Source organism: Arachis hypogaea, chromosome 4, assembly GCF_003086295.3.
Source record: "Arachis hypogaea cultivar Tifrunner chromosome 4, arahy.Tifrunner.gnm2.J5K5, whole genome shotgun sequence".
Taxonomy (NCBI): Eukaryota; Viridiplantae; Streptophyta; class Magnoliopsida; order Fabales; family Fabaceae; genus Arachis; species Arachis hypogaea.
Window position 1 is genome coordinate 37,768,589 of NC_092039.1, and position 72,089 is coordinate 37,840,677.

The window sequence follows — 72,089 nt, forward strand, 5'->3', positions numbered from 1 at the left end:
GCACCTATATACGTATGCATAGGTACCAAACCGAATGTAATCAATGCGTATAAGGGTGTATATGTACGCATGCAAGTTTGGAATTTGCAGAATTTCAATTTAAAACCTCAAACTTCCGACGCGCATAACTTTTTCGTTTTAAAACATTTTCATCCGTTCTTCAAACGGCATAAACTTTACGGACCCAATTTTCATGCAAAACAATTTTGAAATCATTTGGGGTCCAGAAGCTAAGTTATGGCTCGCCAAAATTTGGCCAAAAACTAATTTTTCCCAAAATCTCAAAACCCCAATTTTCATTAAACCAAACACAAGTCTTACTTTCATTACCTACATTCAACATAGCCACAAACCATTTGTTTTACCAAAGTCATCCATAACCTGCTTCAATCAATTATACATCAATATGTACATAATCTCATACCTAAATTTCATAACTTTAGTCACAAAATTCACAACACACCACCACAACTCATATTCATTTCTTTTCCCAATTTACAAGCATCAATAGTTCATCACTCACTACTCCAACTCCAATATCAACCATTAAATCAAAACTCAGCATTTATCATGAAACACTAATTAATTTACATGCTCATACATTCATTCCTATCTTATAGTCAACTAGGTTAAGTCTTCATAGAACATTATATATTACATACATGAAAACTAAATCATACCTTGGCCGATTTCTACGTATTTATCGAGACACCACCAAGGCTCCAAACACAACCCTCAAAGTTCAAAATCTCGAAAGCAAGGTCTCCCAAACTCTACAAAGATCCCAATGTCCACAATTCAAGCTCCAATTTCATGTACACAAACCTAATTCATATATATAACACATACATACCCAATTTTAATAGCTAACATACTAAATCAAGGAATTGACTAGGGTTAGTGATCCTTATCGTACCCACGGACAAAATATTCCATGCTCCATAAGCTAGTGGCTTAGGTAGAGTAATTAGTGACACTTGAGTTATCTAATTCCTTTGTTGATTGGTAATTGGAGAGATTGCTAATTGGTTTGGAGTGCACTAAAGCTAGTCTTTCCTTGGGAGTTGGCTAGGACTTGTGGCTCAAGTCAATTCATCCACTTGACTTTCCTTTATTTAGTAAGGGTTAACTAAGTGGTAGCAATGAACAATTCTCATCACAATTGAGAAGGATAACTAGGATAGGACTTCTAATTTTCATACCTTGCCAAGAGCCTTTTATAGTTGTTAGTTTATTTTCATTGCCATTTACTTTCATGCTTCTTATCCAAAACCCCAAAACACATTTCTAACCAATAACAAGACACTTTATTGTAATTCCTAGGGAGAATGACCCGAGGTTTGAATACTTCGGTTATTAATTTTAGGGGTTTGTTACTTGTGACAAACAATCTTTTGTATGAAAGGATTATTGTTGGTTTAGAAACTATACTTTACAACGAGATTTCATTAGTGAAATTCTAAACCGTCAAAAATTCAATCATCATCACTATCATCCCTCCTTTCTTGGGAACTACCTGCACAGGACTTACCCAAGGACTGTCAGAAATAGGATAAATAATTCCTACTTCCCATAGTTTCATTACATCTTTTTGGACCACCTCTTTCATGGTTGGATTGAGTCTCCTTTGTGGTTGCACAACTGGTTTAGCATCATCTTCAAGGAGGATCTTGTGCATACACTTGGTTGGACTAATCCCCTTCAACTCACTAATGGTCCACCCGAGAGCTGTTTTATGACTCTTGAGCACTAAAATAAGTGCCTCTTCATCTTCAGGCTTCAGGGAAGAGCTTATGATTACTGGATATGAGTCATTCTAACCCAAGAACACATATTTCAGAGAAGGGGGTAAGGATTTGAGCTCAATCTTGAGGGCTTCCTCCTCTGCTTTAGGCATGTGAACCATAGCCTTCTGGGGTGGTGAATTATCAATTTTAACTAATTCATACTCAGAGATAGGATCCAGAATGTCATCAAGTACCTCAGCTTTCAGTACCTCTTGAACAAGTGGTTCAATAACATCTATTTTCATACACCCTTCAGAGTCATTAGGGTGCTTGAGAGCTTCAAAAACATGAAGGACCACCTGTTCTTCATTGACCCTCAAGGTCAATTCACCGTTTTGTACATCAATCAGAGCTCTACCTGTAGCTAAAAAGGGTCTACCAAGTATAATAGAGGACTTTACCTCCTCTTCCATGTCTAATATAACAAAATCAACAGGAAAGATGAACGATCCTATTTTAATAAGTAAATCATCAACAACACCCACAGGTAATTTAATAGAAAGATCAGCAAGTTGAAGAGAGATATGAGTGGGTTTTACCTCCTCAATTTGAAGCTTTTTCATCACTGAAAGTGGCATGAGATTGATACTGGCTCCAAGGTCACATAAAGCTCTCTGAATTGTGACATCCCCAATGTTGCAAGGAATTACAAAGCTCCCTGGGTCTGGCATCTTCTCAGGAAGGTTGTTTTGAATAATGGCACTGCATTCCTTGGTTAACACCACTGTTTCTTGTTCCTTCCAGTTCCTCTTGTGGGTCAACAATTCTTTCATAAATTTAGCATAGAGAGGCATTTGCTCCAGAGCCTCTACAAAGGAAATGTTGATCTGTAGCATCTTGAAGACATCTAAAAATTTAGAGAACTGCTTTTCTTTTGAAGCCTTCTGAAGTCTCTGAGGATATGGCATTTTTGGCTTGTATTCATGAGCCTTTGACAATGTAGGATACGTGTCTAGAGAGTCAGGAAATGGGTTGTCTGCACGCTTTGGAGGGGCGTGCTCCACTTCTTCCTTTTTCTCCTCTGGAGCTTTCTTTTCAACTAGCTCTTCATTGGCCCTTATCTCAAAGCCAGCTGTTTTACCACTTCTCAATTGAATAACCTTGCAGTCTTCTCTTGGGTTCACCACTGTATCACTTGGAAATGTACTTGCAAACCTCTCAGGTATTTGCTTGCTCAGCTGGCCCATTTGCACTTCCAAGTTTCTAATGGAGGCTCTGGTTTCCTGCATAAAACTCCTCATCATCTCCCAATTAGAATCTTTCTTGGATTTAGAGTTAGCCTGCTAAGGCTGAGATTGGCGATTATTGTAATTGTTCTATTGGAAACTGCCCTGAGAGTTATTGTTAAAATTCTGAGGTCTCTGGGATTGGTCCCTCTACCCAAAATTTGGGTGATTTCTCCATCCTTAATTGTATGTCTGAGAGTAGGGGTCATTATTGGGATTTCTAGAATCGCTCCCCATGTAATTAACCTGTTCAGAAGAGGATTGAGCATAATCATAGTTGTCATTCTGCACTAAATGTCCTGCCATGTCATAAAAGATCTCTTGAGGTGGGTTTTGGATGTTGATAGCTAAGACTTGCATGCCACCTATGTGTTGAGTAAGTAGATTTATTTGCTGAGACATAAGCTTGTTCTAAGCAAGAATAGCATTAAGAGCTTCCACTTCCATGACACCCTTCTTCTGAGGAGCCTCAGAGTTCACAGGATTTCTGTTAGATGAGTATAAATATTGGTTGCTAGCAACCAATTCAATAAGCTCAATAGTCTCCTCCGGTGTCTTCTTCTTGTGCAATGAACCTCCTGCATAATTATCTAGGCACATCTTGGACATTTCACCCAAGCCTTCATAAAAGATGTCTAGTTGAGTCCATTTGGAGAACATGTCCGGAGGGTATTGCCTAGTCAGTAGCTTGTATCTCTCCCAAACTTCATACAGAGTCTCACCATCCTTCTGCTTGAAAGTCTGAACCTCCATCCTAAGCTTAGTCAGCTTCTTTGGTGGGAAAAATTTTGTGAGAAACTTATTAACCAACTTGTTCCAAGTATCCAAACTCTCATTGGGTTGGGAATCTAGCCATAGCTTTGCTCCATCCCTCAAAGCAAACGGGAAGAGCATGGGTTTGTACACATTTGGGTTTACTCTATTTGTCTTCACAGTATCACAAATTTGTAGAAAACTAGAAATAAACTGATTTGGGTCTTCGTGGAGAGGACCATGATACTAGCAGTTTTGTTGCACCAGGGTGACCAGTTGAGGCTTCAACTCAAAGTTGTTCGCAGTAATAGGAGGCACCACGATGCTTTTTCCATAAAGATCTGCAGTAGGAGAAGAGTAAGAGCTAAGCACTCTCCTTTGTTGCTCATTCCCATTCGGGTTTGCCCCATTGGCATGATTAGTATTATTCGGATCCATAGTGGATTCTGCAGCCTTGTAAAGCCTTACTTGTTGTAAACGCCGCCTGAGATTCCTTTTAGGTTCAGGATCAAGGTCTAAGAGATGTTCTTTATCTCTGTTCCTGCGCATAAACAAGCAAAAAACAAGAAAAAATGGAAATCTCTACGTCAGAGTGTAGAAAATTCCCAGTGAGGTAATCTGTGTAAAAGAATAAAATAAAAATACGAAATAAAATAAATAATAAATAGGTAACACCAAACTTAATTTCAGAAATTAAGAAAAATATTGGTGCTATTTATTTATTTAAAAATGTATTTATTTTAATATAGATGTTAAAAAAATTAAAAATAAAACGCCTAATCTAAGCAATCAAACAACTGATAGTTGTTAATCACAGTCAATCCCCGACAACGGCGCCAAAAACCTGGGGCGGTATTTTATAACCCACAAACTAACCGGCAAGTGCATCGGGTCGTACCAAGTAATACCTTACGTGAGTAAGGGTCGATCCCACGAGGATTGATGGATCAAGCAACAATAGCGTTTGATAGGATTAGTTAGACAAGCAGAAAATGGTTTTGAGATATTCAAAGAGCATTAAACAGTACTTTAAGAATTTCAGAAAGCAAGCAGCAATGAGTTGGGAATAAAATATTTGAGAAAGCAATTAAGGTTTCAGAGTTATCTATTTTTCCGGATTTATTTTTCTTACTAACTATTTTAATCATGCAAGATTTAATTTCATGGCAAACTATATGTGACTAGACCCTAATTCCTTAGACCTTCCTAGTCTCCTCTAAAATTCATTAACTGACAATCCCTTGGTCAATTAATTCCAATTAGAGGGTGATGATCAATTTCTAGTTTATATGCCAAAAGAATCCTAATTATCTACAAATAAGGGGATTATATGTCACGTATCCCGTTAAATACAAACAATTAGAAATTCAGTATAATATGTTTTCAAGCTGTTATTCAAGTAAAGAGCTTTTCCAAGTTTTACAAGAACTCAATTAGAACATGGGTCATACTTCCGTTCCACCCATATTCATAAAATAAAGAGCGAAAACAATTATTGAAATATAAATCTAAACATGGATTAAATTAGAAAGATCAAATGAATAGATTCATACAAATAGACAGAGCTCCTAACCTTAACAATGAGGGATTAGTTGCTCATGGTTCAGAGAAGAAAAATAAGAGTTCTGGTAACAATGTACTCTCTCTCTCTAATGGCATCTAAGTTCCTATTTATAACTAATCCAAATTAATTTTTTAAAATCTAATTATCTAAAATTAAAAATAATAATCTTTTCCTACAAGATAAGATTTGAATTTAAATTTGAATTATTTAACAAGTCTTCAGCTGATGGGTGGCGACCACTTGCTTTGTCCATTCTCCAGCTTCTAATATGTGTTTTCTGGGTTGGAAACTGGGTTAAAACAGCCCAGAAATCGCCCCAACATTTTTCTGCACGTGGCGCATGTCACGCGTACGCGTCGATGGTCTTTTCGGTGAGTCACGTAGACGCGTCGGTCACGCGCACGCATCGCTGAGCAAATCTTCAATTCACGCATACGCGTCAGTCATGCGCACGCGTCTGTCATGCGCACGCGTCAGTCACGCGCACGCGTCGCCATGGATATCTCCAATTCATGCGCACGCGTCATGCATGTGTGCACATCGCTCCTCGCAGCCATCTCCTTTGATTCTTGTGCAGCAGAAACTCTATCAAATTCCGCCGAATGCTACCTAAAATAAATAAAATTGCCCAAAACTCAAAATAGCATCCATAATGGCTAAAATATAATTAATTCTTAATTAAACTCAGCAATTTAAGTGCAAACTCACTAGGAAAAGATAGACAAGATGCTCACGCATCAGCTTTCAATATAAATGTTTGCCGTTAACCTGGACCAGTGACTTGCAACTTATGAATGCTTTAATACATGGGTAAAAAGCCCAGAAGACTCGTATCAGAATCTGGAGATCCTCAACTAACTTATCCCCTCGGTAGCCATATGCAGTTTTGTACTCAATAGCTGCTGATGGTTCTTTCGTAATCATTACTTCAAACCACGTGGGCAAGGTTTCATAAAAAGCTTTTCACCCACCAATATTTTCTCAACTGCCTTTTGCTTCGCAAACCATGCTTCGCGATAACTTATAGTGTAGTTAAACTTTGATTGAACTTCAGTAATGAAAGATTTCACTTTTATAGAGGGTCGTCTTTAATAAATGACTTTATCGCTTCTGCAATAGTTGTATCAGAGTCCTGTTTAGCATGATCTTTAGAGATGATACTTTTGGTGCATGTGTGACTACCATTGTACCTCCTTATCATCCAACAATACCATCTTTTCATAAGACTAACTTTGATAAGCCAATCACAACTTGTTCCATATTGTATGCATTTAGAATAGAATGTTGTCGATTTTGATGGACTCCTCTTTGGATGTTATACTCTTTAACTGACTCAATAACAGCCTCTTTAGTGTTAAACTCCATTCCAACAACGAATTCACCGTCAGCGACAACAACAGAGGTACACCAATAATAAAACAAAATAAATATAAATACTATCCGATTAATAATGATAATAATTATAATAATAATAAATAATAACAATAATAATATTTATACTACTACTACTACTACTAATAATAATAATAATAATAATAATAATAATAATAATAATAATAATAATAATTATTACCGTAGTAGTAACAACAACAACAATAGAAATTTCGGTACATGCATGGCATTAAGATTTAAAATATGCATAAAAGATGGCTTCCCACATAGATGCTCGCTCGCTAATGCATTTGCAATATCTACCACATCTCCTTCAACTATATTATATCATATTTTTTCACATATTCAGCTAGACTAATAATTTCTTTGTTACTTTTTAACTCTTTATCACTATCAGTTTTATAGCAATCTGCTAGGTTCCAGAAAATCAATATCATCATTTTCTTGAAATTCAACATACAACTCGATAAGTGAGACTTGTACTTTAGTTTGATGGTAGATCAAAAATATTCCTTGCATACTAACATCATCAGCTACATGCATTATGTGAAATTGACGAAACCATCAAATACTAACGCAGGTTGTCTGTACAAAATATTTCTCACTCTCTTAAGCATTTGATGATTTACACATTGAGAAAGTACACTGTTAAATCCTTCATATGTTATTGAAAGAGGAACAACAATAACATATGATGTCTCACATGAAAAGCTCACGTCCTCATATATACAAGGTAAAATTTGACCATTGTAATATATTTTTGAACTAACATAATCCTCTATTTTATACACTCATCACTCTCACTCACAAATATGCAGAACACTCTGAAAGTGAAGAACAACACTCTTACAATGAACAACAACTTTACACATAAACACAACACAATACTCATTTTATAGTTGATTTTTTTCCTATATACACAAAACTCACTGACGCTTTCACTTTTTCTGCAATACATCAGTGATGTTTTGACCGAATTATATTTTAAAATATAAAATGTCACCACTATTTTCAAATTTTTAATTAAAAAAATTAAAAACACTCAAAACATCATGGAAGTTTTACATTTTGGCATTTTAAAAAAATACCACATGAAAACGGCACTGTCGTTTTGTTTTAAATAAATTTTTAATTATTTTTAAAACTAAAACGTTGTCCGGTTTTGTATTTAAGTAATTTAAAAAATATTTTTAGACACAAAATATAAGTGACATTATGTACTTTTTAAAAAAGTAAAAACTATCCCATAATAATATAAAATTAGAAGCGTTTCAGGTGAGGCAGTGTACTTGTTTAGAAGTTTAGTGTGCCATGCTTTAAAACCAATAAGATTTCATGTAAAATATTTGAAAGGTTGAGATATAAGAGAAACATAATTGATCTAAATACTAAGATAAGTGAGTATACGGTACACATATAACCGGTTTATTCGTTGCGGAATTCTGAGACACTGAATATCTCCATTATGCCAAGCCCTAGTGCAAAGAAAGGCTTAGCTGTTTCTTCAAATCGTTGTTTAAAGCCATGTTTTATCATCACTATTCTCACAAGCATATTCCAAGAATGAATTTATCATCTCCATTAACACATGTGGATAAGGATTAAACAAAGGTACACTAACATGAATCCCATGAACAACAAGAGGTGAGAAAAAGTAATTCTTTCATATAGCTGAGATGATCCTAGCATCTCACTTTCCATTATCAAGCATCTTCTAATAGCTAAAACTTTTGCTCCAACCGCATACCACTTTAGTTTACAATAATTAAACAAACATACATGTGTAAAATAAAATTGACACTCATACGATTGAGATTAATCATACATAATTATTGAATTTACTTTAGACAAATATTCTGATTTTGACAATTAACAATCAGGAACTGTAGGACGATCGGATCCACGGAAGCGGATCACCGCACTCTTCTGCTCAACGACGGGTCCAAACCACAAGGAACTGGGTAATGTCAGGCTGTTAGCGAGAATAGCACCATAGATCTGGTTGTTGCGATGCAATATGCTCTCAATGACACTGTCCAGCGGATTTTGCAGTTTTGTCTACCGGCTTACAAATCTTCACCACGCACAAAGCCCTTCCACCATTAAAGCCAAGCTACTTTCTTCTCCCAAGCATAATTCAGTTTCGGAGCAATTTATTCTCACATTGCCCAGCTACTCATTACGATCTTTTTCTATCTACTTTAGAGGCTATATTGGTCATTCAATCCCTCAGTCCACGACAAATTTAAACCTAAAATTTTTTCGTACGTGGCACACTAAACTTTCAAAAGAATATAGTGCCTCACCTAAAACGCTTCCTATAAAATTATTTATATACACTAAAATATTGAGACACATTACATAATTTATTATAAATATAAAAAACATTAGCCCATACCTAACATGACATGAGAATCCTCTCCGAAGCTTTTAAGTTTGAACCATTATTGGGAAATGAAGACTTTGTCTATGGTGGGAAAAATATAATATGGATCATGAAGGACCAGGTAAAAAAATTGAATTTGCTTTAAAAAGAGAGATCGATTTGTAAATAGCATTTTGCAGCAAAAAAATAAAAAAAATTGACATTTATTCCAAGCCTCCACACCACACATGTCAAATCCTTCTTCTTCCCTGCACAATTTTTAAAACTCCAGTCACCTAAACGAACTATATGTAATCTGATATTATATTAAAATTAAATTAAATTTTCTTTCTTTCTTCTTAAAATAATTAAATTTTTTATATAATTTTTAATTTAATTTTAATATAATATCAGATTAAATATTTTATACATATATTTAATTATATATTATAATTAAAATATTTTTTCATATTTTATCTTTAAGTTTGATTATTTTACTCTATTATTTTATTCAGAGTCTCTATTTTTAAAATAAAAACTTATTTAAACGTCTTATAGATATAAATTATTTGTTAATACGTATTTTAATAATTTTTTATAGAAAATAAATTGTGACAAAAAAAAGATCTTTTTCTTTAATTTTTTAATTATTTTTGAATGTGAGTTTCAAAAAAGAGATTTAAAAAATGGAAAACAATTTAAATACTATAAAAAGTAAATAAAAATATTTTTATTAATCATAAAGTATTTACTTTTTTTAATTTATAGATGTTCAATAAAATTTAATGTTTATTTTAATAATTTTATACAATTAAAAAAATTAATTTAAAAAAGAGTGAATATAAAATAAAAATAAAAATAAAAATAAAAATTAAAAAATAATAAAATATTTTAATGATATATTTTAATTAAAAATATAATATATGATTATGTAATATAGTTTTTTTAAAAAAAAAGCATAATATATAACAAGAAATAACATGTCTTAGTAGTGGTCAAGTTGTTTCTTATCTCTCAAATTCTCTGCTAGAATCCCAAGTCAGCATGATGATATAAATACTATAATGTTGAAGACAATTGTATTTTTTAAGGTGTAAAAAATGAAATTAAGTAAGTGTTAGGGGTTTAAATTTTATTTTGTGTATGCAGTAACTCATTGTTCAGCAATAAATTTTTAAATAGAACTCAGTTTTGTGACAAATTAGTTCTTAACCTATCGGGTTAGAAAATATCATGACTAAAAATAAATTAGTAAGATTAAAAAATATAAAAATGTTAAGAGTATATAAAAAAACAAGAAAGTTTTATATAATGATTACTTTGATCAATTTCGTCATGTAATTTCTATATATATTTTCTTCGAGTTATATTTGAAAGAATAAATAATTCTTCTTTAGACTAGTAAAAAAATATCCAAACCATCAATAAAAAATATAAAATAATGTCTAATTTTAACTTATTTTTACTCGTTTTTTCTGACATGTTTCATTACTTGCAAATAAATATAACAAAGGAAAAGAAATTAAGAAAATATTTATCGGAGTTGTACTAAAAAAACATTAAACTAAAAAATATCCATTCACAAAATCTTTCTTTCATATTTGGAACAATGCTCGATAAAGAACATTGTTATTAAAATCGGGTCGGACTGGCTAGTTCGACCGAAAAATTGAATAATCGAATTTTAAGTCAGTCTGGTCCAATGATCTAACCACATAAGACAACAAATCGATACGAATCAGTCAAATTCAAAATGAACCGGTCAAAACTGGTAAGACCGGTTCGGCCGAACCGACTGAATTTCAAAATTTTCCAAAATGTGAAAGATGGGGTTTAAACCCCCTCATCAAGGAAAAAAATGACACTCAAAACCACGAGGCTGTTAAGTTTGTTATTAATATATATGCAAATTAATATATATATATATATATATATATATATATATAAATATATAAATATCTTTCAACAAATAATTTACTTATATTTAATTTATTTTAATTTTAGTTATAAACTCATTCATTCTTAAATTAATTATATTTTTATTTAACAATAATTATAAACTCACTTATTTTCTTTTATAATTATATAATATCTATTAATATTATTTTTCAATAAATACTTGTAGTATATAATAGTATAATAGATATAAACTAATTAATAAATTATTGAAATTCGAAAATAATAGTTATTTTAATATAAAAACAAAATAAAAATAATTATGATAGAGTAAAATTAACAAAATACCTATTATTCCTGTTTCATATTGTTTTAGAATAGCTAGATATTTTTAAAATGCTAGTGAAAATATGTATTTTAAATTTTAATTTTAAATTTTTTACTATGTTTTATTTTTTATTTACATAGGACCATATCAATCGGTTCAATCCGTGACCCACCAGTTGAACAAATAATCCAGTGACCTAGTGACCTGACCGGTTCGATTCTGACAGCTATAATAAAGAATATAGGTCAACAAATTAATAAATTGCTTTATTTTGGGTCACACTACAAACATACATGGCTATGTCTAAAATCACCCCAATCATTTTGTGTGTATTAGATGCACTACCTTTTATGAATTATTAGATTTTATTAAATAAAAATCAAAAGATATTATGAAAGAAGAGTATTGATAGACTTTATAAATATAAAATATATTAGTTTATACATACATAAATATATTTTAATACAGAATATTTTAAAAATGGCAAGTATAATATTTTACTTTAAAATAAATATAAAACATGTAAATACATAAAAAATAATATAATTTTTTTATATTATAAAATTTTCTTGCATAATAATTAATCTTAATGAATAAAAAATACTCAGATATTTTATATTTATATATTTTATATTTAATTATTTAAAAACTAAAAGATTTTGTTGTCATTTAAAATATTGTGTATTAAAATATTGTCATTTAAAATATTTAATTATGTATTAGGATATTCTGTATTTATTAGAGTCCATCAATACTTTTCTTATATATTAACCTTTAATTTTCATCTAATATAATCTAATGATCTATATAAATGTGACATATCCAATAAACACATAATTATTATGCTCATTTTAAACATACCCAACAAACATAAATACTGTACGGCTGTAACATTGACCATAAATTAGAAATCTTATCAATAGGTCCTTAAAGAACCATAAAAAATATTTTATTATTATTTTATTTTTATTTTTATTTTTATTTTATATTCACTCTTTTTAAAATTAATTTTTTTAATTGTATAAAATTATTAAAATAAACATTAAATTTTTCTCAACATCTATAAATTAAAAAAGTAAATACTTTATGATTAATAAAAGTATTTTTGTTTACTTTTTATAATAGTTACGTTGTTTTCCATTTTTTTAAGTCTCGCTTTTAAAACTTACATTCAAATATATTTAAAAAATTAAAAAAAAGATTTGTTTTATCACAATTTATTTTCTATCTAAAATTATTAGAATACTTATTAACAAATAATTTATATCTATAAGATGTTTAAATAAATTTTTATTTTAAAAACAGAAACTCTGGATAAAAAAATAAAGTAAAATGATCAAATTTAAAGATAAAATATAAAAAAATATTTTAATTATAATACATAATTAAATATATTTATAAAATATTTAATTTGATATTATATTAAAATTAAATTAAAAAATATATAAAAAAATTTAATTATTAAGAAAAAAGAAAAAAATTTAATTATAATTATAGAAAGACGTGATTAATACATATAATTCATTTAGGTGACTGGAGTTTTAAAAATTGTACAGAGAAGAGGAGGATTTGACATGTATGGTATGCAGGTTTGGAATAAATGTCAATTTTTTCTATTCTTCTTTTGTTATAAAATACTATTTACAAATCGATCTATTTTTTTAAAATAAATTTAATTTTTTTTATCTAGTCCTTCAAGATCTATGTTATACTTTTACCACCGAAGAACTCTCCGAAAATGAATTGCAATATATATTAATGGGAAATAAGAAATAGGATCTCCCGTACTTTTCAGTAAATTCTATAGACTAAGGACCCTTCAAGAATCAAGATCTTCAGTTTGTAGCAATATTGCAAAGGCAAGATCTAAATATATCAATTTTTCAGTAAACTTCCAAAATAAAAAAAATACTTATTTTGAGTGGGGAAAAAAATTTAATATTGGTACTTAAAATCCTCCTCATAGTTTTTCAACGGTTGTACTTGTAACTTTCTTTCACGGAAAAATAATCTGATAGTTTCATGACGTTTAGATTATTAAATTATCTCAATAACAAAATATATTCTTTAAGTTTTTTAATAATTAGCAAATTATCTTTATTTAATTTTAATTACAAATTATTTATTTATATATTATTTAATTATAAAATTTATTTTTTATTTTATAAATTATTATTTTATTATTCATCTATTATATTTATTAACAATTAGAAATTAAAATAACAAAAAAATAGGTCTTTCAATAATTATAATCTCTATAAATATTTTGGCAATGCAAATCAATGAGAATTTTATCTTTTAATCCATTACATCCATAAAAACTAGGAAAATCCTGTTTATTGATAATTTAATCGATTTAAAATACAACACAATCGATTGAATTTCGCACGATAATATGAATTTTTCAAAATTCAATCGATTTAAAGTCTTTTTTGGCAATATGATCAAAATTCTTAGAGTCTCTCCTCGCCCCATTCATATTATACAATATCAATAGAGTTGTTTTTATACTCTTCATGTTTAATTCTTATTTTGTTTATGCTATTAGTTTTCATACCATTCATATTTAATTCCTATCTTTTTTTTATGCTATTAGTTGTGACGAGAGAAATCTTCATCTTTTCCCATTAACAATCTCATCATAACAAGAAACACTCTTTTTCTCCTTGTGATTTCCAATCAATTGAATTTTGAAAAAATTCATATTACCGTATGAAATTCAATCGATTGTGTTACACTACCAATTGATTGAATAAGAAAAAAAATTCATATTCTATTGCGCAATTCAATCGACTGTGCAATACTTCCAATCGATTAAATTTTGAGAAAATTCATATTACCGTGCGAAATTCAATCGATTGTGTTACACTTCTAATCGATTGAATTTTGAAAAAATCCATATTGTGGTGCGAAATTCAACTATCAATTGAATTACTAACGAATCAAGGGATAACAAACTTATTGATTATCATTGTCAAAATATATTTACCGAAAAAAAATTATTGCCAAAATATTTATGAAGATTACAATTAATAAAATATTTATTTTATTATTATTTTTATTTTTAATTATTAATAAACATAATAAATGAATAATAAAAAATTAATTTATAAAAGAGAGTAGATTTTGTAATTATTAAAAACTTAAAAAATATATTTTATTATTGAAATCATCTAATAACCCAAATGTTATAGAACGGTCGAATTCTTTACCTCCTTTGACTACATAAACAAAACTAAACTGTTGAAAATATTTGTGCACTTATTTATGTATTACTTTTTTTTTATAAAGTATGCTGATGAAACATACAATATTATGTTCAACCAGTAGTCCAATTAATAGAACTTAGTATAGGGGGGGGGGGGAGAAAAAGTAGTATAAATAAAATATTAGGAGTTATAATATTTAGTTATTATGATTATTTTGATTGAAAAATTTTTTCTTTGTATTTTTCTGTTCTCAATAATTATTCTTCTTCTCACTTCACATTTTTTTTCAAATTTTCTCTTAGTCTTCTATTCTTTATTAACATTTTATGATCTGAACATACACTTCTACTTTTTACACTACTACTGCAGTCGATATATATCTTTCTATTATTAAGGTGAACAGTCACGAACAAATTAAAATAGTACATAGAATACAGAAGGTACTTTTGCCAAACAAAAAAAAAAGAGAAGAAAAAAAGAAAGAAAGAAAAAAAAAGAAACCCACATATTAATTTCTCTCTCTATACAAGTTTGCAATATGTATGAGAATAAATTATTTGATCATTCACATACATATTAAAATAATATATAAAATACAGAGAGTATTTATTGCACAAAAAAAACCCATCCACATGTTCATTTCTCTTTTTTATTTCTGTAAGCTTGCAATATGCAAATATGTATAAGGATTTAGTTAACATATATCTCAAAGATACATGATAAGTTTAATTTGTTATTAGTAAAAAAATTTTTAATTTATAGATTTAATATATATTCTTAATTTGCGTTTGATTTTGAGAATAGAACAAGACAAAATACAAAGAACAAAAATACAAAACTAATATTCTTGTATTTTGTTTGATAATAAACTAGAACAAAGTATAAAAATCCAATTTATGCTATTTTTTTATTCAAAAAATTTAAAAAGAAAAATATAATAATAAAAAATATAATTATAAAAAATTAATAAAAATAATTAAAAAATTAAAAATAAATTATATTTTTTGTTAGTGTCTCTATATCTTTATGTTAAAATGACATAAAATACACTAATTTAGTATTTTTGGACATAGTGGCAAAACCAAAGGGGCCAACGTGGGCTATGGTTCCTCCTTCTAAAAAGAACTTTTAATATATATGTGTGTGTTTGTATATGTGTTAAATTATTAATTATTTACTTCTAGAATTTTTAATTTATTAAACATATTTTTAGTATAAATGAATATAATAATCTTATAGATTATACTAATTTTTTATTTGGTAATTGAATAACTATTATATAAAATGTATTATTTTATTTTTGTTAATTTTTTAAATAAGATTAAAATAATCCTCTTTATTTTATGTGCACAACATTTTTTTTAAATTAGAATTGGCCTAAAAATATATTTCATTAAAAGTGATTGAAAATATAATTTTTTATATCTTCGATATATTAAATATATAAAAAATTCTAAAATTTTTATTATTATATATTTAAAAAATGATTTTAGAATAAGTTCATTATAATAAAAAAACTAAAACTAAAAATATTGTAGATTCAATATTAATTATAAGAATTTGGTCTTTCTAATATTAAGATTTTAGTTTTATCACGGTCTAAATACAATGTCTTTGTATATGTCTTTTTTTAAAACATAATTTTATTTTTTTATGTCTTTATCTTAATATTTTATGTCTATAAATAAACACATTTTTAAGACATAAAATAGACAAACCCTATATATAAAAAGCAAGCACCATTTGTAAACTGTTATTTATATGAAAGCCGAGATTTAGGAGCCCAAAGGCTACACTGTCAAAAGTCTTTGTAGTAAAGGGCCAAAACCCACAATTGTTTGTAATCTGGGGATTTGTTAAATACGTTCAGGAACATCCACAGCCACTCAATCTTAATATTTTCGTTAGGAAGTAGGAACCAATAAGATATGCAGTTAACGGTAGTCAATTAGTATTTTTTTGAAATTTTTTTAGAAAAAATATAAATTTAAATTATCATAAAAAACATTTAAATTTTAACGAAAAAAATATAAAATTTTAAAAAATATTTAATCCCTAATAATAAAAAATATTTAAAATTATTATAAAAATTTTAAAATTCATTTTAACATTTTTAAAATTCATCTTAAAATTTTTAAAAATAATTTTAGAATTTTTTAATAAAATAATATCCGAAATATAACAAAAAGAAGCATCCAAAATCTAAAAAAAATATCTAAAATCATTTTAAAAATTTTAAAATCTAACAAAACGAAACATACAAAAAATAATATTAAAAAAAGTATTCGAAAACTAAAAAAAAATATCTAAAACTATTAGAATAAGCCAAAACCTAAAATAACGAAACATCTAAAACATAAAAAACAAAATTCAAAATAAAAAAAATCCAAATATTAATAAAAAAATTGTCCAAAACCAAACAAAAGAAAAAGATGAAAAAGAAACATCTGATGCGTAAAAAGATTTAGCAAAAACCGAAATATCCAAAAACTTTTCAAAATTTGTTTGGAAGAACGTCGATTCAAATTATAATAAAAAAAATCCAAAACTTAATGAAAAAAATCAATAATTTAAAACCAAATAATAACAAATAGAGCAATGCTAGGGGGCCAGCAACTTTTGAGATTGTTAGCCATCAACTAGCCATCAATGATGATTTGATGGTGTGAGATTGGTGTGAACTTTCATCCAAAATTCATTGAAATTGCTGGCCCCCTAGACTTTTCCTAACAAAGAGCAATGCTAGGGGCCAGCAACTTTTGAGATTGTTAGCCATCAACTAGCCATCAATGATGATTTGATGGTGTGAGATTGGTGTGAACTTTCATCCAATGACTCACATTTCTCTGCTGGTTACATGCTGGCCAAAATTCATTGAAATTGCTGGCCCCCTAGACTTTTCCTAACAAAGAGCAATGCTAGGGGGCCAGCAACTTTTGAGATTGTTAGCCATCAACTAGCCATCAATGATGATTTGATGGTGTGAGATTGGTGTGAACTTTCATCCAATGACTCACATTTCTCTGCTGGTTACATGCTGGCCAAAATTCATTGAAATTGCTGGCCCCCTAGACTTTTCCTAACAAAGAGCAATGCTAGGGGGCCAGCAACTTTTGAGATTGTTAGCCATCAACTAGCCATCAATGATGATTTGATGGTGTGAGATTGGTGTGAACTTTCATCCAATGACTCACATTTCTCTGCTGGTTACATGCTGGCCAAAATTCATTGAAATTGCTGGCCCCCTAGACTTTTCCTAACAAAGAGCAATGCTAGGGGGCCAGCAACTTTTGAGATTGTTAGCCATCAACTAGCCATCAATGATGATTTGATGGTGTGAGATTGGTGTGAACTTTCATCCAATGACTCACATTTCTCTGCTGGTTACATGCTGGCCAAAATTCATTGAAATTGCTGGCCCCCTAGACTTTTCCTAACAAAGAGCAATGCTAGGGGGCCAGCAACTTTTGAGATTGTTAGCCATCAACTAGCCATCAATGATGATTTGATGGTGTGAGATTGGTGTGAACTTTCATCCAATGACTCACATTTCTCTGCTGGTTACATGCTGGCCAAAATTCATTGAAATTGCTGGCCCCCTAGACTTTTCCTAACAAAGAGCAATGCTAGGGGGCCAGCAACTTTTGAGATTGTTAGCCATCAACTAGCCATCAATGATGATTTGATGGTGTGAGATTGGTGTGAACTTTCATCCAATGACTCACATTTCTCTGCTGGTTACATGCTGGCCAAAATTCATTGAAATTGCTGGCCCCCTAGACTTTTCCTAACAAAGAGCAATGCTAGGGGGCCAGCAACTTTTGAGATTGTTAGCCATCAACTAGCCATCAATGATGATTTGATGGTGTGAGATTGGTGTGAACTTTCATCCAATGACTCACATTTCTCTGCTGGTTACATGCTGGCCAAAATTCATTGAAATTGCTGACCCCCTAGACTTTTCCTAACAAAGAGCAATGCTAGGGGGCCAGCAACTTTTGAGATTGTTAGCCATCAACTAGCCATCAATGATGATTTGATGGTGTGAGATCAATGATGATTTGATGGTGTGAGATTGGTGTGAACTTTCATCCAATGACTCACATTTCTCTGCTGGTTACATGCTGGCCAAAATTCATTGAAATTGCTGGCCCCCTAGACTTTTCCTAACAAAGAGCAATGCTAGGGGGCCAGCAACTTTTGAGATTGTTAGCCATCAACTAGCCATCAATGATGATTTGATGGTGTGAGATTGGTGTGAACTTTCATCCAATGACTCACATTTCTCTGCTGGTTACATGCTGGCCAAAATTCATTGAAATTGCTGGCCCCCTAGACTTTTCCTAACAAAGAGCAATGCTAGGGGGCCAGCAACTTTTGAGATTGTTAGCCATCAACTAGCCATCAATGATGATTTGATGGTGTGAGATTGGTGTGAACTTTCATCCAATGACTCACATTTCTCTGCTGGTTACATGCTGGCCAAAATTCATTGAAATTGCTGGCCCCCTAGACTTTTCCTAACAAAGAGCAATGCTAGGGGGCCAGCAACTTTTGAGATTGTTAGCCATCAACTAGCCATCAATGATGATTTGATGGTGTGAGATTGGTGTGAACTTTCATCCAATGACTCACATTTCTCTGCTGGTTACATGCTGGCCAAAATTCATTGAAATTGCTGGCCCCCTAGACTTTTCCTAACAAAGAGCAATGCTAGGGGGCCAGCAACTTTTGAGATTGTTAGCCATCAACTAGCCATCAATGATGATTTGATGGTGTGAGATTGGTGTGAACTTTCATCCAATGACTCACATTTCTCTGCTGGTTACATACTGGCCAAAATTCATTGAAATTGCTGGCCCCCTAGACTTTTCCTAACAAAGAGCAATGCTAGGGGGCCAGCAACTTTTGAGATTGTTAGCCATCAACTAGCCATCAATGATGATTTGATGGTGTGAGATTGGTGTGAACTTTCATCCAATGACTCACATTTCTCTGCTGGTTACATGCTGGCCAAAATTCATTGAAATTGCTGGCCCCCTAGACTTTTCCTAACAAAGAGCAATGCTAGGGGGCCAGCAACTTTTGAGATTGTTAGCCATCAACTAGCCATCAATGATGATTTGATGGTGTGAGATTGGTGTGAACTTTCATCCAATGACTCACATTTCTCTGCTGGTTACATGCTGGCCAAAATTCATTGAAATTGCTGGCCCCCTAGACTTTTCCTAACAAAGAGCAATGCTAGGGGGCCAGCAACTTTTGAGATTGTTAGCCATCAACTAGCCATCAATGATGATTAAAAATTCATTGTAAAATCATTTTCAAAATTCGTTTAAAAATTCCAAAAACATTTTAAAATTTCCTAATAAAAAGGAACATTTAAAATGTAAAAAAAAAAATTCAAAATCTAACAAAAATAAGACATTTAAAATTATTCTAAAAAATCAAAACCTAATGAAACGAAACATAAATAAATTAAAAAAACATTTAAAAATTAAATAAAAAACATCTAAAACTATTAAAATATCATAAAAACTCGAACAAAAAAAATCCAAAACATAAGTAAATAACATCAAAAAACCCATGAGAAAAAAATATCCAAACAGAAGCAGCACCTTAAGGGGTTTAAGGGGTGGTTGACGGGGCTCCACGATGCAAGGAGGGAGCCGCGGTGGTCAAGGCACTGCGCGTCACGAGTGGGAGAGCCGCGGTGGTCGGCAGGAGGAGATTGTAGTGCGGTGTTGCTTCGTTTGCGATGGGCGTGCAGGCGGCAGAAGGAGGTCGTGGTGCAACCTTGCATGTGTGCGGCAGAGGGTGGACTTGGCAAAGAAGAAGAAGAAAAAGAGAAGGAAGAAGAAGAAGAAAAGGAAGAGGAAGTAGACCACGAACATGACCAACATAAGTACTAGGCACGCATTTTTTTATATTTAAAAAATTTTTAAAATTTAAAAAGTTGGCTCAAGTTGGTTAATTAGTTCTCTATATTTTTTTATATAATTTCTAAAACATTATAAATAATATTAAGTGACTATAAATATTCCAGAAGTGAAACTGTCTAGCAAACAATAATATTAAGTGACTATAAATATTCCAGAAGTGAAACTGTCTAGCAAACAAGTTTTTTATTATTAATGCCTTAAGGTAGCATTTGGTTACGGGAGGCTAAGACTGAGATTGAGAGACTGAAATTCGATATTGTGTTTGATAATTAGAGATTGGAACAAAAATTTCAATCTACGTTCCCAAAATTTCAATTCCTTCAGTACTTCCAAAAAGTGGAGAGACAGGACTAAAATTTTGAAACGGAAATTAAAATTTTAATAATATTTTTTATAAAAAAATCTTCATTTAACATTTTAAATTTCAAATCTACCTTCCAATCTTTATATTTATTTTAAATTAAACATAATACTGAGACATAACTCAATTTAATACATTTTACACTAAATACAATACAAAAACTTAATTTAATCTCAATCTCTATCCCCCGTCTCAGTCTCTCATTCTCAATCCTCCTTCCAACTTCCAAACGGCCTAACACTTAAAAGCACTAGGCACACATAGTATGCATCCCTTTAGGTTGAAAAGGTGTTGAAACTTAAAAAGAGACACCAAATTTCTCATGGATTATGCAGAAAACCTGTCTCTGTCATGGGGGGAAGAATAATCAATATCTGGTCCAGCAGGAACGATTCCGAATGGATTAATCGAAGGATGGCTTCCGTAGTAATGCAACTTTATATGCTCCATGTTCACAGTGCTACTCATGCCGGGAATTTGGAAGATGTCTTTAGTGTAATTGAAGAGGTTTGGGTACTCCCGAAGTAGCTTCTTGTTGCACTTAAAGTGAACTGCATAAACCTACAATTCCAGCAAAAGCAAATTACTCTGAAAAGTTTTGGAACAAATATATTGCAAAATGAAGAAATCCTTGCATGTCTACACAAGCTAGGTTCATTAGGTTAATAAATAATTGGCACATTAGTAGCAATGATATTTTATCATTGATTAGCTCTTGATGATGTGTTACTTACCTATTGACCTATTGAATAAGAGGGGGTATAAATCATTCATGATTTGAAAAGGATATTTAAGAAGTTCCATTTCCTTTGCAATCTATGACTCCATTCATCTTTTAGCATTCAACTTGAATCAAAACTTTGAAAAATTCAGAGCTGAAACCAGAGATAATGATTTTTAACCAACAAACATGAAATTCAACAGGACAAATCCCACACTTGTAACAGATTTATGGTCTTAAAGTTAAAATTAATAGTGATTTGATTTTAAAAAGTCACCTAGATGCAAGCTTCACAAACTAGCTTAGGTCTGATATGGCCCCCTATTCTTACCAAGAAGGAGTCTCTAACTCAATGTAATGTTTCTACGAGACGATGATTTGCATAACATCAAGAAATTCCTATTCATAAACACATATATAAACTCACTATACCTCATCAAATCGGATGAGAGTGACGAACAATCGAATGTCTGCTTCAGTAACTAAGTTGCCACATATGTATCGCTGCTTGCTTAGTATACTCTCACATTTGTCCAAAGCTTCATACAATTGTTGTACAGCCTGCAGAGAGGACCGGGTAAACGGTTTCAATTTCCTTAGTAATATTGTAATAATAGCAATCTTTTAATTAAGAGAAGCATTAAACTGTTAAACTATTAGCTGCTACCGAAAAAAAAGAAAAAAGAAAATCAGCCAATGCTACATACCTCATTGTATGGTTCTTGCATCTTTGCAAATCCACATTTATAAACACCATTGTTTATTCCACTATATATCCACTCATTAGCCTCATCAATTTTGGTTCGCAAATCAGTTGGATATAAGTCCAAGGAGGGATTTTCTGCAATGTCGTTGAATTCAGTGTTAAACATGCGGATTATCTCCGAGCTCTCATTATTAACAATGGTCTTGAGTTTCTTATCCCACAGAACCTGTACAGATAAAAATCGATCAGTTGAAAATATAAATGTGCTCAGCGAAAGCAAATGACACAAACAAGAAAGAAACTAGTTCATACTAAAGAGAACACATACCGGAACGGTGAACTTCCCTGTGTAGTTTGTACTTGCAATTTCATAAAGTTCTCTAATGCTCTTTGCTCCGTTTAACAGGTCAGGTTCAGCTCCTAGAACCTCAGTCTTCGAATCAGGAAAAACCCATCCCTTATGCTCATCTGATTCTTTAGTTCTTTCCCAGATGGGTTTGACTGACTGATAATTGAACATGTCAAACATGAAATTCCTCCTTTGGTGAACACAACTAATGTAATTATTTCATTTCAATTTGAAAATACTCGATTCAAGAGTGTCAAACTCGAGTTAATTGTGAGAGTATACAAGTTTAGGTCCGCAATCAAGTCTATTATTTGCAAGAAAACTCTTGTAAGTTTATGACTTAAGCTTTACAATTCAAGGACACCGAAACTTGTGTAAGCTCCACAAGTTTAGGTGAACTCCGAGTTTGATTACCATGATTCGATTCAATTCAACATGAAGGATCGGCTACTAACCGAGAAACTTATAGCTTTCTGAAGCCCTTTGATATTCAAATAAGCAAGGCACCTGGAAGCCCAAGGACAAGCATATGATACATAGAGATGATACCTTCCTGGCTCTGCTGGGAATTGGGAATTCGGGTCCCTCGAAATGAATTGCCGAAATGTGGAAGCAGATCTTACAAAAGCACCGGTGTCGGATACCTCATCGATTGCAGATTTCGCCATTTGAATAATACACTGAGCAGATATTTTAGTAAAAAGGATCACACTGCCAAATCTTCTAAGTAAAGAATACTATAGAACTTAGTTCAGCAAAAAAACACTTTAAATTTCAATTTGATTCAGCACACTTATCATGCCACCCTACTGAATGAATTCAAAAACAATTAAGACAAACCCTAATATCAATCCTTCATACTTTAGTTCACTAATAAATATCCTGAATTCCTAATCAGCTCACTCCAAATTGGAAAAAGAAAAAAAAAATCCCCCTTTCAAACAAAATTCAACTAAGAGTAACCAGCAGAAAGAACCAACTGAAATCAAATTTCAGTGGAAGTGATCACATCACTTACCTCACTTAAAAGAATATACAATATTTGGAGCCTATAAATGTTATTCAGAGCCCATACATACAGAATCAATGAACCATTTTGACATGCATCACATGAACATGAAACAAAATGAATTTCAATAGAAAGCTTTGGAAATGAAAGGAAGGTACCTTGTTGTAGTTGTCGAAGGAAAATTGGGAGAGAGTAAAGTATATGCTGCTGGGGCGCACTATTGTGAGATACAACATTAGTTTCAGTATAATATATGAATCAATCAATTATTACAAGATAATAATGGAACACTTAGGGAAACAAACAAAATTTTCCTTAACTAAGGGAGTGGGTAACATGCATTTCAGATCAACGGTCAACAAAATCATGCTACCTATACTTAAATCACGAGACAGGTTGATGATTTAAGTAATGGGGATGGCTGGTAATCAGTCACTAAATTAAATATTTATATAAAATATATATTAAAAATAAATTAAATTTTATATATTTATATAATATATAAATATATAATCATTAATTTAATGGTTTATTTTTTTATGTATATAATATTTTTATAAATTATTGCCAGAGGTTATGTGGGAGATTATGGAAGATGGTAAAGAGACCAACCGGAATGATTTGCAATTATTATGGTGCAGTGCCTTCTCTATTTTATTAGTCCAATCATAGAAGGATTTAGGACCCTCTATTATAATTATAATATAATAAACACTGCCCTTTGTTTTATAATTCATGTTTTCTTTTTAATAATATACTTTTTCTTATATCTAGATTCTCAAGATTTTTGTTTTCTTTTAGTCTTTGTCTTTTAATGTTTCTGTTAAAAATATTTAGGTGAAAGTGATACAGTAAAATAGAAAATATTAAGTTAAAATGAGACATGAAAAACGAACAAATAAATAATATTTAGTTACACTAACAATAATGAAGTTTAAACTAAAATTCCATGCAATAAAATCATATCTTTATTTATATAGAGTTATAGACTAAGTGGAACAAGAACCCTAAATTTGCTGCATAGTGGAGGTTGTATACCTGAGCAAAATAAATAAATAAAATAAAGAAACTAAATGAACTTCAATTTTAAGGATTATAAATTCCTTCACATACATAATATTAAGGATTTTGTTCACTATTTAGCATCAATCAAATTTTAAATTTGGATATACTTATTTTAAGATATAAAAGATGATGATTAGACCAAAATTTTGCATGCAAAAACTTATTTTCTTAATACATATATATATATATATATATATGAAAAAAATTTAAACGACTCTAATAATTACACCGAAAGATAATTAGACTCCTATTAAAAATATAATTTTTTTTTGGTCACTTACAATTAACTCTGTGAGACTAATTAACTCCTTTATCAATAAATTCATGATTTCTTTTGATCATGATTCTGTTACTCTTGTTGGTTGCATATGATTCTGAGTTATGTTTTGTTAGTGATATTGCATGCATGTGATTGTATATATAAAAAGAAAAAAAATCAGTTGTACTGTATTTGAATTATCATAAACAGAAAGCAAATTTGATAGAAGAATTTTATCCTAATTGAACTAAATGTAAAATAGTCATAAAAAAAAGAAATTTATTACTATTTAAATTGTACTGTATCTAAGAATTGTCACTTTTTTTATAGTTGTTTCTATGAGATATAATGAGCATTAAGATATGATCAGGGAATATAAAATAAATAATAGCCCCTTTTGGTATCCCCATCTCCCTTTTGTTGTTGTATTTTTTTTTTGGTAAAAATTACTTTCCCTATTTTTAAATTTTGTTTTTAATTTAGGTGTTGAATTATTTATTTATTTATTTATTTATTTTGCTATTGCTACAAATGTCTAATCTTTTTGTGTCCGTGTTTAATCATGATGGAAGTAAAATTCTGAAAATTAATAAATAATTAACTGATAAATTAATTATTATTCAAAGAAGGTTGGAAATTAAATTTGATAAGTTAAAAGAGTAAAAGTATTTAAAATATGAATTTCGACACTAATTTTAAAGGTTTTGTCTCAAAATTAGACCAACAGACCGAACCAATTGGATCGAATCCAAGGTCCATCATATATAAAACCAATTCAGTCATTCCTCCCCCAAAACACAATGAAGCACTCTGAAATTCGGGAAAAGAGTGCAATCAAAAACCCTAACCCCTTCTCAATCTTTAATCTTCCATATCTCTTAATTCGACCACGCGTTCATCTCATAATTTTCTTCCAAACCATACCAAAATTTCGGTAAGGAATTTGATATTTTGTGATCAGTTCTCTTTTTTCCCTTTCCCATGAATTTGAGTTTTGGTATTGAAAAATTTTGTGATTTTGATGGTTTAGGGGTACTTTAGCGGTGGATAATTGTTGGGTTTTGTCCAATTAATCTATAGATAAGATAAGAAAACTCTAAACCCTTGTCGTTATCCCCTTTGTGTGAACCCTAGTTATTAATTTGGTGAATTTCATGGAATTAGATTGGATTTATGTTAAATTAAAAGTTGAATCGGTGAATTAGAATGGTTCAAATCAAGCTTTGGTGGATGGAACTTATAGCACTTGATTTGGAATCCTGGAGGCTTGAATTGAGGTGTTTGAGCTTGGGGAGAAATCGGTCAATGTATAGTTTTAGTTTCTTGTAGTTAATGTTTAATGTCATGTGAAAACTTAGGCTAAAAGACCTTAAGATAAGGATGAATTGAATGAATGATTGTTGAATTGTGTAAGTGGTATATGATTTGTGTATGAAGGGCGAATGAGTTAGTATGTGTTGGATCATGTGTTTGATGAGTATAGAATAATGATGATTATTGATGTGTTGAAGAGGAATGGCGGGTTCGTGTAATTGAATTGAATGTTTGAACGGTTGGATTTTTAATGGAATAAATGTATATATATGTGTGTAATGAGTATGATGACAATGAGTTGATAACGAGAATGTGATAAATTACGTGTTTGGTGTGATTGAGAAAATTGATCAATTTATATATTAGGATAATTGGAAAATTGACAATAAGTGTGTGATATTATGTAGATACAATTTGTGTTGATTTGGTTATGATTTGGTTGATTTTGGTTTGAAAAGTTTGGAAAACTTGAAAATTGAGTTTTTGGTAAGAACATGATTTTTGACCCGGCGGGGCATAACTTGGTTTCCGTACTCTCAAATTTTGTGAAACTTATTTTGAATGAAAATTGGATCCGTGAAGTTTATAACATTCGAAGAACAAATAAAAAATAATTTTTAACGGAAAAATTATGCACGTTTAAAGTTGGGTGTATAAAATGAAATTCTGCAGACTTAACAGTTTTTCTGAGAAAATTGATGCTTGCGTACACGGACATCTACATGCATACACGAGAATCATCCCTGTTTCATACACTCGCGTACGCATGACGTGGATGCGTACGCGACTTTGCCAAATCTCACAATCATGCGTACGCATGAAAAGCCAAGTTTTGAAGTTACGTGTACGCGATGATGTTCATGTGTATGCGAAGCACCCCCTCTGTTTTGAGTACCCGTATACGCGGGAGGTGCTCACGTATGCGAGTTCATCAGGATTACACCCGTGCGTACGCATAGTGTGGCATACGTATGCATCACTACCCTATTTTGAAAAAAGTTGTGTTTTAAAATTTAAACGAGTAATTACCCAAATCAGTCCGTAAGGATTTTAAAAGTGGACATTTTAGTCTCCAAGAAAAAGTAATACCCAAATTAATCCCCAAGATTTTACTCCGACAGACAAATCAGTCCTCAGTTTATTTTCCGGCAGAATAATTACCCAGATCAATCCCCAAAAATTTTAAAAACAGACATTTTAGTCCCCAAGAAAAATTAATACACAGATCAATCCCCAATGTTTATTCCATAAGACATAACAATCCTCTGTTTGAAAAATATAAAATAAAATTATTATTATTATTATTATTATTATTATTATTATTATTATTATTATTTGCATAATAATATTGTACCATAATATTTTGTATTTTTTAGATAAAAATAATAATAAATTTATTCATAAGATTTTTATGTATGTATTTATAATATATATATATATATATATATATATATATATATATATATATATATATATATATATATATATATATATATATATATATTGTAACACCCTAACTTTTAACATATATATATATATATATATATATATATATATATATATATATTGTAACACCCTAACTTTTAACACGTCATGATCGTACCAAAAGTAAGGAGTTACTAACCTATTTTTCCATATTTACTATTTAATATTGAGCCTTTACGTCGATATCGCATTTTCGTTTTTAAGAAAATCCCAGCAAATTGTGTTTTTAATTAATTAAAACCACATATCAAAGATCTTCAAGCAATACTAGTCACGTAGTTAGTAAGAATAATAAATATCATACAAATGAATTCAAATGAAACTCAGATGCAACTCCTATCCCCCTGTATAAAATAAAATCTTAACTAACAAAGGCAAGAAAATTATAGGAATACGACTCAACACATAAACTTAACTCAACTAAGACTAATAATCGCCCGTAGCTTCAAACCGAGTCTTCGAACCTGTGTCACTGAAAGGGTGGAAGATTTTGGGGTGAGAACAAACCACGCGTTCTCAGTAGGGAATGCGAATGCCGTAAGAGTAATGAAATAAAATGCAAATAATTAACTTTACTTAATAAAACTATATTTTTATCAAACCTTTTGAAAATATTTTTTACTATTACTTTATATAATTAATTACCTTCTTTAACTTTTTGAACTTAAGATAAATCTCAATCACAACCTCAGATCTCAGTCACCCAAATACAAACTAATAACATAGAAAACAGATAAATACACAAGCAAATAGCAATAAGACAAACAGTACAATCACAGAGAGACAAGATAAGCAAACACAATCAAATGCAAATATGCAAATCATGATGATGCATGTCTATTCCTAACGCAGGCCATTAACTCATGTGTCGGTTGTCTACCCGCTCCCGACATTACCCGGGTACAAGTCCCATATATGGCTTTCCAGATGCATACAGTGTGCTTATAAGTCGTACGGCTAGGTCGCATACAGTGTGACTTTCCAAATCAATAAGCGTACATCTGGAAAACAGTTCTCAGTGTGTGGGCGTCCCCACTTTACATTTGGTACTAAGGCCCAAACAATGTCACATCTGCTCTCCTGTGGCAGAGATCCTTTTAGTTAATATATTCTTTAATCTTTATTCTCTGCTCTCCTGTGGCAGAGATTCCTTTAATTATCTCTCCTTTCTTTACTTTTCGTTCTTCTTCTTTTTCTTTCTTATCAAACCGAACCCAAAACATAACTTAAAGTAAAATTCCTTTTTAAAAGATTGAGCTTAAAATATTATACTTTTCTTAATAAATCGATTTGAAAACAAGACTCTTTTTATAATAAATCGAAATCAAATAATTTTTTTAAATCAGATTTGCTTTTAAATACCACTTTAAATAAAGTCTTAGAGTTTTATAGAAAATTTGACAGCATTTCCTCTAAAATTTGGGTTAACCACCCTTACGGTTCCCTCTTTCTCAATAATTCATTAGCCCTTTACCAGCAATTATCACAACAACAGATTCTCAATAATCATCTCATCATAAATTAGTTTAACGACTAACATCCTTTCATCAGATAAAATTCGGAATTTTCATCAACCATTCTTTAAAAGTAGCCCAATCCAACATCAAAAGTTATAATTAATTCCCCAAAAATCAGCCATTAACCTTATACAATTTCGTTCACTATCAAATTATTAGTTCGTTTTCAAAACTACTATTTTTATCTTAAAATTCGGATTTCAAGAAAATTGATTTAGTAATCAGACTTTAAGTCCTTTAACTCTTCTCATACCCAAACCTAGTTAGTTAAAAACCAATATCAACAACCACAGTCTCAAACACAGCCACAAATCAATCTCAACACAATTTCATCACATTCAATCACATTCATAGTCACCAACAATCTCAATTTCGTCAATTAATCAAAACAAGACAATTATAAATTATTTACGGTTACTCACTAAACTTCAATGGCATTCATAAATTAAAACAGTTAATTTTAAAATAAATCTCCTACTTCCGTACGAAATCAAAGTCAATAAAGATTTCGGAAAAGCTTTTTGACTGAGCTGCTGAAGAAGAAAATATCTGAAATCGCTTGTGCCTCCTAGAACTTCAATTGACCGAACTCAAAGGGAAGAGGAACTACGTCATCGTCAGCGCTTACCGAACAAAAGATATGCCAACGTATAGAGGAGGAGGATACGAACACTTTTACCAGATTAGATTTTTTATTGGAGATACAGATCTCAAGAAATCAAAACTGAAAGCTCATAGGTTCTACGGTTTTTCTCACCCACACTCTCGGACTCTCTTTGTTTCTTTTCCAAGTGAAGTTCGGTGATGAAGGAATGAAAATAAAGATGAGTAAAAGGTAATGGTGAAACTTGAAGATTTGTGGCATTAAGGTGTTATTAGGTGTCAAAAGAATAATAAAGTAATCAAAGCATGTGTCATTATTATTATTATATATGTATGCATGCATTACATGTATTATTTCAACCTCTTTTACTTTATTCCCTTAATGGTTTCGTTTGTTGCATAGAACCAAGTAGTAGTGATGATGATGATGATGATGATGATGATGATGATGATGATGATGATGATGATGATGATGATGATGATGATGATGATGATGATGATGATGATGATGATGATGATGATGATGATGATAATTTTTATCTTATCATATTTTTTTTAATAATTCAAATTTAATAGAATAAGTAATAATTGAATTAAATTTTAATATTATGAAATTTTATTTAATTAGTTTTTTAAAAAATAATTTTCTCAAAAATGACATCTTAATATAATATTTCAGTTCATAAATAGATATTTAATTTTCAAAAATTTGGGATGTTATATATATATACATATATATATAGTCACTAAATGATAATGATAATGATAATGATAATAATAATAATAATAATAATAATAATAATAATAATAATAATAATAATAATAATAATAATATTAATACACTCTTTTTCGTTAGAAACAAGTAAGGTGAATAATGATGCTTTAAAATTTAAATTAAAATATTTTTTAATACAAATATAATTTTTAAAATAAGACATCTTTTGATTATATTAAATACAAAAATATCAAATGGTTTTAATTTTAAATTTTTTGTAGAATAAACTCTAAATTTTATTATTATTATTATTATTATTATTATTATTATTATTATTATTATTATTATTATTATTATTATTAGTGAATATATATATATATATATATATATATATATATATATATATATATATATTACAAAAACATACATAAAAATCTAATAAATAAATTTATTATTATTTTTATCCAAAAAATACAAAAAAATTATGGTACAATATTATTATGCAATTAATAATAATAATAATAATAATTATTATTATTATTATTATTATTATTATTATTATTATTTTATTTTATATTTTTTGGACGAAGGACTGTTATGTCTAATGGAATAAACATTGGGGATTGATCTGTGTATTAATTTTCTTCGGGCACTATAATGTCTATTTTTAAAATTCTTGGGGACTGATCTAGGTAATTACTCTACCGAAAAATAAAATGGGGACTAATTTGTCTGCCGGAGTAAAACCTTGGGGATTGATTTGGGTATTAATTTTTCTTGGGAGCTATAATGTCCGTTTTTAAAATCCATGGGGACTGATTTGTGTAATTACTCAAATTTAAACCTATCTTCTAATTTTCTAAACCTCTTTAAACCCTAGTTAGGGTTTTGTTAGCGAGTTTCTAAACCTTAGAACGAGGGTGAATATGTTGAATAAATTAAACGAATATTGGGGGATATGCGAAGAGATAACTGAATTAATGAAGTGTTGGTGATGTTGAATAAAAAGTGATTGACAAATATGATGATGATAATGATGAATTGCAAATTGAATGAGAGATGGATTGATGATTGAATTTGAATGAAGGATGATGAAGATTGATATTAAAGTATGATATTTGAATGAATTGAATGATATTGAGGTATATGTGATCGGGTAAGATGTAGGGATGTTATCCACCTACTCCAAGTATGAGTTGAGACTTCAGGTAAGATGTAGTGGCGTTGTCCACTTACTCCAGAAATGAGTTAAGACTTCGGGTAAGATGCAGTGTGTTATCCACTTGCTCCGGGTAATAGTTAAAAAGCCAGGTAAGAGGCAGTGGTGTTATCCACTTGCTCCGGGTAAGAGTTGAGAAGATGGATAAGATGCAGTGACGTTGTCTACTTGCTTTAGGTAAGAGTTCAAGACTCCAGGTAAGAGGCAAGGGTTGATTTCTGTCGCCACTTGCTCCAAGTTGAGAATTGTAACACCGCCTGGGTAAGAGTTAAGTGTGAGATTGTCCCCTTGCTCGAGTACATGAGTAAGATGCAAGAATTGCAGTTTGGTCCCACTTGCTCCGTGTTCAGTCACTACAAAAAATACGCTAATTTGCGGGGGTTTTTTTCCTAATTTGCGGCAGTTTTTAACTCCCGCAAATTGCGTTACAGCGGTTTAATAAACTCCCGCAGTTAGGTGTGCTGCAATATTTTACGGGAGTTTTATCAGAACCGACGCAATTTTGAAGTCCAAATTGCGGCGGTTTTTGCCCCCCGCTATTTACGGGGGTTTCAAATGAATCGCGTCGGTTTCCGAAGACTTCCAACAGTTTTGTGTTGTAGCATTTTTTATTCATGTTGTGGGGGTTTTAAACCCCCGCAAATATGGTAAACTTAAAACAATTTTTTTTTTGTTGGAGTTGTAAACTCCCACAATTTGAAATGTAATGCCAAAATATTTTCACTATGATATATATAGTTTTTTCTTATTTTATATAATATTTATTATAATGCAAAATTTAATAAGAATAAAATTCTTTGAAGTATAAATCTAAAATATAACCCATTAAAATAAATAATAACTTTTTAATATTATAATAAAATGCATAATATCTGAATCATCACTGTCTTTATATATATAATCCTAAAAATTAAATAAGCTAAAATAATATAAACTCACAACTACCACTAATGAGTTCTCTACTTGAATAAGTTTGTTTAATAAAAAAATGCAAAATAATACCCTAACAAAGGTGCAACAATAAACAACTAATCAATCTTTAAAGCAATACTAAACAATGTCTTCACGATTTTCATTGCTTCCTCCTGATGATGTTCTTCCTGTTGTCGGTGTAATAGTTTCGTTCTCAACATCATTGGCCTAAAATAAATTAAAAATAGAAATGTCAACATAAAAATTGCCACATCTATGACACTATAACGACAATTCAAAGACAAAAAATGTTAAAAAGGCATTAACCTTTTCTTGTGTGAAAAACTTGAACAACAAATTAGTAAGAGTAGGCATGTAAAAGTTAGAATATACGAGACTAGTACCATGCTAGAACATTAGCATAATATAACTGTTATCATTTATCATAATTTTTAAAAATATTAGTCCAACATAGATTTGACAAGAGATGGCAATTTACTTGAGTTCTATGGTCAAATATACTAGTAAGTTCAACAGGAATTCTTCCTTCTTTAGCAAGAAAATAAGCCTTGAATGCAGCTAATGTCCCATCAAATTTAGACTCCAAACGCTTAAAATCAGCTTGGGAGTAATTGGTAGTAGATGGCATTGAAGTTGAAGAATTAGCTAACTGGCTAAGATGATTGCCATTTCTGAAAGTATTAGTAGGTGTTGCTCCCATTCCCATGCATCGCACCCTACCAGAATGCTCCTCCCCAAACACTTTGCCAATAGCATCATTTGTAGATGGTCCAGATTCATCTTTCTCATTTTGAGTCATAAGTACTTCAATTTGTTCCTGCATTTGAGATTTAAGCAACAAAAATATAACAAAATAACATTAAGGTTTGGCAGATTTTGAAGTAACACTTTGTACTAAAATAGACCAAAAAGTACAACTTACTGCTATATCCCTTGCTTCATCAGTCACAAACGACCCATCTCTCTTCTTATGAGTTTCTATGTACATTTCTCCACGGCTAATTTTTCGACCAGTTTCTAAAAACTATACAAAAGAAAATAAAAAAAAGGTTAAAGAGCATATCATAATTTAGTAAAAACAAAAAATGATTGATGGTTCATACTATTTCATGTCTTTTCCTTGAGATGGGTTTCGAGCCACCAGTATGGGGAATTGTTTGCTTCTTGCGAGCTTCCTTATTTCTCCTACACATCTCCTATAAAAAAAGAAAAATGAAGATTAGAAAAGTGATTACGTATTAATATTATATTTTAAAAATTTTAGCATATTACCATTGTAGAAGGTAGAAACTAATACTGAACAAAGGATGCCCATTGATCTCTGTCGATGCCGACTGGGACATTATCAATGAGTGCTTGTCTACTCATGCATGGATCATAGAACTCTTTCCATAACTTAATTCTATGTTGTGACCATTTTTTTGCAAGGCTCAATTTGCAATATCGCTTTGCAATGCCCTCAGAAATTTTGAAATGAAATTTTGGCTATAAAAAAGAATCATACATAAATAACAAGCTATCATTAACAATAGAAAATTTAAATAGGAATTTAGTAAAACTAAATATTTCAAATATATACCTTCAGCAAGTTACTAAAACACTCTTCAAATCTAGATCGAGGTATGCCTAAAGGTCCTAACCACTTTGAGAAATTGATTGGAAATAACTTACAATCAACTGCCAATGTTCCTAGATATCCAGCAAGCAAACCTTGGGCTTCTCCAATAGCTTGTTGATCTTCAAAGTTGACAACAACTTGGTCATCTCTAGATAAGTTATCCATTTCTTTAACTTTTAGCCTTCTAGTCTTAATAGTTCCATCTGTGCCTTTATTTCCAAAGTTTTAAACTAAATTAAAAATTTAAACACAAAGTATTTGCATATAAAATTAATTATATGTAAGTACATAGTTACTTTTAAAATAGAATTTTTAAACATTTTACAATTAAAAACTTTTAAATTTTAAATAATTATGAAGAATTCACATGTAACACAAAGGACAACACAAATCCCAGAATAAAATTTCACTCCTAGACACTAGGATCAAGCAAGAAACAGATCACTTGAGTAAAATAAGACTAAGTTTGCAACAGAACATTTGTTAGGTACCCCTAAAAAAATTAAAAATGAACTATCCAAGAATCAAGATTATTTCGCAGTTCATATGAGTACACCTTAAGAAAAAATGAAATTTTTCAAATTTATCAACAACTCGTGTAAATCATATGGGCACCACTGTTCAGCTGTGGATTAGATCCTAAAAATAAACAAACTGAAAACTATATATCATTGAACAAAAATACATAAATAAATTATTTAAAAAAAATCATCTTTACATCAAGGAAAAAATGGAACCATGGACAACGACAAATGCAACTCTTCAGAATCTAGGAAACTCTCAATCAAAATCTCAATTAATAAAGAATAAAGGCAAAACTTGATAAATAAGAAAACAAGGAATTTGATCTATGTACACCACCAGTTTTAAAAGAGACAAGAATGTTAGAAAGCACGGTGCATCTAGATATAATCACAGAAAGAAGAATACCATGAAAAGAAGAGAAACAAACATTCAGAATCCAAATTCAAAATTGCAGATCAATGAAACAAATTGAGCCACTGCCGATTGATCCCACTAGGTAGTAGAGCAACACTACATTCGCATTCCACAAAAGGAAACAAAACGACTCTGTGGGTGGCAGCGATGATAAGCTATATTATAGAGGGAATAGGAGCAAAATGGGAATAACTTCCTGATATCGAAATGGCGCTCCTCCTTCGGTGTATCGAAATGGTAAGTACATATATATATATATATATATATATATATATATATAGTGTGGACCGAAAAACATAAAAGATTTAGCAGTGGAATACAATCTTGTATTAAGTTAGTCTTCCTTACGAATGGCCAAATTGGATTGAGATATCACTTAATTAAGAATGCAACTTAGCCACCTTAATTATTGGATATGATCATTATATCATTTAAATTATAAAGTAACTAATGAAAAAGTTAATTAAATGGACATCTAATTGAGAGAGAGAACAAGTTAATGAAATGGACATCTAATTGAGAAAGAGAGAGAAAGAGACAGAGAGCAATTTGCAATATTGACCAGACAAACACTCATTATTTTTCTACTGAGTTTTCATTATTACTACAAGGAGAAGATAAATAAATAACAATTTGGACAAAAAGAAAAGAAATTTGAAAGGGAAAAGATCATGATGACTTGATGATAAATAATGTGATTTCACAAAAGCCAGAACTATGCATATGCATATCACTTTGTCATCTAGTAATATTATAGGAGTAGTACTATTTCGTATTTTCATTTTATGCCTCGCGAGTTGGGTGAAAATTTTAAGATTTTTATTAAAAATATTTTGGGCAACATTTCTTTACAATTGAAGTCTTTGTCATATGCCTCAACATAAGTAAACTTTAATATTATTCAACCATAGCCACATAGAAATCTAAATAATCAGCATTAGACCTGTAAAAATTGGCATAGTGCATGTTCAGCTATCAATGCATCACTTTTCTACTTTCATACAAGAGATTGCACAAAAAAATATATTATATATAAAGATTAAAATATAAAAATTTGCATTTATATAGAAAGCACTTATTTAGCAACTCAGCTTGATAAATTAAGTTTATTATGCACCATACCTACTGTCTCCACGGTCCAATATTCAGAAGATTGACGTCCACCAAAGGGCCTAGTATGTTCTTGGGATCCTTGGTTAGGCAGTGAATGATCCATATTACTATCCGGATTGCTTTGTATTGCTGAATCATGATTAGGTGGTGAATCATGATTAGGTGGTGAGTTATCCGTAGGTGAATTGTGAAATACCTCGTCGTTAGACTGATCAAAACCATTTTCAGGTAGAGGAGCTGATCTCAGGGGATTAGTAAACCGTTTACACTTCGGCATTGCTGTAAATGAATTTAACAACAAATAGTTAGAGAAAATAACTCAAAAAGCATGTTATATTTCACACAAAATTAGGCCAGAGATAAAATTTATGAACAAGCCAACGGATTAACCATAACCTTAAAATTAACAAATATATAAATAAGCTTTAACCTTAGATTTCTCATTATGAGTCAACTACGTCATCGATCAAGTGATTTGTTGCCAATTGAATGTATTCATCACTGTTACCAAAATAGTGATCAAGAGCTTGCTCTTGATGTGGCTCGTCCTCATCTGCAGCCTCTTCAATTTCATCACCCATTTCATACAAATCTCTTGGTTTTAAATGAACAACAATACTCCATCCTTTGTTAACGACATCATCTACGTAGTATACCATTGATGCTTGTGACGCTAGAATATAAGGCTCATCTTCTTCATGTTCACCGGTATGAATTGGTCTTTCAAAGTTAACACAATGAAAATGCCATTGATCTCTTCTATATCCTCTATGTCGAGTGGAATCAGCCCATTTACATTTGAAGAGAACAACAGTAAATCGCCTATAATAGCTAACCTCAATTATATCCTCCAACTTGCCATAATAGGGTACATCACCTTGTCTTAAATTTTTGTCAACTCGACTTGCAACACATGGTGTGCTAGAGGTTAAATATACTCCACTATTCTGTGTCCTCAAACCTTCTTCACGAGCAACAGTTCGAAATGTGCAACCATTTATTTTATAAGCACTATATCTCATTGCATTTGATAAGGGGCCTCGTGCTAAAAATTTTATGTCAGTAGACAACTGTTCTATGGTATCCGGGTTCATTATCTGAAATTGGGATAAGTTATGAGGGTTAAAACATTTATATCTTAACACCTTTTCCATTTCATAAACTCTAATAATTAAGTAACTTACTCGTTTTTCAAACCAAGAAACAAATTCCTTAAATACTCTCTTCTCTATGTCTGTGGGGTTCGGTCTCCTTCCCTTTGAGCTTCTTCTTATGTATTCTCTAAATTCACTGCATTATGAATTAATTTGGATTCAGAGTACGTCACTCACGAATATAGATTTTGAATATATTACTAGGGGTGCACATGGGCCGGGTGAAGCCGGGTTTGATGGGACCCAGACCCGACCCGAAATATATACCGGGTCTATTTATTAGACCCGAACCCGACCCTAGACCCGATGAAACCAATACACTTTCGGGCCACAATTATACCGGGTGAAAACCGGGCCATTAACATTACATTACGTTGATACCTTTTTGTAAGCTAGCATGTAAAAATATCCAAATTTCCAAGACTCCAACCATTATTTAACATGGTAAAATTTACTTAGAAAAATATAACAAGAATCAATCATTCTTTAAAATTAAAGCATAACCACAATCAATACTAAAGTAAAACCACAATCAATACTAATATTGTCTAATAATATCAAATATTTAAATCAATACAAATAACACAATATTATGCATTAGTCTAAAGTCTTATGCATTCTAAACATAAAACATTAACTTATAGTCTTATAATGACTAATAACACAAAATATTAAGGTTTACAATACTTAAATTCCACATAAAAATAGTCATGATCCATCACTAATAACACAAAATATTAATTATGTATGATGGCCGGGCCGACTTCGGGTGACCCGAGCTATGGCCCGGACCCGACCCGAAATAATGACCGGGTCTATTTTTGAGACCCTAACCCGGCCCTAAACCCGATGAAATCACACCAAATTAGTCCCTAAAGTGTTCGGGTCCGGGCCGGACCTTCGGGCCGGGCCGGGTCTGTGCACCCCTATATATTACTGCAAATAACCTCTATCTTTACTTACTTCACATAATCCTTGACGGCTTGACAATTTAGTAACACATATCTATGGGCTTGTAGCTTTTGCTTTTCATTCAACGTAAAAATTGTACCAGAACTCCCTGCTTTACCCACCGGCGGAAAGAGACAAGATTCTGAGCATCCCTTGTCAAGCGGGTCATCACATACACGTCTAGCTCTATTGAACCTTGTCTCTATATCTTCAAAATAGCGAGAACAAAAAGTGAGACATTCCTCAGCTAAATATCCTTCGGCTATAGATGCTTCTGCTTGTGCTCTATTCCGCACATGGGATTTTAGATGGCCTAACTCCCTAAAATAATATAAAAAAATCAAGTAAAAATGACATGACTAGATATGCAATTCTAACGATCTTTAGTTCAGCATACAAAATATTTTACCTCTCAATTGGATACATGTATCGATAATGCACTGGACCTCCGAGCTTTGCTTCATCTACTAGATGGACTGTCAAGTGAACCATGACGGTAAAGAATGATGGAGGGAATAACATTTCCAACTGGCAAAGGACGACCACTATGCGTTGTTGGAGCTTGTCAAGTTCAGAGTTACTTAATGGTGAAGCTGAGGGACACAATCTGAAGCAAGGAGTTGATGGAAGAAAATCCATATCTCTAAAAGAATTTTGGTAGTTTAGCATCATATTCATATAAATAGATTATGCTATTTGTGACTGAAACTATTTTCTTTTTCTCTTGAATGATGTTCAAGGCTTTTTCAATGTCATTGTGTCTTAATTAAGTGATAGCAACAAGTTAATATAAGTATTAACTAAAATTGAAATGCTAGCAATTATGGTTCTCCTCATTTAGTTAATTAATTAATCAAAATGAGAAAAGAGCAAAGTTGTATTTTGGTGATGGTAGTGTGAGAAGTGAGAAGACAAGTGAGTTGGGTAGGAAAAGTAGTGAATATATTTTATGTTTTCTATGGTAAGGAATAACCAACTCTGGAATTTATTGTTCAGTCACAATAATTGATTCAGCAAGAACTGGCAACAGCTATGGCAAGATAACCAAACTAAGTTACTAAAATAGTTTATGCTTTTAATTAATTAATGTCCCTGCTTGTATTCAGAAAGAGATTGAAAATTGCAAAAGTTACTATATCAAAACTAATGAAATTAAAAATAAATTTGGTAACAAAAAATCATAGTATTGTGATACAAAACAACTAGACCAGAACATAGGATACAAACCAAACACAATTATCTTGAAACAGGACACCAAGTCATGCATGAAACTAAACAATGCTTCTATATACAGTGCTTTCAAATACTTTGATTTCAAATAGATTGAATTAACTAAATTATCAAGATCCTTCAACCACTCTTGTCAACTTCAATTAGCTAAATACCAGTAAAGTGGATGCAAAAAAATAAGAACATAAAAGCCATATGTATTTGATTATATTCTACTAAGTTTTTTTTTAAAGCTATGCCCAATTATTACAGTACCAATTTTCATTACTAATCACATTATAAGAATTCCAATTATATATATATATATATATATATATATATATATATATATATATTAATTTTACCCTGTTCTAGTATTATGAATAGTTATAGTATCAATCAAGTTACGTCCTTATATGCAGGGACGGATTTACATTGGTTAGTGTGGGGGCAAGTGCCCCCACTGAGTTTTAAAAATTTTATATGTAGTATATAGTAAAAATAATTTTTTGCCCCCATAAAGTAAATAAATTTGACCCCATCCATATTTATTTCCTTGGCTCACAACATCTATACAAATAAAAAGAAGAAAGATTAAATGATTTTATTATATTATAAAATATTATATCAATTATTTAATAAAAATAATTAAATAAATATAATAAAAGAACTAATAATAATAACCTAATCAATTTGAATCATTTCAATTTTTCAAAGTGTTGTTTAAAAATTATTCAAATAATTTAGATATCTAATGTTTTCATTTATTTCTTCTTTTGAACATTATTTTACTCCATTAAATGTGTGATTGTTGTCTCTATTTCTAAAAATAATATCTTCCGTTTAAATATATTAAGATGAAAATTCAGGTGCAATTAATTTTATGTAAAGTTGATAATTGAGAGTCGCTAAATAAAAATTTAGTCAAATTAATTAAATTATTTAACTGTTTTCAACTATTAATTTTACTACCAATTCTAATTCATCTTTCTATATGATTTTATTTAAGATCTTCTTAATGAAGTGAGAATTAGTTCATATATGTGAAAAAAATTAAACCCATGCATGCCTTATTACATGTTTCTGTTTTTTCTTATTCATGTGATTAATTTTATTACAAAATCAAAGAAAATGTATAGCCAAAGCAGCAGTAGCGTGTTGTGTATATATGATTGCACTGTTACTTTTACGAGCGGTATTTTATTTTGTTTCATGAATTGATTTTAAAATTATATTTGATTAGTGAATTTAATTTTAATTTTAATTTTATGATGTTGAATTATTAACAGATTATTGTTTAAATGATTATTTTATTGTTTTAATTTATTTATGAGATAATTTAAAAATTAATTATATTTTTTAATAATAAATATAATTATAAAAATAATTATCATATTATGTATATTTTGCCCCCACTCATAAAATTTTCTGGATCCGTCACTGCTTATATGTTAATAAAGTTGCAAAGAAAAACTAGTTACGTCCTTATTAATGGTTATAGTATCATTAATAGTTATTGGCTCAGGCAGCTGGTTCTCCTTAGTAAACTCCCTCTAATTTGGATTATATATATATTATGAAAGTGATGCAGAAGAAGCACCTTTTGAAAAAGTATACATTACCAGCAATATATTCTATAGCTGTTTTTCAAAATTTGAAACTAGCTAGTAATTAATTAGCTATTCAAAGTGCACAGGTTTTATTTCTTCCGATCATTATTGTTGTACACAAATAATCTTAAAAAACAAATCAACCATATAGGTAGAGCTTACTTTTTCTTGTCCAATGTAGGAATGTCTGCCTTTGTATATTTGTCAATGATGACCTGCAACATATAATACATCAAAATTCAGAAAAAAAAAGAAATAGGAATAAACTATAAGAAAAACCAGTAGTCATTACTAAGAAAAAATCCAAAATTCATAAAACGGTAACCATAAGAAACAATTTTCAACCAATAGTGGTAACTGATTTTGTGTTAGTATCAATAATATGAAAATAAAAGCCAAATGAAAAAATGTGAAATGGCAAAATTTGAAGAAATCTCGTTAAGGAGCTCGATCTGGAAAATTGATTAAGATGCTTGTAGATTTCTTTTTTCGTTCCTTTTCAACAATCAAAAGCCGAAAAAGAAATCAGCAATGCACTATGATAATAATAATAATAATAATGTGCCCATTACATAGAAGACAAAAAAATTGGAATATCAATTACCCACTGAAATGAAATTAAAGATTATAGAAACACAATTAAACTTAAATTTAGAGCCGTAAATTCATGATATTGTCATACAAAGCACTAATCAGAAAGGGGATAAATAGTTTATAAACCCTAATTAGTTCATATACATACCTTTTTTTATGGAAGAACAGCTGCAACTAAGAATGTGAACATCAGCAGCAGTGAAAAACGAACATCAGTAGCAACACAACGCAAACACGAATAGTAGCAGGAACCGGAACGCCAACAACAGCAGCAATCGGAACGCTAATTGCAGCAGGATTACGAACGGGAGTTGCAAATGGCACAATCGCGAATAGCAGCAGCAATCAATGAAAGAAATGTGAACAATGGAGAATGAAGTAGTTACTATATCAGGAGAGTGGGAGCAGAAAAAGGTGTTAGCGAGGTGGGAAAATGGATTTCGCGGGAAGAAAGAGCTTTTTGCATTGCCAAATTGTTTGGGGAATTGATTTAGTTTTGGGGGAGTTTCAAAAATCCTAGTATTCAAAATAAAAACTGCTGTTAATAAAATTCTTAACAAAATAAAAGATAATTTTTTGTTTTAAAAATTAAATTTGTAGGATTTTTTTAAAACTTCCGTTAACAAACTCTTACAATATAGCCTTTTTTTTGTAGTGAGTGTTCTGTCTAGGGTTCACTATCGAACATGTCAGATTTCGCTATATAATCGACAGATGAGATTCATCAACCATAGGACAGACATGCATCATATGCATTTGTATGCATTGTTTGAATATGCTTTGTTTTGGCTTGCCTAATTGTTTAACTGTAATTAACTGCTACTTATCCTATCTGCTGTATTTGCTATCCATAATTGTGTTTTCTTTGATTGTATTGTATGTGTTTGCAAATGAGAGATCCCTCATTTTGGCGCAGGTGACGCTGAGGGTTGTTCCACCGGTAATTCGGAGGGTTGGAGAGACAGAAAATGAAATGTTAGGTTAAAGTTATATTAGAACTTGATACCTTAGATAGTTTTACCCAATTTCTGGTTTAGTTGGCTCTTAAGTTTAAATCCAGAGTGTCGAAGTTCTAGGAATGCCTCTGCCTTTTCCGAGACCTTTTATATTAACTATACGGGCACCTATACCATGCTGAGAACTCCCAGTTCTCATTCCATACATATTCTGTTATTTTCAGATGCAGGTCGAGAGGCATCTCATTGAGCATTCTGGAGACTCTTGGAAGTGAAAAACTATCTTAGAACTTAGGGTTTGTATTTTGTGTATGTGCATATATGTAAATAGATTCTCCACCTTGTATATTTTATGTTTTATTCCTCTTAGAGGCTGACTTGGAAAAACATGTGTTTATTTTGGAGTTTGAGACAGATGTTTGGGTTAGGGTTTATGTATATATATATTTATTCTTTTTGTTCAATCTAATCTATTTTTCTGCGTTGATCTGTGCGAGTGTGATGTGACTTCTGTTACGTTTTTGTTTAGTTTCGTTTTCAAGACTCCTAGTTACAATTTTCCCAACTATATTATATAAGTATTTTTATTTTTAGAGGTCATAGCGCCTTGCCACCTCTGATTTACATCATTGGCGTAAAACTCGGTATAGTAGGGTGTTACCATGAAAGAATTGGGAAGAATAACAATGGAGTGCTGCATTATTTGGATAAAAAAGTGCATAAATTTTTTTCAATGGACATAAACTTAGTGAATTTTTTTTATCCAGAAGAATTACTAAAGAGTTCAGGATATGTTGATTATACTGCAATATACTGGTTAGAACCTACAACTGCTAATTTAGAATTTAACCTTTATATGATCAAAGAAGATTGTGAGATAAACGAGTTGAGAAATACTCTACTAACAAATGACTATGTGGATTTTAATTTGTACTTTTGATTGCCTAGTTGGGTTGCTTTGTTATGCTCAAGAGAATATAAGTCATGCCAAGGTTAAAATTAGTGATTCTTCTTCCTCATCCTCATCTAATGATGGTTACAAAAGTGTTGAGGATGAAGCATACCAATCTCCTCGAAATAGGTACGATGAGATCAGTGATACTGATAGTGATAAAGATAGAGTCAAGGTGAGAAAATTTACTAAAAGAAATAAGGTTGAGAATTTAGCAAAGAAAAAAGATGATTATGAACTACAAGCAGATTGTGGTAATGAAACTAGTATGAACATTGACAAGAAAAATGTCGTGTCAAGAAAGTATACTGACAAAAAGAAGAAACATGCTAGCCCAACTTTATTCTAAGTGGTCGAGGGTGATGTTAGAACTAGTTTAGAGTCCAATAAAAATAGACAATGTAGTAGGCTTGGTGGTAGTTTTCCAACCTGATTCTAGACAAATAGAAATGAGCCAACCCGTACTAAAATTGTTGAGCTCTTTATAGAAGAGGATGATTGTGAGTTAGTTGTCTCATTAAAAAATTAATAGAATCCTATTTGATTTTACCAAAATTATTTAGAAACTTAATTGTCTCATTAAATTTATCATAAGGGGTTGATAGTAATGTGTTTTAACTATGTCTCAAACATTAATAACTATAAGTAACAACACAAACCAATAAACATATCTACTAAAATTAGAAGAACAAATGGTGATCCTATAGTAAGATAAATTGTAACATTGTTTGTTGTAAAAAGTTTTGCATTAAGTAGTGTGTGATATGAGTGATTATGTCATTGTATGCAATTTTGTGACTATTTGAATAATATAAAATTTGTCAATTATTGGTTAAGTAACTGCATTCATTATTATATGTTATATTTGAATTGTTATTTTTAGACAAAGGTAAAAAAGAATAAGAAGATAACAAACGTGACAACCTTAGCTAGTTTAGAGCATCTTGAAGAGATTAATTTATCTCAATCTGCATTACAAAATAATGGATTAATCTATTTATCTAGTTTTATTATTTAAAAATTAATACCAACTCTTTGAGCATTAAATCTAAGCTATATTTCTTTTTCTAATGATGCCACATTATCAATTTTGATTACTTGATAAAACTTTAGAAATTAACCAATCAATTTTTAGTAAAATATTAACAAAATTAAAACCATATCTCCAATATATAATTAATTAATTAATTACATGTTATTATTTAATAAAAATATAAAATATTAATTAAATATAATAAATATTTACATTAAAAGGTATCATAATAATAATATTATCATAATAAATTTGAAGTTACAAAATATTTTAATTTTATCCTATTTGACCTACTTATATATCATACATAAGTCTTTTATCACTATTATTTCATTTTACAATTTTTGATTCACCTATAAAAAATATTTACACCAATAAATGAAGAGAAACTTGTCTACTTAGAAATGATTCTATTAGATGATTTGGTACAAAATAAAAATATTTATTATATTTTTAAAACAAATTTACGAAAAAATACTCTTATTATTTTTATTATTTTTAATTTTTTTAAGTTTTTGTAATACCTTACATTTAATTATATTTTTAGATTTTTATAATTATACTTATTTTAATATACTTTTTAAATTAAAGAATAAATTTTGATCATTTTTTACTACTATTTTGAATTTATATCATTCCAGACATTGTCTAACAAAATAGGCTAAATAAAATATTAACAGATATTTTTACTTTATGATATTAAATTATTTTAATTAAAAATAACTTATATATATATATATATATCATAAATATTCTAAAAAATTTTATTCTTACTATTATAGATGTCATTGAGAAGTATATGCACTAGGAAAAGAAAAATAAGTAGATGTAAACAAAATCTAAAAAAATAAAGTTTTCGTGTTACAACATAAAAAATTATTACATATTCATATTTAAAAAATTCTATCAAATTATACTTATCATAAAACATTCCATCAAATTATAAATTACTAACTCAATAATTATTACATATTCAAAACTAAATTAAAGGTTACAAATTAAAGTGCTATAATATCTTTTGTACTATTTGATAAAAAATTTATTTGGCACAATTGCCTTAAATCTAATTATACTCTAAGTTAGCAATGACACTAAAACACCATTTTAATTGAAAAATTTATACAATCTTACACTTATATTAAAATTCAAAGTAAATGATTTTAACTTTTAAAAAAGGCTCTCAACAATATATTGTTATTAAGGTATTTGTTCTAACAAAAAATACTGAAATTTAACCCCTATTACAACAAATAAAACAGATAATTTTACAAAAAAATTATTTATTCAAAACATCATTTATATTATTCATTGATTATAGGAACTAATTTTACCAATACTAATATTATCACATCTAGATGATAAATCAATAAAGAGATTAAGAAAAAAGAAAAAAAAACAAATTTAAGATACATATGAAGAATATATATATAAAGATGGAATAAAAAAGATAATAAAAAATGTATACAAGTTAACAGTTCAAAAACATGTCTTCACAAGAACATATGAAGAAAGAAACAAATCTAATGACAACCGAAAAAAAAAAAGAGAACAAACATCATATAAAAATACTAAGTCCTTCAATTAAAACAAATGCAAAAATAAAAACAACAAATAAAGATATACCTTTATACAACTTCAATATAAAAAATTTTGTATTATAAAAGATTTTAAATAAAAAATACAACAAATTTAATTATTAATTTATATATATTTTAATTAATTTTTAAACAGTATAATACTTATTAAAGTATATTTTATAATATCATTAATTTACAATCTCACACATTGCACGGATCTCACTAAGTATAGAATAGAAGACTTGTGATAATAAATTTGTTATTTTTTTGTCTCATTAGGCTGAAATTGTTATTTATCTTATACATGCTGCTCAACCAACACCAATACCTTCTACTGATCGAGTACCACCACTTCTTACTGGGCTCAAATGAAATGTGAAGCCTCCAGTACCACCAATTAAAAATAATTTAGAGATATTTGGAACAGCTAATTTAGGGACATCTATAAGCATGTTTATCTTCATGCCTACACTACACTACATCCGGCAGATAGCAGCGGTTATGTGTAGGATTTGCAGCGGTTTTTAACTGCTGCAAAACGGATAGCAGCGGTTGATAAAACCGCTAAAAGATAGTGTGCGGCTAAACCTTTAGCAGCGGTTATTAGAAACCGCTGGTACAACCGCTGCTAGATGGTAGTTTGCAGCGGAATTATTTTGCCGCGGTTTCATCCGCAACTAAATCGTGAAAATATTATTTAAGGAAGATTGCAGCGGTGGTCAACCGCTGCAAAATGCCATACGTTTACTAACCCTATTATGAATATAGCAGCGGTTTTAAAACCGCTGCAAAATGTCGAGTAAAACAAAAAAAGAAAACAGAATTTATAATAAAATATAACACCTCTTTTATTCTTTATATGTTCATCCACTCAATTGCGTTAATTTATTAAAATAAGAAACAGCCAATCCAAAAACAACACACGAAACAAAACATAATTAATTTTGCAAAGGTGAATCATTATAATAATAATTTGCATCCAGTGCATCCATTACTGTAAACTACAAATAAAGTCAACAAAATAAAAAACTACAAATAAATATCTCAAAAGTCATTATGAAAGTAAATAATAAAAGGGTATTCCGCTTCCTACACTGATAACTTAAATCATTAGTGCCCACACATCATCTTGAATGGGATGAGGTTGGTGCACCTCTCAAAAAATCCAAATCCGCAGCTATTTCAGGTGGCAAATTACCTCCTTGCTGCTGGATTACGTATGTCAACAAATTTCCCATTGTCTGTATTTTTGCCTTCCCTTCAGCTGCCTCTGTCTCCATTGTCTGTATTTTTGCCTTCCCTTCAGCTGCCTCTGTCTCCATTCTCTGTCTCTTTGCCTTTTCCTCTGCTGCTGCTGCCTTGAGTTCTGCTGCCTCCGCCTTGAGTTCTGCTGCCTCCGCCTTGAGTTTCACAATTTCCATCTGATACTCCTCAATTTGCACACCGTAGTCCGACTGCTCTGGAATGTTACGAAAACACCGACTCGGACATGTACCAATACCGAGTCCACGAACTCTTCCTGGGTGCTCCTTGCCAAGCACTTGTGCAAGGGAATCATTATGTGAAAATTTCTTGCTAGAGGGGTCTTGGCTCTCAATAAGTTCAATTGCTTCCTGCAAACATGTGAGGTCCAAATTTACACTAATCTAAATTCAGTGATAGTAATTTCAAAGGGAAATTTGAAAAAGTAATGAACATAATTTACCCCAACCAAACGCGCTTCTTCATTCATATAATTTCCATTCTTTTTTTTATGACTCATAGTCCATCCCTCTCCTCTCCCAATAGGTCTTCCCTGTCGTTGCTCCTATAACCATCATCAACACACATTTTTATTAAAGACAACATTGTATTACCAGACACACGTCAATATTCTTAAACTGAAGTTAAATTATTTACTTCTTCGTGTCTCTTTCTTGCCATCATTTTAGAACCTCCGGTGTGTGTGTATTGTTGCTTTGAACGATTAACGGCATTTATTCTACACTTCTCCTACACACAAAACGAAGAAAAAGAAATGTTATCGGGATAAATTAAGACTCTGTTAATGATTTGCCAAATCAGCTTTGAGGGTACAACTTCAGGAAACAAAAAAAATGATAAGATGATGAACTTTTGGGTAGTAGTTTTTTCACTATCACAATAAATTCAGCATAGTTAGGAGTAATTCATTACAATTTAAAATCGCATACAATGACAATTCAAATACATATTTGTTACCTTCGTGTCATCGTCCAACCGATATTTAAGAAACTTTTTCCAGTGATTTGCCTCTATTCCTGCTGGCTTACGCCTGATGTTTTCCTCAAAAGTTAGTTCTTCGTCATAAACCTTATGGAACAAATGATTTCTTGAATTCCTCCAGCAGCTTCCTATTCTTTGTACAATTCCCCGCTTTATCCACCCTCTTTTATCGTCCTCATAGTGGAAGACTCGCTACAAGAAGTTCAGATCAAAAGACAACATATAATAATTAACCACCTCAAACAGACTTATATATTATCAGCAGACATACTTTATGATATCAACAAATCTCGACAACAAAATTCACAGTAGTCAACTACAAGAAACCCAACATGCACTATCCTTCTTTAATTTACCAGACTAAAACAAATAAAATAGAACACCAAAGAAATCCACCTACTAAAGGAGAGTTGCATCACCAAAAAAAACAGCATCCCCATAGAAAGGAAATAATGAAATAATCTCTCAAGACAAAATTAAAACCACATAAACATTAAAAATATCAAACTTTGGACGGTAACATAAGCAACTTGTGCAAATGTGGTCCAAATTTATTTTCCTCAGACATTTTCATCTAACCGAAAATCATAAATAATAGCTATTCACTCTCTAATTAATAGCAATACGAGCAGCTGTAACATTATCATGAGGTTTATAAGTTTTATCATTATTATTGTTAGTATTATTAGTACAGCTATTAGTTACATTGCTATAAACTAAGGATAAGTTTAATTGGGGATTAAGCTGTATAATTTAAATAATGCAACTTAAACTATACCAAAAATTCCTTAGATATTTATCGAATATACTATAAAAATCTGTATGGTCGATATCATGTGTGTGCGTCTTAATCTTTCCTTCTATGGTTCATTTAATATGTAAAAAACAGCAATTTACACCGAACATTGGTACCGCCTTACTTTATCAAACAAAAGAGTAAACATTACCTTAACCTGGTCATACGCATGCTCCTTGGAAGCCTTGCTCATTTTCTTCCAACTCTTTGCACAAATTGGTAATTGTTGAAAATCAGACCCCAATGTCCCCAAGAACCCGCTCAATAAGCCCGCTGCCTGACCAACTTGTTGCAACTCTCTGTTATGGTGTAGAACGATCTTCTTTCCAGGAGGAAGTGCTAATGCCTCCTTAACAGTCAGCTCCATAGAAGAGATCACACCATTTTCTAACAGCAATGAACAAACTTCAAATGCTATTTTACTAAGAGAATATAATGCATGGAAAAGAATCATTACATTTACTAAGAAGCAAGCATCAAAAGAATACCTATGACATCAACAACCCAATAATCAGTGTCCTTTTTTTTGCTGTTTGCATTGCCTTGACGTTCAACTTCATGTGCAACAAACATGTTCTCTAGATGGTCATCAAATGACTCGATCTCATCCGCCTCCGGGTCATAGTCTGCATCTTCTGAATGGTCATCTACATCTTCATGTGAATCCGGTGGATGCTTTCTATTTGTCGGAGCTTGAGCGTCCCCAATGTCACCTGACGAATCCAGCCGTGTTTCATTGCGAGGTGGTCGAAAGGGTACAGCGTTAACACAGGATTGACGAGCACCGTGGCCTGAACGCGGAGGTGGAGGGGCTCTTGCACGTCGCTGTGCAATTGAAGTATCTGCTCCCGTATCATGCGTTCCATCCGTTTGCTAAGAACAAAGTAGTTAGAACATCAATTTATTTTGCGATTTTCCCACATTATTTTTTAAATAGGTGTATACGCTAAAAGGCAAATGAACATTTTAAATAACTTTTGCATTAAATAACTCACCGGATTAGCGTGGGTTTGACTATTAGGGCCGGCTACAATTCCGGCTGCATTACTAATGGTGTACCGAGGTTTCCTTGGCATTTGATTATTCCTTTAAACAACACAAGGTCATTACAGAACCAGCAATAGAACAACAATGGAATACCAAATAATGCACAATAACTATACCAATTATATCAATCAAGTTTCAAACAACATTTAAGACATTATATAGCAATTTTGTTGCTGAATAATAATAAATAAATGAAATTAAATAATCAATTCAACGTTTGTTATCAACTTTCAAAGGTGCTACTAAAGGAGACAAACTCTGTGGTGTCAAAGACGACATGGCAAAAACTTTTCATCCCCAACAAACATTTGTGTAAGTAAAATGAGAAATTTATGACACCTTAGCAAATCGAGCATTAGAGAAGTAGTTAAATAGAAACTTTTGATATGCAAATATCCATCGTATTAAAATTTTTCCTAAACCAGTCATGCCCAGTGTTGAGGCCGTAAACCAAAGGAAGGGGGTAACACTCATTAAAAATTGATACTTATTCAACCTTTCTATAGCAACAACTTTTTCAGGTATCTCTAATTAATTTTGGAACATGTTGCAAACGTCTGATTGGTACGTAACAGGTCTATCTTAAATGTAAAGAAGCAGATCATCAATAACCAAAGGGAGAAAAATTCAGTATCATAACATTTGGGTAGGGGTCGCCAAGGTTTGCATTTTCAAAAATCCAAACAGGATCCATTTTAGAACCAATTTTGGTGTTCGTGAAACCAAACTGGAACCGGATTAAAAAGAGACACCAGTTTAAAACGGGTTCGAAGAAACAAAAACCTATTTCATAGCGGCTTGAATATTTAAATCTGGTGTCATTTTTTAACCAGATGTTAAATCCAGTTTTTTAATATCGAAATTAAAAATCCGATTTTAAATCTGGTTTTAAAATATCCAAATTTAAATTAAATTTGTTATATTTTTAACATCAAATTTTAAAACTAGATTTTTTAATCACAAAGCCAGTTTTAATCAAAGTCTGGTTTTTTTATCCCTCCCTGTCCAAACCAGAGGAACAACCCAAGCCAACAAAAGAACAACAAAGCTTCTAATTAGCTTAACTTTTTTAGCTGGACAGATTAAAAAAAAAAAACCAGATCAACATCAACAAAAAGGGACAACAACATTTCAGATCTCGAGGTAAACAAAAAGCATCAAAGGACGTAAACAAAAAAGTGAGCAGAAAAAAAACACAAAGAACAATAGAATCTTCGAGGCAACAGATGAATGAATAACAATAACAAAATAATATCTTGTTCCTAAAGGTAAAAAGACAATCACAATCAACGCAGATTAATAGTTGGAGTAAGAACTAATTTTCAAAATCATATAATCAAAACGCAGCTCAACAATATATCAGATAAGCGAACAAACTGCAATTCAATCTCAAGAATAGCATGATTTTATGATGAACATAATTCTAAACAGCAATGTTTACGCACAATCCAGTTGAATCGGTAAGCACATGGCAGCAAAATCATCATCGATATAGTGGAAAAAGGTAGATGCATGCCCGAATGATTGCATGTTGTATCGGGGTGAGGATGAGAACGCGACGAAATGCAAGAAGTGTGGGACTTCACGATGGAAGCAGAAGACGCGAAAGGGTTCCGTTACAAAACTAAACATACCTGTCAGAAAAAATGGAAAGCCTCTCCCAGCGAAGACTCTCCGTTACTTTCCTCTTATACCACGACTGCAACGGTTATTCATGTGTAGCAAAACTTCATCTGACATGTTATGGCATAAAGAGGCAGATAATAACGATGGGTACCTGAGGCATCCAAGGGACGCTGAAGCATGGAAAGACTTTGATGCAAAGTATCCTGACTTTTCCAATGATGCTCGCAGTGTTCGCTTAGGCTTAGCAAGTGACGGTTTTAATCCTTTCAGAAACATGAGTACCACGTATTCCGTTTGGCCTGTAATTCTTACTCCGTACAATCTTCCTCCTTGGCTATGCATGAAACAGTCATCTTTTATTCTATCTATGATTATTCCTGGTCCTAAAATGCCGGGTAACGACATTGATGTTTTTTTGGAGCCCCTGGTGGATGAGTTGAAGCAACTCTGGGATGGTGTTGAAACTTATGATGCTAATAAGGGGACCACTTTCAAGATGCGTGCGGTGCTAATGTGGACTATTAGCGATTTTCCAGGGTTGGGAAATTTATCTGGGTGGAACACGCACAGTAGGTTAGCTTGTCCCACGTGTAACGTGGACGCTAAGGCTCAGCGACTAACATTCAGTCGAAAATGGTGTTACACGGGCCATCACCGCTTCTTGAACCAGGGCCATAAATATAGAGTAGACCGGAAAAGATTTGACGGACAAGTTGAAAGCAGAGATCCACCTATGAAGTATTATGGAACAGATGTCTTAAGGCAGCAGTCTAACTTGCAAGTATCGTTTGGGAAGAACCCAACTCTGACAGCAAAAAGAAGACGCATTGGTGAAGATGTAGATCAAGATGACTCGATTTGGAAAAAGCGGAGTGTGTTCTTTGAACTCCCGTACTGGAAGGATCACATGCTGCGTCATAACCTTGACGTGATGCACATAGAGAAGAACATTTGTGACAATCTGGTCTACACTATTTTAAACGACAGCGTCAAATCAAAAGATAATCTTAAAGCTCGCAAAGATTTACAGAGCATGGGCATAAGGCCTGAATTATGGCCGAACGAAGGTGGTAAATATTGTTCAGCAATCTTCACAATGTCGAATCCACAGAAGGATGTATTCCTGAAGACTCTACAGAACGTGGTCTTTCCAGATGGTTACTCGAGCAATATTGCTCGTTGTGTTGATATCCGGCAGCGCAAGTTGTATGGGTTGAAGAGTCACGACTGCCACATTCTAATGGAACAATTACTTCCAATTTTGGTGAAGAATGCATTGCCAAGTCCGGTATCGAATGTGATTGCTTCTCTGTCCTCATTTTTTCGAGAACTCTGTGGAAAAGCTGTAAATCCTATGCAGCTTGGTGCCCTTCAGGATCATGTTGTGCAAACTCTGTGTCAGATGGAAATGATATTTCCTCCATCCTTTTTCACTGTCATGGTTCACCTTACGGTGCACCTGGTTGATGAACTAAAAATTGGTGGCCCGGTACATTATCGGTGGATGTATCCAATAGAAAGGTTAGCATGCTAATAAACGCATTTAAGAATTCTGTTTCCAATTTTGTTACGTATATAATAAATGTTATGTCCTCATTATGTAAAAGGTACTTGGGACGATTGAAGCAATACGTGCGTAACAGGGCACAAGCTGAAGGCTCAATTGCGGAGGGCTATTTATCCGAGGAGATTTTGACATTCTGCTCCAGATATTTGGAAAATACTGAGACTAGAATCAACCGTCCTGCGCGAGTTGATGATCGACCTGTTGATATTACAAACAATACAGGATGTACTATGTTCCCTGTAATTGGAAAAGCTTCAGGGGCTGTATCACATTTTGCACTGACCCCAATGGAAAGAGATCAGGCACATCGTCATGTGCTAGTCAATTGTGAGGCCGTCGCTCCATTTATTGAGTAAGTATGCACATTACATCATTAAGCACGATCATAACTAATTTCAAACACTTAGTCGTTGGACTAATTTCTTGTTATGTCGTAAAGTAAATTTAGGTCAGAAACCAAGCGAAAATTACGGGATCAAACAAGGTCGCACTCTAGGATAGACCGTGTTGTGCATGCAGAATTTCCTCGCCGGTTCAAGCGTGAGGTTCGTAGAAATTTAAGCTGACCAACTTATTTGTGTCCTAGAATTATTTCTTGTGAAACCCAATTTTCACTACGAACAAACTCTGTTTTATGGTGCTAGGTTCCAATGGACAGTACCGTACATTCGAAAGAAATGAAGTTGCTGGCATGTGGTCCCATGCTTCAGGCGAGCCGGTTTGGGGCATACAACGTCAATGGGTACAAGTTTAGAACTATCACAAAGGAAGATGGGTTGAAAACACAAAATAGTGGAGTTTATGTATCATCTAATACAAGAAGTTATGCCAGCATGCGTGACAACAGAGTGGCTGTTGGTAGTGTTCCATATTATGGAAAAATTGTGGACATCATCGAATTGAACTACAGCTGCCATTTCACAGTGGTTTTGTTCAAATGTATTTGGGCTGATACAACTACGAGCAGAGGAATGAAAGAAGACCATCTGGGCCTTACCAGCGTTAATTTCGCTCGTCCAATTCACACCGGTGATCGAGAAGAGGATGAACCGTACATATTGGCATCAGAAGCTTAGCTTGTGTACTATGTACGTGATGAAGTAGATCAAGAATGGAGTGTAGTGGTTCATGTAAAACCACGAGACTTGTATGACATGGGAGGAGAGAATGAGGATGTTGAAGCTGCTTTTTCTCCTCAGCCCGGGTTGAACATGTCAACAGCAGGTGACATCAGTGATTTACAGTTGACAAGGAACGATGATATAGAAGACCCAGTAGCAGATGTTTCTGATAACATAGATTATGTGCCATAGTGAAAATATGACAAAACATGTATAGCATTTTTAGAGTATTTGTGTGTTTTTGATAAGTTTAACAGTGTTTATGATGTACGCAGTTTGCTGGTTACATTACTATATGTGTTTTCGTATTTGAATTAAGTTTTCATTACAAGTTGATTTTCATGAATGCCACCTATGTCTCATTTTTTCCAACGATTTTTGCTTTCAAAATTTAGTTGTCAAGGCTTTGTTGTTCTCATCATCATTGTTTTTGTTCTTAACCTCCAATAAAGAAAATTATGACATCGAGTAAATTATCTTGAATCACAATGTTGTTATCATTGACAAATATAGTTAATATAAAATGGTGTTGTAACAGGAGAAATGAAAACAGAAGATTTCTCATCATGCTGTGCAAGCACAACATTTGCTAACAAAATGGCTTTGGCCTCTCCATTCTCTTCATTGGAACATGCAATTACGGTTGCCAGAGACATATGGTCACGTAAGTTGAATGTTAGGTCTTGGTTGGAGGCTTTATCGGGTCGATCTTGTTCTAATGAATATTTGGAAACGGCAAACGAAGCTACCGTGCAGGTATGTTCATTAGCTGTACCCTTAAACACTTGAGTTAAACATTATTTGAAAAATAAAACTTTTAACTTGCTATATGCTTATGACATTATCCAGTGATTGTTGTTCCGTTCATGCCAAAATTTGTAGGAACTTCATGAATGGGGTTCAAGGTACGAGGAGAAATTTGGATATGTTTTTGTGACATTTGTAGCTGGTAGGACATCTGAAGACATACTTGCTGAATTAAAGGTATTTGAATAAATTTCTAGCACAGAAAGTGAATTACAGAGACACAATATTCTTTACAAAATAGACCATCTACTATACATTTTATTATGGTGCAGATGCGCGTTAGTAACTCGCATGGTGTGGAGTTGGAGATTGCTTCAAAAGAGGAATTGAAGTATATAGAACGTGCTATTAGAGAGCTTCTTTCCAAGAAAGCTGTCCAAACTACTGACGAAGGAGACGGTAATAATTAATTTTGTATTTGTTAATTTTGAAAGTCCTCTTTCCATAATTCCGAAAATTTTTTTCCTTAATAACTAGAATGACTAGGAAGTATTCATTATCTTTTAAGTAGATTAATATGTTGTTGGTTGCATGTTCATATATTCAGTGTCACCTGAATATTCAGGCGAAATAGTTGCTGACACTCTAGATGGAGCAGACACTGATTCAGAAGATGATTTAGATGCTATCTCCTCCGGTGGAAATGACATCTCCAGGGATGTTGAGCTTAATAGGGTTCTAGAAGAAAACAATGAAACTTTAAACACCCAACACAGAGAAGATGCCGTACATGCTGCAAAAAGGGGTTTCGATCTCAACAAGCTGCCATGGTTTGGAGATGAGTTATTGGATCCGGTATCACGTTCGTGCAGCGCTTTTTTGACAGAGTATTTCTGGCCAGGTCAATACGATGTTGATGGGAAAATTTGACTCAAAATTTGTTTGTCTACTTTAGTAACTCTGGTTTTTATGCTCTATTGAACTTTGTTTTGAGTTAGTGAATTCGGACGTTTAATTGATTTTTATGGTACCAGTTATGGTTAAATACAAACTCAGAATGGCTGATACTACAAGAGAAGACATGACTCGTAAATTTAGTTTTAGTTATCCATGTATAGATTTGTTTTTAAGTAATGAATTATTTTTTATTTAACACAAAAATTCAAATTTATTTAATGCATTAATTAAGTTGCAGTATTTGAACCTTATTTTTCCATTAAAAAAATAGCGAGGATTAGAACAATTATAAGAAGGCAATAATGTTTATACAAAAAAATTCAACTTAAAAAAATCTTGCAGCGGTTCGAAAAAAACCGCTGCAAAACGAATATCAATGTTTTCAGCCACTGGACATTTAGCAGGGGTTACATAAAAACCGCTGCAAAATGACATTATTTAGCAGCATCCCCTCAAACCGCTATAAAATCCGCTACAAAACGGTACATTTCACAACGGTTACAGAAAAAACGCTGCAAAATATGCTCATTTGGTAGCGTCTCCTGAAACCGCTACAAGAACTGCTGGCATATTGTATTTAGCAGCGGTTAAGTAAAACCGCTGCTAAATAACCGCTGCTATCTGCCGGTTTTCTTGTAGTGCTACACTGATTTTAGGCTCCAAGAAAAATTTGAGGATATTGATTAATGAAAAGCAAGTAATGAAAAAGAGCAAGCTCTTGCTGAAGATACTTTTTGTTTAGCACCCTGTTATTTGACATGTTTTATTATGAACTAAATTGTGCGTTAATAACTTTAGTTAGTTATAAACTTATGAACTGATCTATGTATTGGAAAACCAGCATATTAGAGACATGTATATCTTATTACTGTACAAATAATTACTTGCTTTTGATTAGGTAAATTAGGATATATTATGCTATATTCTTTTGGATTGTGCTTATAATTATATTATGTGCTACTATCTTATTGCACGTATCAGAGTCATATTGTATCATCTTATTTTAAATAAAAGAAAAAAAATATTTTAAATTATACTCACAATTATTTTGTTACTATATTTTCATACATTGATGTGCTAATATATTTGAAGTGTTATCCAATCTCATTTAACATTAAATGAATCCATAATAAGTTGACAATAAAAAACACAACTAATACTAAATTCATTAGCATAAAATATAACCTTATATAAGATTGGTTATATTCCAAAAGCATTACAGACCAAAATAATAGTCACAATATACCTAACATAATTTTACCTCATTCATGTCTTAAAAACAAGTGCAATCAGGATACTAACATACTCAAAATCGCAATCCTAAAACATTTGTTATCATATCCATCACCTTGGGATATCTCATTCTGAATTTTCAGATTTACTTTCATATCTAACTCCTTCACTATATGTTATAGCTCCTTCATACCTCCTTTCCATTAAAATATTCCGACAAGTAATGTCCTCATCAATATTTTTTTCAATTAAATTACACCTAGCCACTTGAAACACTTAGAATGTGAAACTGCTGTGATTTGAAAATTAAACCCAAAATCTCAATTGTAAAAATATAAAAATTATACAAAAATTAAAAAATATACAAAAAAAATCAAATTCATACAAAATTATAAATAATTACTTACATTGTAATTAGGGCATTTTAGGAAGAACTTATCAGAATTAAATTTTGTACAAGATTGAAAGAGAATTGTATAACTGTCATAGTGATATTTGGGAGAGACAAATTTTTTTTCTGTCCAACACTCCCAGAAGAAAAAGAAAAAGTGTAGTTCCTACTGTCTCCACCAAAACTATAATCACCCAAAGTGCGACTCCTAGCTAGTTTCTGACGAATAGTTTCTACGGCTCATGATGGTAGAAATAGTGGCTACATAAAGAAAAAGTGACAATAACGTTAGGGTTAAACAATAGAGGTTGCTCATGTTCTTCTCCTTTAAGAAGAAAGGAGGATGTTTTTATAAAATTAATAAGGGTTAGATTGGGTAAGCATTTTAAGTTGGTACTTAATGGCTAGATCACTATATTAACATGCCATGTAGGCATGTTCCGTTAATTCCAAAGAGAGATAATTGACGCAGGAGCTAATGGTCTTACAGGATTAAAGCTCAAGAATTGTTTAAGAATTTTGGGGGTGGGAGAGGGGCTCGTGATCCTTAAAATTTTTTTTAGATATATATATATATATATATATATATATATATATATATATATAGACACACACACTAAAATAGTCTTAATAGAACTTTGGTCCAAACTAGGACGATAACTGTCGATTTAGCTGAAAAACTTTAGTTAAATTGAAACTGATAGCTTTATATTAAGATAAAAAAAGTTTAATTATTGTGTTAGTTTTTATAATTTTATCAAATTTTTAATTAGATTTTTATTTTTTTTTCAATCGGGTCTCTACACTGTTTTTAATTTTATAATTAGGTCTTTTATAGTGTAAAAAAAGTTGGAGAATAAGATTTATCAAACAACAATATAAGGACTAATTTATCAAACAACATTAATTTTCGAGGACTTTAAGAGAATACAAATTTATTGAAATTAAAGTGTAAAATCTAAAAAATAATTAATTTCAAATCTTTTTTTCTAAAAATTGTTCTGCGAATCCTTTCTATAACCTTAAGAAAATGTGAAGATAAAATTCAATGAGTAATAAACAAAGCAAAAATATATGATATTGCATCAAAGTACAAGATTGCTTACCAATTTTATCATATTTCCATTGAACTTTGTGCGAACCTTATGCAACAGAGGCCAATTTGGAGCTATTTATGGAAGTTAAAAATTTCTCACAAGATTTTGTTCTTTGCGTGAAAAATCTTCCATGGTAAGCTTCCTGTTCTGCTTCTCATTTACCAGCAGCTCCCATCCACTCTGGCAACTTGTCCAACCTGCAAGTTAGCTCCAAAATCACTCATGCACTGTCTAATTTTCTGTGGAGATATTAATCTAGTGTAGAAGAAGAGTCATTTGTCTTACGTCATTTCAGACCATAGATATTCCTTGTTCTTCGATTGGTGGAGGGATTCGATGTTACAAATTGGACTTCAAAGAACAAGCGCTCAGACAGCTTCATTGGTTTTGATTATAGTTTGGAAAATTTAGAAGAAAAGGTGTCAGTGTTGGGAATAAATAGTATGACCACAATCCAATCAATCATATATCAAATAATTTGTTATTGTTATTATATTAAAATATTAATATAATAAAGTTCTTGATTAAATTTAGAGATTTATCATTGTGATAGTAATGATAATAATGAGATAAATCTTTTATAATTTTATCTAAATTGTTCTTGGTAATAGGATTATTAAAAAGAACATTAATAATCTGAAAAAATCAATATATATAATAGTCTTTATTGGATGAAGATTAATATATCTTATTTATTAAATTATATATATATATATATATATATATATATAGATGGTGCATATACTAGTTAAATGGACATCAGGTATGATTTAAATACTTGTAGAATTAATGATTAGTCAACATAAGAGGACGTGAGGGGGATCGAGAGAGTGTGAGGTGGGGAAACACATGGGGGGGACAAATACACAAGGTAAACATGGTAAAGATCCTCGAGTTTGGAACAAAGAAGAGTATCAACGACTGAAGCTTGATTCTTTCTCTATCTTCGTCGACAACTTGCCGGAGGATATCTCAAAAAAGGAACTGTTTAATACATTCAAATGGACAGGTAGAATCATCGACATATACCTGTCGCCAAAGAATAAAAATGGGCACATATATCTATTTTCTTTTGTACGATACACTACAAAGGGAGGAGCATTGAAGGCTATTGCAGAGATGAACGGTATGGTGGTGAGAGGTAGAAGATTGTTCGTCGGTGAAGCCAAATATAGAAGAGAAGCTGGGATGCAGATTATGAAAGATAAAGGAGTGAAGGTGGTCACCAGGCATAACGTTGGAGGAAGCCAGCCACAGACAAAGAGTAGGGAAGTAGCTGCAGAGAAAGTGGCGAGGCAGCCGTCAAAGACACCGGCCAAAGATCAACATAGTAATGGATGGATTAAGAGATTAGAAGTACCGATAGCAAGTGAGAACGTCGTCTGGTTACAGAGAAGCATTGTCGGAGGTACAAAATCGGCAATTGATCTTAAGACACTGGAGTGAAAGATCCATAGGTATTGGCCAAGTGTAACACAAGTAATGGAGTTGGGGCCATATAAAGTAATGATTACGTTTGACACGGTGCTTAGTGCTGAAGAAGCTTACACTTTTAGAATGAATGACCTATTAAAATTGTTTCATATGGTCTGGAGATGGGATGAGACTGAGAAAAGTGAGTCTAGAAGAGTTTGGTTGGAGTGTTATGGAGTTCCTTTACATGCATGGTCAAAGAATACCTTCTGCAGAATAGAGGAGCAATGGGGGCGAAGTGGTGGAATGCGATAAACTAACGGAATCGTGTAACTCATTCACTGTAGGTAAAGTCCTAATGGATTCACATTACAATAGGGACAAGTGGATTTGACGTCATGGTTAGAGAAGTGGGTGGAGAGGTGTATCGGGAGGAATGTATTCGACAGAGTACGGTTGAGGCAGAAGACTGGCACATGATAAACATAGAAAAGAAGCAGCATGCAGGGTCGAGTGGCATATTGAATCATGGAGCTGAACGGATGGCGGTGGATTGGGATCAGGCGGCGGTGCTGATGACGGGTGACCATAGAAACGTCGACCAAGATGAGGACAGGATGGTAATTTCAAGTCTCGATTTGAATGAATGGAACCATAGATTTTCAAATTTGTCAGATAAAAATGGCAGTTACGCGGAATTAAGGGACACAGAGGATTCTCAGGGATCATTTGAAAGAAATAACAATAATGATTCAGAGGAAACGGTTACTTATAATTATGGAGAAGGATTTGATTGCCAAATGTTTGTTGGAACAAGGCATGGTAGTGGGCTGGGAATTAAAAGGCCCAACAAGGATATCATGCATTGTGCATGTTGGGCGGATGTTAGGGCCTGTTGTCATATGCCTCCTGCTGTGCTGTCTACGCGGGTCGGACCTACACTGGCTCCCTCTCTGACCCGACAGAAACTAACGCTCCTGGCTCAGGGTCCTTCGAATGCGGCTATGCCAAGGGTGCGTCAACGAGTTGTTGGGAAATGTCACGATGGGAAGCAGATCCCTGGGCGCCTCGAGTCGGAGGAGAAGAAGAAGTCCACCGTGACAACCTGGCAAGTAACCATGTCTGCTGGGTACAACCTCTCGAACCGTGCAGGGAACGAGTCGCAGAACAATTTTGAGGAGGGGCATGGACGGCGGCACACGACGGAAGAGGGGGTACCGGTGGAAGTGGCTGGTGGAGTTGAGGAGGATTTGTCTGTTGCAATGATCGCTGAAGTTGAAGCCACCACTGACGGGACCAAACGACGCCATCTGAGGAAAGTGTCGGTCTTGATCACTGAACCTAAACATGCTCAACAAAATTCCTGTACTCTAGAGGATTTGAGGAGGACGCGAATGGTAGAAGATCCGGGCCAACTTAATGTTGAAGGCATGACCAGGAACTGCAATGAACCAGTAGCGGGCAGGAGGCAACTTTGAGACAAGAATGGGTTGGAGGAGGGGGAGATATCGCTGGAGGTATTGACTTAGATTGGTAACAGACAGGAGGCAGAAAGGGAGAATGGTGCAGAATCAAGTTCAGAGAGGGGGATCAAGTGGATGATGGTAAGGAACTAGACCCCGAGAAACAGAGGCCGAGTTGGAAAGAAGAGATCGCTGAGAACAAAGAGGCTTGGAAACTGGCTGTGGAATTAGGTACTCAGTGTAGTGATGAGGAGGATATCATGGCTATTTTGCAAGAGAAGAATGAAGCTATTGCTATGAAACATCGACAGGCTAAGAAAAAAGAAAAAGTCCGAAGAAGCCAGCCAAAAAATCGTAAACAGGTGTGTAATATTTTGGTTAAATGATTTTTAGTACTTGGAATATACAGGGGTTGGGAGGTGCTGGAAAAATTAGTATGCTAAAGACTTTCAAAAACAAGTTTAGGTTGGATATGTTGAGTCTGATAGAAACAAAAAAAGGAATTCATAACTAAATTTGATGTCGTGCGTATCTGGGGAAGTGACAGAACATGTTGGGAGTCTGTAAGTTCTACTGGGGCTTCTGAGGGGTTGTTGCTAATGTAGGATGAAACAGCTTTCAAACTTTATAATTACTATAAAAAGGATAGATGGATGTGCATTGAAGGAGTTGTGGTAAAAGATAACTTTTATTGTGCTATTTGCTTAGTGTCTGGACCGCAAGATAGAGCTGAGAAACTATCCACGTGGGAAGAATTGAGTTATATTGCAGGATTGTGTCAGGTACCGATCTGTTTTTTGGGAGATTTAATGAAATTCTGCACTTGGAGGAAAGGAAAGGAGCGACTACCTTGTCAGCGTCTGCGACAAAGTTCAGGGTGAATGATATGGAATTGTTTGATTTAGCACTGAATGACCAAAAGTATACATGGTTTAGAGGACAGTCGTGTAGTCGTATTAATAGGAGCCTAGTCTCTGTGGAGTGGCTTGACATGTTATTGTTGATGGCTATGCCAGAGATGACATAGGAGTTGTTATGTTTTTTTATTGTTCTTGTATTTGTTTACATTGCTCCACTTGAGTGTTGAGCTCTTACTTTCAAAAAAAAAAAAAGAATTCATCAACTCTCGGTAAAGAGTTTGAGTTCTATGATTATAATGACTGAGATGAATAAAACCTTGACCAAGGAAATTGAATGAATGAAAAAATGCGTTTCTTAAGTCATTCACAGTTCATTATAATAATGGTAACAAGTTAGAGTTTGACAATTAAACCATACTTTAAGGGTTAACCAAGAGTTAGAAAGATAGAAGGAATTATACTTTGTTCTTCTTGGGTTCTTAGTAAAAATATATTACTTCATACTATCAGTTCGTTATAGGATGTTGCTAGACGCCAACCTTGATTACTAAATTTAGTATGACTAATTTACTACATGCTTAGTATTGAACTTATGGGGTCACACACTAATGAATGTTCTAAATCTTTGTTGTAGAATTATTTAATTATTATTTTGATTTGATCAAATAAATAATTATATTAATTCAAATGGAATATTATTATATTCTTTGCTAGCACCAAGAATATAATAATAGTATGATGATTGAGAATATTAAATGAGATTTGAGAATAATTAGTTATTCTATTTCTAAATTTTAATTTGGATGAAATCTTAACTGATTTTGTTTCAAATTGAATTATGATATGATTCATAATTTTGAAAGATTTAAATTTAAAATAATAAGATATGATTCAAATTTGAATTGAGATTCAAATTTAAAATCAGTAACAAATCTCATACTATATAAATGTATGCCAAGAGTAGAGGAAATAGATGAGAATAAAACAAGAGTTTCATTCCTTTATCTCTACACACATAACGTATGTGAGCCTAATTTTTGGAGAAGAATTTTATGGCATGCAAAGAGTTGTAAGAGGTTTCTCAATTTAAATCAGATGTCTATTGGTCAAGAAGTTGACAGCAAAGGTTGATCTCGATGTGGATATGTATAGCGCTTTCGTACCATCGAAGGAGAAAGTGATTTTTACTAGCATACTCAAATATTTAGATCTGATCTATATGTTGTTTATTCGAATAAAATTTAAGCACAAAATAGATATTTAAGATTACTTTCTTTTCTTGTCTGCGTGTTATGAACACATGAAAAACCTATAGTGGTATCAGCGGTTTGGCTTTTTGTGTTTAAATTTTATTTTTATTTTTTAAAAATTTTTGAATTAATAGAATTGATTCAAATTTTTTTAAGCATGTGATGTAGTTATTTTTATTGAGATAATTTTTTAATAAATTAATAATTAATTTATTTTAATTTTAATTATTTAATTTTGATTAAATTATCATTCTTTAATCAAATATTTGATTTAATTTTATTTCATCATGATTTTAGTCATATAAAAGGAATAAGATACAAAAATAAATTTTTTTTGTTTCTTTTATATATATATATATATATATATATATATATATATATATATATATATATATATATATATATATATATATATATATATATATATATATATATATATATATTGAGAAGGTTAAATTTGATTTGATAGTTTTATAAGGTTAAATGTTAGTCTATTAAAAAAATCAAATTTTGATTTGATTGTTGTGTTTCGAACACTATATTTTTAGAAATTAGTTTTTCTAATATTTTTTATTATAAAGAGCGGCCTGATAATTGAAAGTTTTATTTTCAAGATAATTATCAGTATATACATTTAATATATTAGAGATTTAATTTTATATTTTTACCTAGACAATTTGGGAATATAAAATTTAATCCATGCAATGATAAAAAAAATTTTAACAATGGAGATAAATTCCAAAAGTAGGAGATTGGCAAAAAATAAATTTATCTCTTATTTACAAGGAGCAATGTGACAATCAGGAGACTTGTACTCAAAGATAGAATTTATTTATCCATATGATGATGTATAAAGAGAATTAATTTTATACTTGAAGCTAGACAACTTAGGGGTATAAAATATAATTTAGTTAAATAATTGTCTAACAACTAGATAATTATTTAGGATTATAATTGTATGTGATACAATTTAATCATATTTATTTAGAATAAGTATGAGTAACAACTTGATAACCAAGATACTCATTTACGATTCTAAATGATTTTGCCAGAAATATAGATTTCTTAATTTACTTTCATATTTTAGATTTTTAAATATGTTCACCTTTCGTGTGGCATATTTAAAAATAATATATTGACTACAATTTGAGAATTATTTTTTTAAAAAGTGAGTATATTGACTACAATTTGAGAATTATTTTTTTAAAAGGTTATCACTGAGATGATAATCCTACTCAAATAATATGCTCCAATAAAATTGGTTATAGAATTAATAGAACTTGTGAAGTATTTGTAATATTATTTTACATGGGTTGTTTTGACAACTATAAGTTCCAATTTCAAAGGCATCTCTCCACTATTTATTATTGAACATTTTGAAAAGATGTATGATGTCCATTTTGTTTAAACTAGTGGGAATATTGGACGATATATTTTAAATTAAACAATTTTAGAAGGTAGAATGTCATTAGGCAAATGGTTTTAGCAAGAATTGTTCTTGCAAGTATTTTTGAAGATTTATTTTATTACAAATAAATTATACACATGATTGATTGACTCTAGTGCAAGTGGGAGATTGTTAAAAATAAGTAATATGACCACAATCCAATCAATCATATGTCAAATAATTTGTTATTGTTATTATATTAAAATGTTAATATAATAAGGTTTTTGATTAAATTTACAGATTTATCATTGTGATAGTAATCATAATAATAAGAGATAAATCTTTTATAATTTAGTTTAAATTGTACTTGGTCATAGGATTATTAAAAGGAACATTAATAATCCAGAAAGATCAACATATATATATATATATATATATATATATATATATATATATATATATATATAATGGTCTTCATTGGATGAAAATTAATATATCTCATTTATTAAATTATATATATAGATGGTGCATATATAGATATGACAATTGAAATGACTCAATTTGAGAATTCCTAATAGTTATAATTACTACATATTTATCAATAGGATATTCTCAAGATGAATATAGTAATATAGTTTTCTTTGACTTGCGACTATCATAGTAATTGACAATGTATTTATTATACTTTGATTTCGGACACCTAATACCCTACGGTGCTAATTGAATAGACATTGGGTATGATTTAAATACTTGTAGAATTAATGATTAGTTTATAAAGAATTCGTCAACTCTCGATAAAGAGTTTGAGCTCTATGATTATAATGACTCAGATAACAAGTTAGAGTTTGACAATTAAACCATACAAGGGTAACCAAGAGCCGAAAAGGTGGAATGAATTATACTTTATTCTTCTCGGATTCTTAGTAAAAATATATTTCTTCATACTATCGGATCGTTAAAAAATGTTGCTAGATTCCAACTTTAATTAGTAAATTTAGTATAACTAATTTACTATCCGCTTAGTATTGAACCTTTGGGGTCACACACTAACGAGTATTCTAAATCTTTGCGGTAGAATTATTTAATTATTATTTTGATTTGATCAAATAAACAATTGTATTAATTCAAATGGAATATTATTATATTCTTTGCTAGCACTAAGAATATAATAATAGTATGATAATTGAGAATATTAAATGAGATTTGAGAATAATTAGTAATTCCTTTTCTAAATTTGAATTATAAATTTGGATGAAATTGTAATTGATTCTATTTTAAAATGAATTATGATATGATTCATAAATTTGAAAGATTCAAGTTTAAAATAATAAGATATGATTTAAATTTGAATTGAGATTCAAATTTAAAATCAGTAACAAATCTCATACTATATAAATGTATGCTAAGAATAGAGGAAATCGATGAGAATAAAACACAAGAGTTTTATTCCTTTACACATAAACGTATGTGAGACTAATTCTTGGAGAAGAATTTTATGGCGTATAAAGAGTTGCAAGAGACTTCTCAATTTAAATTAGATGTCCATTGGTCAAGGAGTTGACAGTAAAGTTGGTCTCGGCGTAAATACGTATAGCGCCTTTGTACCATCGAAGGAGAAAATGATTTTTACTAGTTTACACGGGTATTTAGATCTTTATTCGAATAAAATTTAAGCACAAAATAGATATTTATGATTACTTTCTTTTCTTCGGCTACGTGTTATGAATACATGATAATCCTTCAGTCAATGAGTCTTCGAGCATGTCCAGGAGCCTCTAGAAAAAGTGCTAGTAACATCGCTTAAGTTGAATCAGAAGCTATCTATTTTACCTTATGCATAGTACCGCAAGATTTCTTTCGAATCTACTTTTCTATGTTATTTTCTTCTTACAATTTCACCTGTTTGTAAATATTTAAAAATCTATTTTTTCTATTTTTCTTGTCCTAACTTTGTACATATATTTATTTTTCTATTGAATAAAATACCACTGTTATCTTTTGGAAAAAAAAACTAAAAAATATGTATACATAATATTATTTCACATCCATGAAAAATAAAAGGAGTAAATGTCCTTTCCAGTCCCTAGGACTGGTAGTGAGCTGAGTTAAGGCGAGCTAGACCAAGTTCAAACTCGGCTCACAAAAATTGAGCTTGACTCACGACTCGACTCATTAACAATTGAGCTTATTTCTTAAACTCAAGCTCGACTCAACGAAAGCTCACGAGCTGGCTCAAATAATAGAAACATAAATACATAATCTATAATTCTATATCAATAAATTATAACTTATATATTTTAAAAAATATTCAAAAAAGATCAATTTTATATATTGTTATCTATCAATAAATTATAAATTTTTTATTTATGTCCTACATCAAAATTATATGTAAAAAATAAATATGAAATTTTAAATAATTAAGATCATTAATATATATAATTATATAGTACTATTTCATATGTATATATATAATATTAAAAATATAGATTAAATACATATATATATATATATATATATATATATAATCGAGTCAGCTTACGAGCTAATGAGCTGAGCTTATCCAAGCTCAAGCTCGGCTCATTTAATTTATGAGCTCAATTCCAAGGTCAAGCTTGGCTCACTAGCTTACGAGTTTAGCTTATCGAGTTATTAACGAGTCGAGCTCGAGCTAGCTCGTGAGCTGGCTTGACTCACTTCCAGCCTTACCGGTCCCTAACCATTTGTTCGATGGACTTCGCACCCCCTAAAAAATATAAAAACCCAAATCGGTCCCTATCTACTTTGATATATGTACGTTCCAGTCTCTGCAATCAGTTTTAAACAGGTCACTTACTGACGTGTCAGTCACTTCCTGACGTGTCAAGTCACTTGCTTGACTATCTTTTTCATTATTGTAGGGACAAGTTATTGACACATCAGCAAGTGACAGTGACTGGAATGTACATATATCAAAGTAAATAGGACCGATTTGAATTTTTATATTTGTTAGGGGGTGCGAAGTCTATTGGACAAATGGTTAGAAACCGAAAAGAACATTTACTCAAATAAAAGTGAAAAAAGAGATAACTAGATAAGAGATCTTGTTTACAAAAAAAAAGGCGTGGGGGGGGGGGGGGGGGTAGTCGTCCATGAAAAACTGGTAATTTATTTGAAATTTACGAGATGAGAGGTCAACTCAGAAAGGATTACATCAAAGTTGGGCATTTTTTCCCTTCAAACTATAAGGGAGTATAATTTAATATCAGATATACGCTTGCATGGAAGTTAGGCAGTGATAGCATTAGTAATTGTAAAATTGTTTCTTGGTTCCTTCCTGTTTTCGTTCCAAAAGACTTTCTAGAAAATTAAAGTCAAGTTCCGCGTAGAGAGATTAGAGTTTTTCCCAACTCTCCACTAGTCCCCAAACGTTTCCATCTCCAATTTTCCATATTTTAATTTAATTTCCTAGTTGAATTTAGAATTTTCTTTTGCCATAAAATGTACATTTTTTCACCACTTGTAAATTCTTATTTCTTACTACTGAGTTAAAATATAAGACTTCAAAAATACATATGATATAAGATTAGGTAGTTAATGGCATGCAAAAATTTAACATAAGGGAATTCATTCTAACTTCTTTGCAATTTTAGAAAGAGTTGAAAAAATCATCCAAAAAAAGTTAGTTGAAGTGGAAGTTGACTTTTGACTTTTCTTATTGACAGTTGACTATTCTTGCTCAAACATAAACTCTATTCCACCAACTAACTATTCTGATTAACACCTATTTGCAACAGAATTTGTTCTTACAACAATTGCAGCATGCTTGTTAGTAGCGGCAATAGCCAAAGACACAGACAAATCTCATGTCCACCAAGAATGGCTTACCGGACACTGCCATCTATGGCTGCTTCATCGTCATCTTCGTCTTCCAAAAAACACGATGTTTTTATCAGTTTTAGAGGCGAGGACACACGCAACAACTTCACAAGCCATCTTTGTGCTGCTCTTAACCAAAGCAAGATACAAGTCTTCATAGACAACAGAATTTCCAAGGGAGATGAGAACTCTTCCTCAATCTTCAAAGCCATAAGAGATTCCAATGTGTCCGTGGTTGTTCTGTCAAAGGACTACGCTTCCTCGACGTGGTGCATGCGTGAACTCACAAAAATACTCGAGCAAAAGAGACATGGTAAGGGCCACATTGTGGTACCTGTGTTCTATAAGATTGACCCTTCACATGTTAGGAAGCAAATTGGCACTTACAAGAAAGCATTTGAGAAACATGAGAGAGATGTCAAACACAACATTCTGCTGAAATGGAAAGCTGCTCTCACTGAAGTAGCCAATTTAGTTGGGTGGGATTCACAGAATTACAGGTAATAAATCTTTCATTCATTCTTTCTTTCTTCTCTTTAGTTATCTCTAAATATGCTTGTGGTGCCATTCCTTTATGCATGATAGGATCGAATCTGAACTCGTTGAGGAAGTTGTCAAAGATGTTATGCAAAAACTGAATTGCATATATCCCCTGAAGTGAAAGATCTTGTTGGAATTGACCAAAATCTTGCTCCCATTAAATCCTTGTTGAGAATCAGGTCAAGAGAAGTTCGAATAATAGGAATTTGGGGCATGGGCGGAATAGGTAAAACAACCATTGCCAAAGCCTTGTTTTCCAAACTATCTTCTCAATATGAAGGTAGCTGCTTCTTGGAGAATGTAAGGGAAGAATCAGAACAGCATTTGCTGAATAAACTTCTTTCTGAGGCACTAGAGGATGCAAATCACTATTTCGGCACACCTATAGCAAGATCCACCTTTGTTATGAGGAGGCTTAGCCGAAAAAAGGTGTTAATAGTGCTTGATGATGTTGACAATCTGAAGAAGCTCGAAGATCTTGCTGCAAAACATAATTTCTTGGGACCAGGCAGTAGAGTCATTGTCACGACTAGAGATAAGCATGTCCTTAGCAAAGGGGTCGATGAAATATACGAGGTCAAAGGATTGCCCCTTCATCATGCTATTCAGCTTTTTAGTTTAAATGCCTTTGACAAAAGCTATCCTGAATCAGGTTTTGTGATGCTATCTAAAATGGTGGTTGATTATGCAAATGGCAATCCATTGGCTTTAAAAGTTTTAGGCTCATTCCTTCATTCTAGAAATCTGCAACAATGGAACAGTGCTCTGAGAAAACTCACAAAATTTCCAAATACAGAGATTCAGAATGTGTTGAGGTGGAGTTATGATGGATTAGATGATGATGAACAGAAGAATATGTTTCTGGACATTGCATGCTTTTTCCAAGGAGAGAAGAAAGAAACTGTTACACGGCTACTTGATATTTGTGGTTTCTATGCAGATATTGGGATAAGAATCCTGCAGGACAAAGCTCTAATAACATTTTCAGATGCAAATGAATTACACATGCATGATTTGATACAAGAAATGGGTTTGGAAATTGTTCGTCAGGAATCAACCAAAGACCCTGGAAGGCGCAGCCGGTTGTGGGATCCCGAGGAAATCTATGATTTACTGAAAAATGATAGGGTAAGAAATTGATGAACTTACTTCCCTTGCAAAGAACATTATACCTGTTTCAAAATCCGGCTTTCTATTGACTAACTTTCTAATTTTTGCTTTCTAGGGAAGTGATGCAGTTGAAGGCATAATGTTAGATGTGTCTCAAATAAGAGTCTTGAACTTGAGCTATGAGAGCTTCTCAAGGATGACCAGTCTAAGATTCATCAAATTCTATATGGGTAGGGGTAGGACATGCAATCTGTTCCTTCTTTCAGGTCTTGAATCATTGTCTAGTAAATTGAGGTACCTCCAATGAGATGGATACCCTTCCAAGTCTTTGCCATCGACCTTTTCTCCGGACAACCTTGTTGTGCTTTCCATGATGGGAAGCCATGTTGAAAAACTATGGGATGGAGTTAAGGTAGTTTCTTGTATCATACACAAGAAGGTCAAGTTGAATATTTTGTTATTAAACCCTTACAATTCACTATTTTTGTTGTTGCAGAGTCTTCCAAGCTTGAAAGAGATCAACCTTCGCGCCTGCAGCAATTTAACCAATCTCCCCGACTTATCTCTAGCGCCAAATCTTGAAAGGGTAGATCTTTCTCTTTGTACAAGTCTGCTTTGTGTTCCCACATCTATCAAGTATACCAACAAACTTCTTTTGTTTAACCTGGAATCCTGCAAAAATCTGAAGAGTCTTCCAAGAAACATTCACTTATTTTCTCTTCAAATGTTCATTCGCAAAGGCTGTTCAAGTCTTGATGAGTTTTCATTGACTTCAGAGAACATGACACGCCTGGACTTAAGAGGGACGGATATTGAACATTTTCCAGAATCACTTTGGCAACTTCTTAACCAGCTGGTTTACTTGAATCTGGAATCCTGTGCTAAGCTTAAGAGTCTCACAAGCAACATTCACTTGGTATCTCTACAAAGGCTCAATCTTAGAGATTGTTCAAGCCTTGAA

The 72,089-nt window shown here is 31.8% G+C and overlaps 7 protein-coding genes across 8 annotated transcripts in view; 4 read left to right on the top strand and 3 right to left on the bottom strand.

The window, feature by feature from the left end:
• Window positions 1–20,575: 20,575 nt before the first annotated feature.
• LOC112796680 (uncharacterized) lies at window positions 20,576–24,021 on the bottom strand. 2 transcript variants are annotated; one of them, XM_025839255.3, is made up of 6 exons: window positions 23,767–24,021; window positions 23,055–23,279; window positions 22,579–22,755; window positions 22,252–22,476; window positions 21,977–22,105; window positions 20,576–21,384 (listed from the first exon to the last, which is right to left on the bottom strand). In XM_025839255.3, exons 1-6 carry the CDS (start codon window positions 23,842–23,844, stop codon window positions 21,151–21,153), a joined length of 1,068 nt encoding a protein of 355 aa, XP_025695040.1. In that variant the 5' UTR covers window positions 23,845–24,021; the 3' UTR covers window positions 20,576–21,150. The 2 variants fall into 2 exon arrangements, with proteins under 2 accessions (XP_025695040.1, XP_025695041.1); XM_025839256.3 differs by having other exon boundaries at window positions 23,618–23,768.
• Window positions 24,022–33,133: 9,112 nt separating this feature from the next.
• LOC140184109 (uncharacterized) lies at window positions 33,134–34,538 on the bottom strand. The gene is made up of 5 exons (XM_072234395.1): window positions 34,390–34,538; window positions 33,991–34,203; window positions 33,822–33,914; window positions 33,641–33,742; window positions 33,134–33,535 (listed from the first exon to the last, which is right to left on the bottom strand). The coding sequence occupies exons 2-5, from the start codon at window positions 33,991–33,993 to the stop codon at window positions 33,134–33,136; spliced, it is 600 nt and encodes a 199-aa protein (XP_072090496.1). The 5' UTR covers window positions 33,994–34,203; window positions 34,390–34,538.
• Window positions 34,539–52,039: 17,501 nt separating this feature from the next.
• Window positions 52,040–54,780, top strand: LOC112794818 (uncharacterized). The gene is made up of 4 exons (XM_025836796.1): window positions 52,040–53,658; window positions 53,745–54,056; window positions 54,153–54,249; window positions 54,349–54,780. Exons 1-4 carry the CDS (start codon window positions 52,040–52,042, stop codon window positions 54,778–54,780), a joined length of 2,460 nt encoding a protein of 819 aa, XP_025692581.1.
• Window positions 54,781–69,197: 14,417 nt separating this feature from the next.
• The window catches only part of LOC112796682 (uncharacterized protein At4g19900), a 9,099-nt gene continuing 6,207 nt past the window's right edge, over window positions 69,198–72,089 (bottom strand). Inside the window, exons 6-7 of the transcript XR_011881070.1 lie at window positions 71,191–72,089; window positions 69,198–70,762 (exon numbers count right to left, since the gene is read on the bottom strand). The exon at window positions 71,191–72,089 is cut by the window's right edge and continues 1,941 nt beyond it. The gene's annotated coding sequence lies outside the window, so the exon portion shown is untranslated. The remainder of the gene's footprint in view (window positions 70,763–71,190) is intronic.
• Window positions 69,298–70,194, top strand: LOC140184429 (toll/interleukin-1 receptor-like protein). The gene is made up of 2 exons (XM_072235513.1): window positions 69,298–69,978; window positions 70,064–70,194. Exons 1-2 carry the CDS (start codon window positions 69,422–69,424, stop codon window positions 70,137–70,139), a joined length of 633 nt encoding a protein of 210 aa, XP_072091614.1. The 5' UTR covers window positions 69,298–69,421; the 3' UTR covers window positions 70,140–70,194.
• LOC112796684 (disease resistance protein RPV1-like) lies at window positions 70,232–71,435 on the top strand. Its single transcript, XM_025839259.3, has 2 exons — window positions 70,232–71,146; window positions 71,244–71,435. Exons 1-2 carry the CDS (start codon window positions 70,232–70,234, stop codon window positions 71,433–71,435), a joined length of 1,107 nt encoding a protein of 368 aa, XP_025695044.2.
• Window positions 71,404–72,089, top strand: part of LOC112796681 (uncharacterized) — a 3,450-nt gene continuing 2,764 nt past the window's right edge. Inside the window, exons 1-2 of the mRNA XM_072235512.1 lie at window positions 71,404–71,540; window positions 71,625–72,089. The exon at window positions 71,625–72,089 is cut by the window's right edge and continues 1,879 nt beyond it. Of these exons, the coding sequence (XP_072091613.1) occupies window positions 71,499–71,540; window positions 71,625–72,089 (507 nt within the window). The 5' untranslated portion in view covers window positions 71,404–71,498. The remainder of the gene's footprint in view (window positions 71,541–71,624) is intronic.

Bases quoted from the DNA above. Each gene is read 5' to 3' on its own strand.
- LOC112796680 (XM_025839255.3), bottom strand. From the start codon at position 23,844: ATGTTGTATCTCACAATAGTGCGCCCCAGCAGCATATACTTTACTCTC. The intron at 22,756-23,054 runs GTTAGTAGCCGA...TTCAATTATCAG, and splicing joins AGAAAGCTATAAGTTTCTCG to TCAGTCAAACCCATCTGGGA. The intron at 22,477-22,578 runs GTATGTGTTCTC...TTATCTGTACAG, and splicing joins CAGGGAAGTTCACCGTTCCG to GTTCTGTGGGATAAGAAACT.
- LOC140184109 (XM_072234395.1), bottom strand. The intron at 33,743-33,821 runs GTATGAACCATC...TCTTTTGTATAG, and splicing joins CAAGGAAAAGACATGAAATA to TTTTTAGAAACTGGTCGAAA. The intron at 33,536-33,640 runs GTAAGTTGTACT...TCTCAAATGCAG, and splicing joins ATGAAGCAAGGGATATAGCA to GAACAAATTGAAGTACTTAT.
- LOC112794818 (XM_025836796.1), top strand. From the start codon at position 52,040: ATGTTGTATCGGGGTGAGGATGAGAACGCGACGAAATGCAAGAAGTGT. The intron at 53,659-53,744 runs GTTAGCATGCTA...ATTATGTAAAAG, and splicing joins TGGATGTATCCAATAGAAAG to GTACTTGGGACGATTGAAGC. The intron at 54,057-54,152 runs GTAAGTATGCAC...AAGTAAATTTAG, and splicing joins GCCGTCGCTCCATTTATTGA to GTCAGAAACCAAGCGAAAAT.
- LOC140184429 (XM_072235513.1), top strand. From the start codon at position 69,422: ATGCTTGTTAGTAGCGGCAATAGCCAAAGACACAGACAAATCTCATGT. The intron at 69,979-70,063 runs GTAATAAATCTT...TATGCATGATAG, and splicing joins TGGGATTCACAGAATTACAG to GATCGAATCTGAACTCGTTG.
- LOC112796684 (XM_025839259.3), top strand. From the start codon at position 70,232: ATGGGCGGAATAGGTAAAACAACCATTGCCAAAGCCTTGTTTTCCAAA. The intron at 71,147-71,243 runs GTAAGAAATTGA...TTTGCTTTCTAG, and splicing joins ATTTACTGAAAAATGATAGG to GGAAGTGATGCAGTTGAAGG.